Source organism: Arachis stenosperma, chromosome 1 (genome assembly GCF_014773155.1).
Source record: "Arachis stenosperma cultivar V10309 chromosome 1, arast.V10309.gnm1.PFL2, whole genome shotgun sequence".
NCBI lineage: Eukaryota > Viridiplantae > Streptophyta > Magnoliopsida > Fabales > Fabaceae > Arachis > Arachis stenosperma.
In genome coordinates this window covers 2,164,087-2,235,167 of record NC_080377.1, presented here as the reverse complement: position 1 = coordinate 2,235,167, position 71,081 = coordinate 2,164,087, and the positions used below count along the sequence as shown (strand labels likewise).

At 34.2% G+C, this 71,081-nt stretch overlaps 5 protein-coding genes across 11 annotated transcripts; 3 read left to right on the top strand and 2 right to left on the bottom strand.

Annotated features, from left to right (window-relative positions):
• Positions 1 to 785: 785 nt before the first annotated feature.
• LOC130941254 (transcription factor IIIA-like) lies at positions 786 to 5,022 on the bottom strand. 2 transcript variants are annotated; one of them, XM_057869688.1, is made up of 7 exons: positions 4,862 to 5,022; positions 3,427 to 3,612; positions 3,032 to 3,169; positions 2,236 to 2,521; positions 1,897 to 2,132; positions 1,643 to 1,786; positions 786 to 1,542 (listed from the first exon to the last, which is right to left on the bottom strand). In XM_057869688.1, the coding sequence occupies exons 2-7, from the start codon at positions 3,568 to 3,570 to the stop codon at positions 1,399 to 1,401; spliced, it is 1,092 nt and encodes a 363-aa protein (XP_057725671.1). In that variant the 5' UTR covers positions 3,571 to 3,612; positions 4,862 to 5,022; the 3' UTR covers positions 786 to 1,398. The 2 variants fall into 2 exon arrangements, with proteins under 2 accessions (XP_057725671.1, XP_057725679.1); XM_057869696.1 differs by lacking the exon at positions 1,643 to 1,786.
• Positions 5,023 to 13,740: 8,718 nt separating this feature from the next.
• LOC130977995 (heat shock 70 kDa protein 16) lies at positions 13,741 to 21,552 on the top strand. 6 transcript variants are annotated; one of them, XM_057902230.1, is made up of 10 exons: positions 13,741 to 13,943; positions 14,332 to 15,641; positions 15,902 to 16,114; positions 16,719 to 16,814; positions 16,903 to 17,016; positions 17,328 to 17,528; positions 20,114 to 20,260; positions 20,335 to 20,463; positions 20,543 to 20,673; positions 20,941 to 21,552. In XM_057902230.1, the coding sequence occupies exons 2-10, from the start codon at positions 14,472 to 14,474 to the stop codon at positions 21,026 to 21,028; spliced, it is 2,289 nt and encodes a 762-aa protein (XP_057758213.1). In that variant the 5' UTR covers positions 13,741 to 13,943; positions 14,332 to 14,471; the 3' UTR covers positions 21,029 to 21,552. The 6 variants fall into 6 exon arrangements, with proteins under 6 accessions (XP_057758213.1, XP_057758210.1, XP_057758214.1 ...); XM_057902227.1 differs by having other exon boundaries at positions 13,774 to 13,943; positions 14,402 to 15,641; XM_057902231.1 differs by having other exon boundaries at positions 13,774 to 13,943; positions 14,392 to 15,641.
• A 7,768-nt stretch (positions 21,553 to 29,320) lies between these two features.
• LOC130969303 (uncharacterized) lies at positions 29,321 to 44,207 on the top strand. Its single transcript, XM_057895002.1, has 18 exons — positions 29,321 to 29,532; positions 30,421 to 30,608; positions 32,040 to 32,144; positions 32,305 to 32,376; positions 32,646 to 32,793; positions 33,437 to 33,519; positions 34,362 to 34,417; positions 36,705 to 36,841; positions 36,964 to 37,057; positions 37,630 to 37,695; positions 37,934 to 38,156; positions 39,292 to 39,393; positions 39,960 to 40,045; positions 41,247 to 41,369; positions 42,437 to 42,506; positions 42,609 to 42,700; positions 43,425 to 43,529; positions 43,900 to 44,207. Exons 1-18 carry the CDS (start codon positions 29,387 to 29,389, stop codon positions 44,014 to 44,016), a joined length of 2,013 nt encoding a protein of 670 aa, XP_057750985.1. The 5' UTR covers positions 29,321 to 29,386; the 3' UTR covers positions 44,017 to 44,207.
• A 13,238-nt stretch (positions 44,208 to 57,445) lies between these two features.
• On the top strand, positions 57,446 to 64,831 carry LOC130977224 (uncharacterized). The gene is made up of 19 exons (XM_057902192.1): positions 57,446 to 57,862; positions 58,157 to 58,344; positions 58,676 to 58,780; positions 58,905 to 58,976; positions 59,099 to 59,246; positions 59,690 to 59,772; positions 60,141 to 60,196; positions 60,975 to 61,111; positions 61,188 to 61,281; positions 61,397 to 61,462; positions 61,578 to 61,800; positions 61,910 to 62,011; positions 62,258 to 62,343; positions 62,431 to 62,553; positions 63,767 to 63,836; positions 63,924 to 64,015; positions 64,103 to 64,207; positions 64,290 to 64,423; positions 64,505 to 64,831. Exons 1-18 carry the CDS (start codon positions 57,507 to 57,509, stop codon positions 64,404 to 64,406), a joined length of 2,223 nt encoding a protein of 740 aa, XP_057758175.1. The 5' UTR covers positions 57,446 to 57,506; the 3' UTR covers positions 64,407 to 64,423; positions 64,505 to 64,831.
• A 1,952-nt stretch (positions 64,832 to 66,783) lies between these two features.
• Positions 66,784 to 70,754, bottom strand: LOC130963338 (uncharacterized). The gene is made up of 3 exons (XM_057889467.1): positions 70,173 to 70,754; positions 68,823 to 68,948; positions 66,784 to 68,719 (listed from the first exon to the last, which is right to left on the bottom strand). The coding sequence occupies exons 1-3, from the start codon at positions 70,536 to 70,538 to the stop codon at positions 67,187 to 67,189; spliced, it is 2,025 nt and encodes a 674-aa protein (XP_057745450.1). The 5' UTR covers positions 70,539 to 70,754; the 3' UTR covers positions 66,784 to 67,186.
• Between the last annotated feature and the right edge of the window lie 327 nt (positions 70,755 to 71,081).

Here is a 71,081-nt window from a genome sequence, read left to right as displayed (position 1 = left end):
TTATGAAAGTCTATGATCGAATTAGATGGAATTATTTGAAGGTTTGTCTCATACTTTGGATTTCCTCTTCAGATGATGAATTTAATTATGGAATGTGTTTCAACTTTAACTTACAACGTATTGTAGAATGGAGGAAAGACTGATGATTTCCAACCATCTTGAGGCCTGAAGCAGGACGATCCAATTTCGCCATACTTATTCGTCAGGATGATAGGTAGGTGAAGAATATTGGGAATCTCAGGAAGCATGCAATTATAACCGTCCTAAACAATAAAAAAGAAATAAAAGTAGTAAGATTTTTTTTTCTATTATAAAATGAAAAAAAAATATTTTACAAAAAAATTATTAAAATTTTATTTTCGAGATCACTTTTGGCACTTTTAGTTGCTCATACTTTAATGGTTGCTGAAGAATCTATAAGCACGACCATTTTGCTAACTTGTGTTTTAAAATAAAAAGACACATGCTAAGAAGTAAGAACGCTATAGAAAAGTATTTTATTAAAAATTATTGAAATATAATTTATTTTATACGTTTCCAATTCATTTAAAGTTTTATTATTATACTGTTACCATGTTCCCTTAGACATACTAAAAACTTTTACCAGTAGTTTTTCCAAGTCTTTAGAAATACTAAAAACTTGAATGATTAGTCTTTGTTACAAACATTCTTTTGAAATCGGAAGCCCAATAAACATTTTGCTTCTTTTAGTTGTTTACTAGCTATAATGTTGTACTTCGTGTATGTCTCATGGTGATGGCAACTAAAACTTTGGGAAGATACACTTACAAACATGATTGTTAGGATAATGAAGATATACTATTCACAATATTGTCATTGATTACACTATAATGCACATGCCACTCTTCATACTTTTACACAACATATGTAAGATGTAGTGAACACTAATCATTATGCTAAAACTAATTCTTCATGTACAACGACTAAATCCCCATTTTGGTCCCTGAGATTTACGCGATTACTCATTTTGGTCCCCAAAATTCAAAATTACCTATATTGGTCCTCCAGATTCAAGTTTGGGCACCAATGTGGTCCCTCGACTATTTTCGGCGATGACAAGGCAAACGAAGTGCTAAGATGACACATCAACTAACCGTTACAGCGTCCAACGTGACAGGAAGGGTGTCATCTCAGCACTCCATTTGCCTAATCATCACCGGAAAGGGTCGAGGGACCATATTGGTGCCAAAACTTGAATCTGGAGGACCAGTATAAGTAATTTCGAATTTCGGGGACCAAAATGAGTAATCGCGTGAATCTCAGGAACCAAAATGGGGATTTAGTCCATGTACCACACTCATGGCAAGATGCTTAAATCTACCTTATCTACCTTACATATATACTTAATGTCAGGGACAGAAAGGTCAATTCATCTGGTCACTCCTGCATAAATAACAAATTCTCCAATTGACTAGGTGGTGTAACCCTTTTCCTGACCAACATTTCTACTGTAGGACACACTCTCTTCCTCCCACCCCTTGGCCTTGACCTGAATTGTTCATCAGCTTCTTCAAAATCCCCCTGAATCAAGAAAAACTTCATTGATCATTTCTGCTAATGCAAAGGCTAGGCAATGCAAGGAAATTATTGAACTGGAATATGAAGTCAGAAAAGAATTTACATGGGTAAAAACATGTTTCCCAGTTTTTTCGTGTTTATCTCTGACATGTTTGTAAGCAAATCTCAGGCCACAATCAGGAAAACCACACACAAAGGGCTTTTCTTTAAAGTGCACGGCCTTCTTATGTGTAACGAGATTAGATTTCTGTTGAGGCATAACCAAAAGAATCAATCAATACAATGTTCAATATGTAACCATGGTTGTGGATTCACTTAGAACGAATATGCAGGGGCTTAAAGATTAAGGGGTCTTACACTTGAGAATTTGCAGCTACAGCCCTTAAATTCACATTTAAACTCTGCCAATGATTTGTCAGCTTCATGTGTGCGAAGGTGCCTTTTAATATTCTTTTTCAGTTGTCTACTTCCACAAGTGTCGCAGGTCACATATTGATGACAGGATTCAATATGTTCTTTAAGGCACTGGTTATTAGTGAAATGTTTCATGCAACCAGGCTCCAAGCACACTACATCTACCGACTGCAGCTTAACTGCAGAACAAAAGTTCTCTTCACAATTTTTCCCAACATTTTCAAAACATAAAATGGAAACTTTGATTATTCACAAAGAAAATCAAATTAGATGAAAACTTGCCATGAGAATCTTCATGTTTACGAAGCTTTGATGCAAACTTGAAAACCTTTTCACAGCCAGTTTCTGGGCACACAAACTGCTTACTTTCTACATTTGTGGATGTAGATCCTTCATCATGAATCTCTTTAACATGTCTTGCCATATTACCTTTTATTGAGAAGATTAGGTTGCAATTCTCCATTGGACATTTAAAAGTTTTCCCTTCATGCTGTAGAAGGTGACGATTCAAATGATCCTTTCTTCTGTAACTTGCCTGACAATCATCAACCGTACACACATACGGCCTCTGGAGCCATTAAAAGAAATGTCAAAAGATGCCAACCAAAAAAACGCAATGGGTGTCAATTGGTTAAATAAGAACAAGACATGGAAGAACAAATTGCCAACCTCATCTTGAATAAAGCGTGATTGAGGCATCCTTGATGGAGCTTCACAGGAGGTCTCCCTACCTGATACTAATCCATCAAGTCCAATTATGCTGCCTCATGCATTTTGGAGTTCTTTGTCTGGGATCCAATGCTTCACACTATAACATTATTATAGTTATAGTATATTATAAATTACTTTCCTGCAAAAATATGTGCTTCAGTGATACATCTTAAATCATATAGTATTAACCTATAGAAGATTTTTCCAGTGTACTCATTTTAAAAAAGGTATAGTAGCTTGCTGGATTAGTTTACACTCCTTGGCTCTCCATATAGTCACACATTTTCCACATGTAAAAAGTTTATCCTATATTGTAATATTTCAGTTAATTAGTTACAAAAGGGTGTTTTGTTAATAAATCAAATACCTCAAGTGAATGGCTTTGCATGTGCTGCAACAAGTAGGCAGGTTTTTTGAAGCTAGCACCACATTGTTGGCAAGTGTTGTTGGGCTTTTCGCAATGTGCTTCATTATTTCCTTCAGCTCTAGCTTTTTCCAACTCGTCCTAAACACATCAATTCAAATCAAATTAAGATAACCAAGTGCAATTGCATATTATCATATTCTTAACTTTGAAATAGATAGGTAAAAAAGCAACCAATAACTAGTAAAATATACAACTGCATATAAGGGATTTTCATTGCAAAACCATGCCAATCATTGGGTTTGAAATACAGCAAAGACAATTAGAGATTAGATAACTATTAAGAAAAAGGATAATCATCAAATATGCTGAAACAAAAGACAGAAAGAACAAAGTACCTTGTGTTGTGAATTGATGTGGGAGGTAATTAAGATCTTTTTAGACCTGCAAATGCCACAGTATTCACAGAAGTAGCGTCTAATATCTTTGAAGACTGGCCTCTCACCACTTTCCATGGGTCCATCCATCTGCATTTCAGGCATTGACGAGGACAACTATCAGAGATTGCAACAATTCCACGCCACCTGAAACCATACAAATCCATTTGGACACAGGGTTAACAAATTCGCCTGGTTTTCTATATATAGCTAACCAAATCACAAATTCACAATGCAACAGAGGGTGAAGTTAATAATTTACATAACAGATTATTTTTTTTTTGTTTTGGGGGGGGGGGGGGGGGGGGGGGGAGGGGAGTGTACAGAGATCATGAATCCCACATGTTTAAGTTCCACTAAACCAAACACAACATTGAATTCATATAGGTAATAACATGAGCATTCAACTAATCATCAAAGAAAGACAATAAATTAAAGCAATGTTACATTTGTTCCTTAGGATTTGTAAGATTGCACTGCAAATTTTTCAAGCACAAACCATCACTAAATAAAACAAACATGCGAGAGCGGAAAGCAAGGATTCAAACTCTCAAAAGTTCAGACAAAGAAGGGCCAAATAAAACCTTGGAATTCTGGGACAGATGAATAACAAATATAGGCCATTTCATGAAGCTGAAATTCTTCTTTCATGAAGGAGGATTTGTGGGTACACCGGAACAAAGGTTCCATACTATTATAATAAACATATAGAAAGCTTTCAGATCTCAGTTTTATCTTAAGAAAACCCACTATGGGAGTGATAGGTGTTCGCACAGCTACAGGTGGTGGTGATGATGGAGGTATGCCCGGTTCGGACGGCAGAGAGAAAAATGGGGTGATCCAAAAAGGTCGGCCATTGAGACAGTACGGCGGAGATATGACTGGAGACAACGAAGCAGAGGATCCAACGGTTATCCCGCCGGCAATTGAACCGGTAAGAGTCAGACTAATCCAATCGGTCGCTGGACTGACCCAATCATAATTAAATAGATATAAAATTATATATTTTCACTAATTACCAACTAATTATGAACTTAGGCGAATATTTTCACTGTAAAGATCCCAGAATTCAAAACAGATTCAATTCAATTCAAATGTCCATTTTTCATCTCAGCACAAAAGAGGCAAGCAGAAAAAAGCAAAGGCTATCACATCACAATACCTAACACACACTAAATTCACATCATCAATTTTTTTTTTCTCCCTAATTCTCCTCTTATTTTTCAATTTTCATGTACCTATAACCTTCCACTTTTCTGATTAAAAGGAAGCCCCACAACAAGGTTTTTAAAAAGACTCACTTCTTCTACATCTTTACCAACACAATCAACTAATTGTAAACCAATTATCAACTAATCAATAAAAATTAAAAACGAAAGAAAGAAAAAATGCTCACCAGATTGACCAAAATACGCAGATCAGGGTGAAGAGAAGCAGAGGTGAGGCCGTGAGGTTGGGCAGCTGCAAGGAGGGAAGGGAGACTCAGAGTGAGAGATTGGGTGATTGAGGTCTCTCAGAAGTGCGGCTGTGGGGGGAGTGAGATACGAAGCGAGCAATATTAGGGTTTCTAGAAAACCAAAAAGATTGGTAAGGGTATATAAGTACTTTAACATTGTGTGTATGCGAATCGCGAAATTTTGATATTTTATTTAATTAATTAAATTTATTCATTATTATCATCTTTCAACAACACAATTTCACAATTTAAAATCTTATTCATCAGCGTCTCTTCTAATTCATCTGAACTCAATAAAGTTCTCAACTCTCGGGACAGCAACAGGTATACAACAAAAAAATTATTGACTCATCTTTGTACAATAATATATTATTGACCTTTTAATACTCCTCTAAAAAAATGCCTCCATATTTGTACAATAATACAATGACCCGTCACTATCTAAGATCCATCCGTTAGAGCATGCGAATAGTTTTTTTCTTCTAAAAAATAACTAAAAATAGTCACCATTCATATCTATCACATTTATTTTACCTTTTTTATCCAATTTCTCTATAAACATTGTTTCATAAAATCTAAATTGACTCTCTTTTCAAGAATTTTAACAATGAGAGCAACATGTTATGATTTATACCACTCTTTAAATTCTTCTCTAATAACTTTGATCCCAGGGCATAGATGAAAAAAATTTTCTTGATATAAAATTTCTCTTTCGTCCTTATACCAACAATCTTCGGAGTCAGAATTATCTTTTCTTACATCCTTGAAAATTTAATCTTCTTCTCCTAAAACTGGCTCAAGAGGTGTCAATAACGAATCTTTATAAGAAAGAAACGAAAACTTTAGAAGTAGTAGGAGCATTTTTGTTAAGCAAGACTTCTATGTCCTCTCCAAAAGTATTGTTGATGTGTATCCAAGAATCTACTATATTTATTTGTTATGTTTTTAATGAATTACATATTGCTTAATAATGTGTAATGAATAAGAGAAATGTGATGTTATGAACTTTGAGTGACTAATACCAAAAAAATATATATTTTTATTTATTTAAATAAAATTTGATCAATTTAAAAAAAAATATTTCATGTATCATTTCATTATTGAAAAATATAAAAAAGAGTACTTCATTAAAACAAATACTAGTTAAATGGTTGAATATTTAATCTCCTGTGTTTAGTTCAATATATATACATTAAAACAATATATATACATTAAAACAAACACTAGATGAATATGTATTAATCTGATGAGTAATTAAAATTTTAGATTATGTTATAATTTTTTTAAAAAAGAAATATTTTATTTTTTTTGTAATAAAAATTCATATCTAAAAAGATGAGAAGAATATTATGTGGAGATTTTTTTGTGCATTTATTTAAATGAGTGAAAATAAAAGAATAATAACTTTTAAGATTTGGAAACCATTTTTATTTATTTTAATATATTTATGATTAGTGATATGTGTGATTAGTTTTTTAATATATTGTATTATATTAATATGTATGAATAAATTTTATAAATTGTTAACAAAAAATTTATTATGTAAAATTGCATTAATATATTTTATGATTTTTTATATATTGGTCTTGCAGTATTTTATCAAATAATGAAAATATTTTTGTTTTGGAGAAATAGTAATTAAATTAAATCAATTCATACTTACGTTTAGTAGTAAGTAGTATGAATGTTAGATAAATTTTTTGAATTGTAGTAATGTATGTAATTAATTTGTGTAATTGTTAGAATAGTTTTTTAATATTGTATAGTATAAAATTATGTGATTTTAATACTGTTAGGATTATTTATTAAAATATTAATTTCTATCTAATAATTTTGCAAATGTTTAAATTATACGAAATGTTAGAAATTTATTTTTTATTATTAATTTTTTTTTTAGGATTTAAGATTACTCGAACCTAAACATTTGAATGTGTCAAAATTTTGGGATTAAATTGCTGTTGAATTTTTAAATGAGATTGGATTTAGACACATATCTCGTACTGGAAGAATATACGAACACTCGATAATATTGACAGGGGATAAGTACTTTTTTCGTCCCCAAGGTTTGGGGTCAAAATCAAAATCGTCCCTGACCTTTTTTTGTTATTAAAATCATCCTCAACGTTACAAAACGTTATAAAATCGTCATTTTCTACTTCAATTTTTTTTATCAAATTATCCTTTATTATTAAAAAATTATAAAAAAAATAAAAAAAAGGGGTGGGGACTGGGGAGAGAAAGAAAGGGGGGAGGCCGCGAGAAAAAGGGAGGGGGAGGAGGGGGAGAGAAGGAAATCGGAGGGGAAGGGGCCGCGCTCCACGCCGTCCGGTCGCACCGCCGTCGTGCCGTGCTCAGCCCGATGCGTGCCTCGCCGCGCCTCGTCGCCAAATCCGCGCGAAGGGCAGAGGTCCGAGAGAGCAGAGAGGTAGAGAGGGAGAGAAGCTTGGCGCCGCCGTACATCTTGCCGCGCCTCCTGTCACTGCCGCCCCACTGATCCACCGAACCCGTCACATCTTGCCGCCAACTACGCCTCACACCGTCACCCATGGAGCCACGAGCTGCGTCGGTCGCAGTCGCTTTGCCGTCCTGCCATACCGCACCACCGCCCTGTCGCCCTGCCGTCCTGCCGCACCACCCCACCACCGCTTCTTCTTCTTCTTCTTCTGTAAACTAAATTTGTTGTGGAATATTGTTGTTGTTGAAATTTTGGTAAAATCTGTGGACTGAATTTTTTGTAAAATTTGTTGTGCATGTTGTTTGAATTTTCTGTTGATGATGATGATGATGACCATGAAGAAAGGGGCATGAGGAAGGGGGTGGGAATTACGGTGAGGGGGTGAGGGGCTGAGGGAGTGGGGTGAGAGGGTGAGGGGGTGAAGGAGTGAGGTGAGGGGGTTGAGGGAGTGAGGGGGTTACGGTGAGGGGTGAGGGAGTGGGGTGAGGGGTGGGGGGTTACCGGAGTGGGGTGAGGGAGTGCTGTTTGTGTTTGTGGTGGTGGTGGTGGTGGTGGTGGTGGTGGTGGTGTTGATGGTGGTTGTGGTGGTAATGTTGGTGGCAGTGGAGGTGGTGGGGTGAGGAAGGTGAAGAGGAGAATGATGATGATGAGGATTTTGGTCCAAAAATTCGGGAAAAGATGATTTTAAAGCGTTTTTGAACGTTGGGGATGATTTTAATAAGAAAAAAAGGTTGGGGACGATTTTGATTTCGACCCCAGACCTTGGGGACGAAAAAAGTACTTATCAAAGGTATATAAAAGCTCACATTATGTTATTGTTTGGTACGACCTTGTTCTATGATAAATCTGACACCGGAGTCTATTAGAAATTTTTACTGTTGCTCTATGATTTTCACCGGATAAGTGAATTTAGTTGGAGTTCAGCATGTCTTACCCATCTATATTGGTCACTGTGTCAAGCATCGCGTTTTAATTATAAGGACATCTTGGTACTTCTCCTCCAAGTATGAGCTTTACACATTATAAAAAAATATTCGAACTATCAATAATGTTTGGGATTTACACACTTTAAAAAAGATTCAAACTTCTATAATGTTAAATGTTATTTACCTATGTTGACAATAAGCTTTTGTAAGTACGGTGCTTTGAAATTCCTCAAAAAGTTCCCTGCTGTATGCCTAATACAATGCATATGGATAGCTCTCGGAGAATTCTATGTTCCATCACTATGGGCTATGACTGAAATAATAGACTCATGACGATCATACATAAGGCCCACACCATCTTGAGTCACGACATATCTTCTTAAATTATAAAGAAAAAAGTACTATGCATCAACAATTTCCCCTTTGAAAATGAGAAAGGCCATAGGCACAATATTTTCGTTGTCATTCTGTGATACTGTAATCATCAGAAATCACTTCTATTTTTCATATAAGTGTATGTCATCTACTTGTATAACTGGTTTGTAATGTCTGAATGCTCTAATACTAGGGTAAAAATTCCAGAACATTCGCTGTAATACCCAAACATTCTGAGCCAACTCATACCCTCAATAAACAGGCACCGTTTCAAATTGCACAGTTGCTGATGGTTCTTTTTTACACATAACTTTAAACCATGTTGGCAGAGCCTCATATGAGACATCCCAACCACAAAAAATCTTTTTCACTGCTTTTTGTTTTGCCAGTCATGGTTTGTGGTAGCTCAATGTGTAACTGAACTTTGCCTGAACATATGCAACATAGATCGCACTTTTAGAGATGGGTCAACTTCCACTAATGGCTTTCTTGTTTCTGTGATTGTATCTGAGTCTAACTTGCAGTTGTCATGAGAAATGGTAGATCTGGTATTGGTGTGGCTACCATTATAACGTCTTATTTTCCAACAATATTTCTTTCGGATCAAACTAACCTTGATAATCCAATCACAATTGTTTTCATATTATGCATATTCGTCATAAAAATATCGTTGGCTTAGACTCGTATACTTGGTAGTTATAAGACCCTGGATTTTTGAAAATTAAATAATTAGCTATTTATGAGCTAATATATTATATTGAGATGTAGTTTTTAAGAATACTATTTTTAACAAAAATAATTAAATAGAATTTTATGATTATTAAAGAGGTAAACCCATTCTCCTCTCAAATCTGTTAGAGAATCAGACATTGATCATTTTGCTCATAAATCCCACTTCATGACATCACACTCAAATTATAATCCATATAGATTTAGGTCTGCCATGAACAATGATTTCTTTGAAGGAGTTGTTAAGTACCATACCATGTGTCCATCTTTTCTCAAAGACTTACCAACTTTGAAAAAGAAAGATTTTTCTTTTGTTGAAAATCTGAAATTTTTGGATTAGAATCATCTCTTTAAAATCAAAAAGCCTGTTTATCCTCTGTTGGTTCAAGAGTTTTATGCAAATCTGACATATCATGAAGGGATTGTTCACTCTTATGTTAAAGGTTGAGACATTGTCTTGAACAATGAAACAATCAGTGATGCATTGAAGTATACTGATGTTGGACCTTGTGCTTACACTTCAGTTAAGTGGGATGAAGATATTGGTATTTCTTACAATGATGTATTGGCTCACATTTGTGAACATGTTTCTTTAATTGATGGCATCACACCCACTCACAAAGTCCTAGGATATGAACGTGCTCAGTTGCACCGAATTGTCAACCACATCATACTCGGTTCATATCAAAGGGTTTCTTACACAGACACACTTGTTTTATATGCCATTCTCACTAAAACAGAAATTTCATTTGCATATTTGATGGTTAGATACATGTTTGACTCTGTTGGGAGTGAAAAAGACAAAACACTTTCTTACGACATGTTTCTAACTTGCATATTTGAATATTTTGGTGTTGACTTGACCAATGAGAATTATGAAAATAAACATATCTAAAAGGAGGTGGTGTAGTGAAACAGCAAAAAGGACCTACTCGATCTGAACGAGTGGTTCTAGATGATGATGAAGAGTTTATTCCAAACGAATCTCCTCCTCCTTCTACCGAGAGTACTTCCATCTCTACATGCCAAAAATCTGCTCTACTGAATATTGTCAAGGATGTTGTTCAGGAGTTTATCTTACAATCTAATCACATGATTGCCATGAGCAAGGAGCAAAGAAAGCTAGCCAGCAAACATGAGAATTTCTTCCGAAAGTCAAGGGATAGAGTGGCTGTGTTTATGACATTCATTGACAACTTACAGAAGGATGAAGACCCTGCCACTGATCCTGATGAAGAAGTTCACTCAGAGGAGAACGGTTCTGATGCTTAGGATTGTCTCATCAAGATGCTGTTGTCTACCTTTTTTGTCTCATGAATTCTGTTAATTTTGCTACTTTTGAACCAGTCTTTGTTGTCTTGGATGACTTAATACTCTAACTAACTGCTGCACTTTATTATAGTTCACTTCATATTTTGGACTGTGCTCTAACACATTATTGCAGGATCTAAGATGCGACTTTCATTGATCATGCTTATGCTCCACCCTTGATGCAAAAAAGGGGGAGTAATAGCTGCTACTGAAGTTTTTGTAATTTAATTGTGAATTTCTGATTACCGCTGATGATAGTGTTGAGCATATAATTTTTGTTTTGCAACTGTGCTGTTGCAGGGAATGTATTGACATAACATTTGGAACTTGCTTTCATATATTATCAATTTGCCCTTGATTATTCTTGATACTTAGTTTTTGCTGCTGACATGATATGATATATAATGGGTTGAATCTGTGACGTTGGTTATGTAGTATCCCTTAGTTAAATTACATAATGTACAACTCTTTTTGTAAGTTTAATGTAAACAGGAACAAAAAGAAAAGAACATAAATACAGGGGGAGCTACTCTTGAAAAGGAGAGGGAGAGCAGCACTAAAGCAAGAAACATAAATTAAAGGGAAGTTTTCTAACTTTACTAAAATTCAATTCCTTTTGGTTATTGCTTAAATATGTTTGTCATCAAGGGAGAGATTGTTGAGTTAAGAAATTAACTAAAGTAATTAGTGATGACAAACATTATTTTATTGGGCAAAATAAATAATTAAATGTTGATTGTTTATAATTATATGTTGCTGATTATTTAGTGTTGCAGGCCAAAACTCAACATTGCAACAGCCCAATATAAAAGCAAGTAGTCCAAACTGAATGAAATCAAGAAACAAGGCTGGCGGACTATAAAGCAATGAAAGCCCAAAGAAAATCAAAGCAAGATATCTAACGGACTGAACTTGAGTATACACCCAAGCCCGATTTGATACTCAGCAAGCAATTCTCTCTCACTTGCCTTCACCAACTCAACGTACACTTTAACATGCTGTGGTCAGAACTCAAAGAAAGTGAGAGAAAGCTTCTTCCCCAAGCTGATCACCAAAAAAGCAAGAAAGAGAAAGACTAAGCTTGAAAGGCAGAAGTCTAATCAACCATTTCAAACCAAATCAAGCTTAAGTAAAGGTAAAAGATAACCCATTTCCTCATACATGCATCATATATTTTTCTCATCTTCTCAACTCCCTGCTCAGTCCGAAATGAGATACAAAAGAAAGTTGATTTCTGTTCTTCACTGCTGTGTATCTACGGTCACAAGTAATTCTTGGGGACCAAGTAGTTTCTCAATGGCTCGGATTCAGTTTACCATTGGAAAAATTTTGTGGTTGCTGTTTTATGGCTTTCGGTCAACAAGAGAAGGTCAGAAGCAAATTTTCTACTCTGAGGATTAATGAGAAAAAGTGAGTTTGTGGGTTGGTGAAGCACAGTGCTCAAGAAGTTGACCTAGGAAGAAGAACCCAACAACATGCAATGAGATAAAAGAAGATTTTCTATTTATTCAGAGATAAGGAGAGAAAACCAAAGTTTGGTGAGTTGTGTTATGTGAAGAGTTCCTGAAGAAGTTCCTCTACTTGGATAATGCTTTTTTTCAAAGAAGCATTCGGCCAATAATGAAGAGCTAAATCAGAGGTTGGCAAATCTGGTTTATCACATAGCAATGAGGCTGTTGATGAAGTCAATCTCCTTCATATTTTACAGATTGTAATTTACTTTTCAATGTTTATCTTTCTATAATTTCTTGAGTAAAAAGACATATTGAGAGAGCTCAAGTAAAAAGCCATGAGTGGAAAGAGGCTGAGTGATACACTTGAGAGAAAAGCCTAGAGTTATTTTCAAATTTCTTTAGGTATGTCTGTATCTTGTATCTTGTACCCGTGAGGTATCCATTTCTTAGTTGGATTAGCACTAAGAGTGAAGAGTTAGGTATTAGCATAGCCAATGTCAAGTTAGGTTAGAACTTGAGTGTGAAAGGATTGTGTCAATCCTGTGGAATTGGTGTATGTAATACTTATAACTATAGTGGAAATTCCTCCATTATTGTGGAGGAGACTGGATGTAGATTGCATAGCACAAGGCAATCGAACCAGGATACATGCTGGTGTTAGCTTCTCTCTTCTCTGCAATGTTCTGTTTTCTGATATTTATGAGACAAAAATAAATTGTCTCATAAAATTTCTGCTGTTGAGTTCAAACAGAATCAGAATTAAAAGTTTGATTTAAAGGGTCATTTCAGTAACTTAAAAGAGATGCATAGATTCAACTCCCCTTCTCTAAGCCTACCACAACCTTCCTAGATTTTCTGGTGTTCCGGATTTCTTGATCACAATTTTCAGCCCACAAAAACAGGTTCTGTCCATGTTCATCCTCCGTTTTTGCATGGAGGAGCTAGAGCCAAAGCTACCTAGCGATCGCGGTAATAACCCACCACTTCGTCCTCCACCGGCGCTCTGCATCCTGGCTTCTAAACCTAAGTGATGTCTTTGCACCACTGCAACACCACTCCTCAAGATGGATTAACGATTTCGTTTGATTTGGGGATTAGGGTTTATAAAATGGGGATATGGACTATTTTGACACAATAAAGTGAACATATCTTATTAGCTTCCAACTAGGTACATAGCTGTTAATATACCTGTCACTTAACGGTTCACATGTACTGTCATTAACGAAATCTGTGAATTCATAAACAGCAAGACAAACGTGATTGATGTCAATATATATATATATATATATATATATATATAAAGAAGAAAAAGAGTATTTTATTATTAGTGATATTGCCTTCAAATCATGTTCTTATTTATACATAAATGAGGTGTTTATTTTCAACCTTCATTTAATATAATTTCTCTTAAAAACATGAGCATTTTACCATACAAAAATTGAACTGCACATAAACATCCATATTATAATACCACATTTTTTTTTCTTTCTGCTCAATTTCTCTTCTGATTTAATCAAAGAAAAACTGTTTTTTAGTTATTTTCTTTCCTTTTAACTTCTTTTGATCCAAATGCTGTTGAAGAAACGAGGGGTTACGCAAGTTGCCCCCATTTAGATCCGTTAATGTCACATTTACCCCTATTGGCTGCCTTTTGAAAACCCCATATATGGTCTTTGCCTTGTGCCACTGTGCAAAGATTTCTCTCTCTCTCTCTCTCTCTCTCCGCCATCGTCAGTCGTCACCTACAAAACTATGTAATCACGCAAACGCAGGTGCTTCTCGCTTCTTGTATCCTGTCAGGTTTATTCCATTCTTTATTGCCCTTCAATTAACGCCTCTTAGTCTTTCATTTGCACTTTAATTTCTGTTACATTCGCCTTCTAGTTACTTTTAAACCATGCCTTAATTCCTTTTCCGCCGAAATGAAACAAATTCAGCAAAAAAAAAAAAGTTTTAATGTGGAGTTTACTCAGATTATTATTGTTGTTGTTGTTGTCCATTTTTTATTTTTTATTTTTTGATATTGCTTGCACCTCGTGGGAAATCGAAGGCATTAGTAATTGGAGTACATGGAGTTTAGTTGATAACTTATTTATGTTTTATGATAAGGCTTTCCAAATTCGAAGTTTCTTCTTAGCTTCATTTGTTTTTGTACTGTAGTGATTGCTGTTGAAGCTTGGTTAAGTGACTGATTTTGTGAAATCTGGTGAAATTTTGGAGTTTTTGGTAGGTTTTGATCAAGAAGAGTGGGTGCACCGGATTGAATTAGTTTGAGTTTGGTTCGAGATAGGTGAGTTGAGATGAGTGCTGTGGGTTTTGACATTGGTAATGAGAACTGTGTCATTGCTGTGGTAAAGCAAAGGGGGATCGATGTTTTGCTGAATGACGAGTCCAAGCGCGAAACCCCTTCTGTGGTCTGCTTTGGAGAGAAGCAACGGTTTTTGGGCTCTGCTGCCGCTGCTTCTGCTATGATGCACCTAAAGTCAACGGTGTCGCAAGTGAAGAGACTGATTGGGAGGAAATTTGTCGATGATGATGTTGAAAGGGAGCTGAAAATGCTTCCCATTGCCACTTCTCAAGGCCCGGATGGCGGCATTTTGATTCACTTGGAATACTTGAACAGGACTCATATGTTCACACCAGTGCAGATAATGTCCATGCTCTTGGCTCACTTGAAGACGATGACAGAGAAAGATCTGGGTTTGCCTGTTTCGGATTGCGTTATTGGGATCCCATCATACTTTAATGACTTACAGAGAAGGGCATATCTGGATGCAGCAAAAATTGCTGGGTTGAAGCCTTTGAGATTGATCCATGATTGTACTGCAACTGCTCTTAGCTATGGAATTTATAAAACAGATATTCAAAGTACAGGTTCAATTAATGTTGCATTTATTGACATTGGTCACTGTGATACTCAGGTCTCAATTGCAGCATTTGAGTTTGGGCAAATGAAGATACTTTCGCATGCATCTGACAGGAGCTTAGGAGGGAGGGATTTTGATGAAGTTCTATTTAATCATTTTGCAGCACAATTTAAGGAGAAGTACAACATTGATGTGTATTCTAATTCTAAAGCAAGCATTAGGTTACGCGCAGCATGCGAGAAGTTGAAGAAAGTTTTGAGTGCAAATCTAGAGGCACCTCTAAATATTGAATGCTTGATGGATGAGAAAGATGTTAAGGGCTTTATCACGAGGGAAGAATTTGAGAAGCTGGCATCGGAATTATTGGAAAGAGTTTCTGTTCCTTGCAAAAGAGCATTAGTTGATGCAAACTTGACTGCAGAAAAAATTTCTTCTGTGGAACTTGTTGGCTCGGGTTCTAGGATTCCAGCTATTGCTAAGATATTAACATGTCTTTTCAAGAAAGAACCCAGCCGAAAGCTGAATGCAAGTGAGTGTGTAGCTCGAGGTTGTGCTTTACAGTGTGCAATGCTCCATCCCAATTACCGTGTGAGAGAATATGAGGTGTGTATCTGTATATATTCTTAACTTAAATTTGTTTATCTAATATGTTGTAGGTTAAATTTATTTCATGTTCGTAGATTCTTAGCATTGTCAAAAAAACTAGTTATTGCCTAGACTTACTTTTACAAGGTGTCCAGGTTTAACTATGTTGCTGTTAATTGGAATTTCTGCGACTTTAGTTTCATATAGGTATAGATAATGTGCCTCTTTATGTTATATTATCCTCTATTAAATTAATGTAATATCTCGTATTTGTTCAGGTCCGGGATTCTTTTCCTTTTTCTGTTGGACTTTCATCAGATGAAGGTCCAGTTAGTGCAGGATCAAATAATGTACTATTCCCCAAAGGCCATCCCATTCCGAGTGTTAAAGTCCTCACATTGCATCGGACCAATTTGTTCAATTTGGAAGCCTTCTATGCTAATCAAAATGAACTACCACCTGGGGCATCTCCTAAACTTGGTTGCTTCACGGTATGCCTAATTTGGAACAATTTGACTTATGTGATGCAGTTAAAAATATCTTATGCACATATTTATATGTTTAATTTATCCCCTCCTTTCTCCCTTATTATTAGTTATTACCCTTGCTCTCTTCTCTTGGCTGCTTTTTGTGTGTCAATATGAGTTCTATTATCTTTCTTTGTGGGTACTCAATTTTCAAAAATATTATTCCAATACGACAGAAGGATTGTCCTTGGTAGGAAGTAATTGTTGTCACACTCAACATGTTATTGTTTTTGAGTTGTAAGTTCTTAAGTATTTTGTTTATAATTATCTAGCTGCTGTTATTTGTTCATACTTCATATATGCAAGATTGCAAGCATCTCCTTATGTTCTTTGATTCCTGCTAGAGATGGAAAAATAAGCTTGTTTTGATTTCAAAGGGAGCTATTATTGCTAAACTAATTAGGTACAACAATACAAGAGCATGTTCATGTATTTACCTGAATAAATTGTTATGTTAGGGAAAAAAGGAAGTGTATGTGGTAGTTTATTACGGTTCCTGTTTCACTCGTTACTTTTTCTGCATGCCTAAACCTTGTTATATGTTAATGCAATGTTCACTACTTTTCAGATTGGTCCTTTCCAAGGATCCAATGGTAGTAAGACAAAAGTTAAAGTTAGAGTTCGACTAGATTTGCATGGCATTGTCAGTATAGAATCTGCTACAGTAAGTACTAATAAGAAGTTTCTTTCACTGTTTTCAATAGATCGTCCGAGAGATCTTGGTATACTCATGAACCCTTTTATGGCTTCAGTTGATCAGGGATCAGGTGGGCGATTCAGTTGCAACGGGTGATTATCATTCAAATTCTGATCCAATGGATGTTGATATTCCAGATACAGTTGCCAATGGAGATGATGATACTTCTGTAAGTACTTTAATGATTTACCACACTGTATCTCGTGCAATTTTGACTTTTCTTTTTGGTAGATCTCAGTTGGTGGAAGTTCTGGATAACTTGTTTATTCTGCATGAAATATATTATAGCTATGTGTTAGGATGCAATCGTATCTGATAATGATTTCTGCAACATATGTTTTATGATCGGTTTTCATGATCTCCATATTATATAGCTGTAACATTTTTCTTATTATCTTTTGGGAATTACTGAGTATGACTGTAGATTAATTCATAAAGTTGTTTGAAGTTAATAAAATAAAAATTAATATCGTATTGCAGGCTGATGGTGCAAGGAAAGATAAACCCAACAGAAGGCTTAATGTGCCAGTAAGTGAGAATATTGATGGTGCAATGTCAAAGGCTGAAATATCGGAAGCTTATGAAAAAGAACTACAGTTGGCCCAACAGGACAGAACTGTAGAGCTAACCAAAGAAAAGAAGAACACCTTGGAGTCTTATGTCTATGATATGAGAAATAAGGTAGACATAATATCTCAATGAGTATACATGACTGGTTTTTACGGTTCATCATACTTGGTTAATGGAGTCACACACAACCTCTTCCGCAACCACTATATACAGATTTAATGCATTGCATGATCTTTCTATTTTTACTCTTTTTGGGTCTTTTTTAATTGGTACCTTGATATTGAGAGTATTAAATGAGAAACCTTGTGCTATAGTAACTGAAGTCTTGTAGGAGCATGTGTCCATTGATAAGTCTATCAACAACTATCACAATAGTGTATGTCGCATTGGCTTTTGCAAGGCTGTCAATGAAATCATGGACAAATCTTCGTATCTTCAGTGGGAATGGGAACATGTTAATGATCAACTATGATGATTACCACTGGCAAAAATCTTGATTCTGGGAATATTTCCAAATAGTCCTCTTTGTCCCTTCCTACCATAGTAGCCTAGATACCTGCTTCTAGGTTGTAAAGAAATTTGAATGCCTCCAATTGCTTCTTCATAGAATTTCTGCTTTATCATAGGAATCCTTGGGGAGTTGGTACCACTAGCCTTTCCTTGTGATAGTGTCTACCTCTTTTCAATTGGATTCAGAACCTTCTTGAGTCCTCCCTTGCAATAAAGCTTGATTAATCTCTTTTAGCTTGATGTCTGCTTGGACATCTTCTTTCAATCCCGTTTAGGCTCCTACTTTCAGAAGGTCACGAAAATATTTTACTATAGTCGAGCTTGAGAGACAGTCCATCTGCTGCCATAACGTGTTCCAGGCTCCCAACTTTTATGGTAGATTTCGAAATCAAAAACCAAGTTTAGCAATGATTTCAAACTTTACTAGTGAGTATGCACTATGCACCACAGTATTCCTCCCCTATAAGCAGTACCTCCATTTTTGAACGATCAACGCAATAACCATTAGCTTACTCCCTTGATCGACTTCTGTTGTTTAGGCTCATATGAGGTATGGTATTTATTCTTGAATCAATAACCGTAGACACTTGCTTGAGGCACGGAATGATCCTTTTAATTCTTTTTCTCAATTGATGTTGTCAAGTGTGATCTCGCATTATACATTTTTTAAGTGGGACCAAGAGAAAACATGTGAGAGAAAATGTTGTATGATAAAAGAGCACGCTTGACGATAACAATATTAATTGAGAGAAAAAATTGAGAGGATCTATTCCTCCAGAGGCACCCTTAAAGCATGGAACAAGTACAGGCAGTGATGCCATTGCCTGTTTTAGGTTCTCAAAAACTAGTTGTGCTTCCACTCACTGTTGGAATTTTTTTTTTCAATAGTTGCGTTAGAGGCTAAGCTATCATTCTCCTATAATAGCCAGCTAGACTTAAGAACCCCCTCAACCACTTCAAATCTGTTGGTGGTGCGCAAGACACCATGGTCTCAAGGGATCCGCAGCCACTCCCCCTCCCAGAAATGTTAAAGTTGTTGTTATTGTTATTGATGTATAAGTTCTGCTCCTTCAAAATTTCCAGTGCCTTCATTAGATGTCCACTTGGCTCAAATACATAGTGTGTACAAGGAGACAGAAGGGAGATAGATAGCAACCAGCCACAGAAGACCTGTGATCAGTTCCAATAGAAGAGAAAATATAATCGTGAGAATTGGAAGAAAGGAAATATGTTGGATTGATTAGGAGAGAACAAGCTAATTTACTATTCCTTTTGGTAGCTACGTCTGATTAGATAAGGGAGGAAATGGTTGGTTCAATGAGGCCTGGAGGAGTGGATGGAAAAGGGGTTATATATTCCTAGGATACGGTCTTATGTTATATTTATTGCTCTCTTTAAACTTGCGATTCAATTATACTATTTTGAAGTTAATATTCCTCACTCCTATGCCAATTTATTCAATAAATTTAGTGTTATTCAAAATTCTTATTCACAAAGGGGGAGTCTCATAACAAATAGTTGTCTCTGGGTGTTGTTGAGGTTCAAGTCACGGAATCAGCCATTGATGCTTGCAACAAGTTAGGTTGTCTACATTACGACCTTCGAGTGCGACTATTCCTGGATCTTGCATAATGTGGGATGTGCTTTGCACCAGGCTGCCCTTCCCTTTTTTTTTTTTGCAAAATTCATATTCACCTGGTATCATTGTACTTGTAACAACTTGTATTGTAGCTCCTCATCCTAGGGGGAGCATGTGAATGGCATTTCCCATGTCCCTACAATCAAAGAAGCCACGGAATCAAGAAAGGAGGTGTTTGCGAGGCAAAAAAAAGCCGAGAAAGATTCTTGGAAATTTGTCTCAATTGATTGAGAGGCTGGGACATGCATTGAGTCAGAGCCATTCTTGTAGCAGAGATTATGATCGAAGGGATAACAACTGTTGCTAGCTGCATTGACTTGGAAAGTTGAAACTTGACAGCAAATAGATTCTTGAAAGTTAAATGTGGCAACATTGTAGTGTTTCTAAGGGAACTTCCTGCATAACTGTTTGATGTCATACCTCACTAGAAAAATATCTTGTTTTCTTTCCATGTCATTGATGTTCTGTAACCAGGCATTTGAAATTCTTTTCATGGGGTTCTATATTTTGATGACTTGAAATCAAATTTATTTGCATTTTCAAATAGCTATTCAACACATATCGGAGCTTTGCAACTGATCAAGAGAGGGATGACATATCCAAGAGGCTTCAAGAGACTGAGGAGTGGCTTTATGAGGATGGTTATGATGAAACTGAACTTGCTTACACTACAAAACTAGAAGACCTAAAGAAGGTTACTTTTTTTTTTCTCTAGAATCATTGTTTCCGTTGCAATGCTTCTTGTTAACATTCTACATATTTATGTAGCTGGTGGATCCAATCGAGAATAGGTATAAAGATGAAGAAGGAAGAGATCAAGCCAGAAGAGATTTGTTAAAATGCATTTTAGAGCTTCGCGGGACTGCAGATTCCCTTCCACCCCAAGACAAAGAACTGGTAAAATAATGAATAGGTCAAAAAGTATTACCTTTCTTTCTCATAAGATTGGTTCCGAGTGATCTCTATTTTGTTTCAGGTATTGAATGAGTGTAATAAAGCAGAGCAGTGGCTAAGTGAGAAGATGCAGCAACAAGAATCTTGGCCCAAGAACATTGACCCAATATTTTGGTCAAGTGATATTCAGGGCAAGGCAGAGGATTTAAAAATGTATGATGCTCGCCCATTGTGATAAATTTTTGTTTGCCATGAGTCAGTGGTATCCAAATAAAGCAAAAAGTATATGAGGAAATCCAATTCATCGAATATAAAATTCACATATCAATCAATATATCCGATTTGGAAGAAATTTCATGTGATCATTCAATTAGGTCTGATATATATTGTGCAAAAAAAAGGGGGTATTCTCTCATGACTATCATGTTATCATAGATTTCATCTATTACTTAGTTATTGTTCTATTTTGTTGGGTTTCAGAACATGTCAACGGAAATTGGATTCCAGGACGTCTCCAATGGAAGAAGACGTTGGCGAAGACAAGCCGGATGCTTCAAATCAGCCATGAATATTGGATTCCAGGACTTATCCAATCAAAGAAGACACTGGTGAAGACAAACCGGATGCTTCAAATCAGCCATTAATATATTGATGGTGTTGCTAATATATCCCATTGACTAAAATTAAGTTTTCATTACAGATACTTTCTGACAAGTATAGAATTTTTTGCCACTCTCCTTGCATTTTCCTTTCTTTTTTTTTTTCCCTGTTTTCTCACCGCCCAACCTTCCTGGGGTTTTGAAAGAGGAAAGTTTAAGTATGAAATCATCTACGGTCATCAGTTCAATCATTTTGTTCTTCCAAGGTTCTTCTCCTCTCTCTGGTGTTTTGTATTTTGATATTGTTATCCAATCTTCTTTAGGGAGATATGTTTTGTGAATCAAGTAGGTTTGGCTCCCTGGAAGAAAATCTCTGTGAAATATGTATATGTAGTATCAATGACCCTTGTTTCTGCATTGTAATCGAAGAAACTATTATTGAAAGATGGAAATGATTGGTTAGCCTGTAATCTTTTGGGAGTTGGCGAGATTAAAAGGCACATAATAGCTTGTTCGGCTTTTTGAAATTGAACTATATATTTTGCACTCGACTACGCTAGAGTATGTTAAAATCAGCTATCAATATAAAATACATGTTGAAATGTAAATATACATAAAAAATAAAATAAATTATAAACATATTTTATACACATATATTGGTGGTTGATTTTAGTGACTGATTTTAGTATATAAATAGTGTTTTTAATTTGTATTGAGTTTTTAATTTTTTTTTTCCTAATGAAAATTTAATTATTTTAGGTTGAGTTTTTATTTAGGTAATTACACCGGTATCCTTTTTTATTTTGGGTCAGACACCGGAATCATTTTTAATAGGGTTTTTTGCACGTTAAAAAAAACACAAACTTCTAGTTGTCCAAATGGGAGAGAGATGAATATAAAATATGCAGAGTAAAGTTAATTTTATTCTCTTAAAAATCTTAAAACTTCCCTTTTTTACATTGGAAAAAAAAGTAGTCGCGTTTTTATTTTCAATCATATTAGGTGTGTATTAAACTCAATTATTAAAATTAGTCATTAGTATAAAATATATATTAAAATACAAAATAAATATTAAAATAAATTAAATTAAATATGTATTTACATTTAAATATATGATAGTTGATGTGCACATAATATTTTTGTTTTATTTTATTTTGGATAAAATATATTTTTTGTCTCTAATATTTGTAATTTTCTTTAAAAATATCCTTAATGTTTAATTATATTCAATTTCATCTTTAACATTTTTGGCTTGTATCAAAATTACCCCTGAATGTTAATTTTATATGAAATATTGGGGGACAAAATTGAAAACGTTTAAGGATGGCTTTTCACAAATCGAAGACGTTAAGGACAAAATTGAATAAATAGAAAATATTAGGAACAAAATTGAATAAAATTAAACGTTAAAAATATTTTTTTTAAATTACAAAAATAAAAAATATACTTTACATATCCTTTTATTTTTTATATAATTATATTGATTGGCTTACAGTACTCTTCTTCTCTCCGTATCTATTACTTGTTATTTGTTTTCTTTTTTTTGTTCTCCCACCTGTGTCTTGCAATAGGGGTGAGCACGGACACTAGGTACTCGATTACTTGTCCGAACCCGAAACGAACCAATTAAATTAGTTCTGAAATTAATGGTAATCGGGTCCAATCCTAACCAAATCAATGACTCTCTCTAGTAATTAGTTCGAATAGCGGTTTTGGGAATGTAGAATCCGAACCAATCTGGAGACCCAATCATATATTAATTAAATAAAAAAATAAAAATTAAAAAAATATATATGCTTTTTAATATGCTTGAATTTTAATATCTTTAGTGTTTAATATGTTTGAATTTTAATATATTTAGTTTTTAATGTATTTGGCGTTTAACGTGTTCGAATTATTTCTATTAATATTACATCTTTATTGTACTTACAGAATTTTTTAAGATAATTTTTTTTTATGAATGTCTGTTTCATTGATACCTAATTACCCGAACCGAACCAATCTGTTTTTAATCGATTTGGTTTGGTTCGAGTACACAAAAAAATATATATAAATTCGAACCAAACCGAACCAATTACAATTCAATTAGTTTGGTTCTAATTTAACCTTAAGCCCAAACCAACCCAACCCGTGTTCATCCCTATCTTGCAAGTTGCAATACCATAGCAAATCTCATGGCCGTGCTTATGATTAGTCTAGACCAATTTCGCACAACCCTTAGTTAGTGGAGAATATGACATGTGAAATATATGAATTCTGGTTTGTAGTAAATTTCTTGTATAACTAAGTGGTGAAAAACATATATTGATAGTTCTCTACGATTATATACTAGGGATAATAAAACAATAAAATGTCCGTAAAATTTCAAGTAAAAGTCATACGAGAGAATGTTTACATAAGATAAAGACGATTTTGTTGGGAGTTGTTTTGATGGTGAGTTTTTCGGTTGTGTTACGTAAATTTGATGGTAAGTTTGTTTTGTGTGATGTAAATATATTTGTTGAATGATGAGATATTTTTTCTCTAAGGATGTTTTGTTACGGAAAAGAATACGATAAAATTTTTAGAAGCTTATATGTAATGATCATATTCCAAATCTGTAAGAGAAAAGTTTTAAAATGTCTTCAAATCTTTCTTATGTAGATTTTTATCTTCTACAATCTTCAACACCGAGTCTTATAAAAGTGATCCTGAGTAAGTCAAACCATCCTTCAAAATTGTACCAGCAATTGCCGTCATTTGGATTTACATTTTACTTGGTTGCATATCTAAAATTTTTTTCTACTATAAAATAAAAGAGATTATTTTTCGAAAAAAAAAATTCAAACTTCAAAACACGAAATATGTTTTTCTTTTTTGATATTTTAGGAAAAGTTTGTCACACTCCCGGCGAACCCTATTATATTAATAAGGTTTGCAATATCCCCAATGAACTCTATGAATTATATAGAGTTCGCCGTTCTCGACGAACTTTACATTACCCCGACGAACCTCAGTCGTAATGACAGGATAGAGTGGGACTTTCTCGAAGATACCTTGAGGGCTTTTGGTTTCGACAATGGATGGACGGAGTGCATCATGAAGTGCGTCAAAAATGTCCAATACAAATTTAAGATAAATGAAAGCCTGACAAGAAAAGTAAAATCGCATAGAGGACTGAAACAAGGAAATCCTCTGTCACTTTATTTATTCATTATAGCTCTTGAAGTTTTTTCTATATTGATGGCAAAAGCCCAAAGTGAAATGCTCATTTAAGGGGTGAAACTTGTCCATACAACACCTCCTTTAACCCATTTATTTTTTGCTGATGATTGTATTATGGGAAAGTATGAGGAGCCAATGGAATAGTTATACAATGTGTACAATGGAAGTTTATGGAGTATTAGAGATATAATCATTAGTGTTACTTTATTGAACCAAGCGCGAAAAGAGACACTAATAAAAGCGATCATCCAAGCAATTCCATGGTATGCTATGAGCGTTATTAGATCCCCAAAGAAATTCTGTAGAAACCTTTGTGCTAAAATAGCAAGGTTTTGGTGGAGATCTTTAGAGAAGGATATTAAAGAGGAAACTAAGGAATAATGAGCGAACAAATGGAGTTGTCTAAGTCTTATCATGTGGTCAATTTGAAAGGCTAGAAATGCAGCAATTTTCAAACACATCAAAACCAGATCCTAAAACCATTATACTCTATGCTAATATCCAACAAGCAGAATTCAGGAAGGCAACAGAAGCAACTAAGCAACCCATCATGGAGACAAGGAGTAGAGAAAGGTTATATGTAAAGTAGATACCACCATTGAAGGACTGGACTAAATCAACAATGATTCCTCATTCTCCAGGGAATCCAACGAAGAAGTGGCAGCCACTGTGATCAAAGACATTAGTGGAAGAATGTTAAGGGGTACTGCAACATCATTTAAAGCATCATTATTGCTCATGGCAGAAGCTCTTCTATCTTCTTCAATAGATTGTTGTGGTGTAATTTGAATTTGGGTAGATAAATGTTAGTTGAGGTTTTATAGAGGGAGAGTCAGGTTTAGGGGTGGCAATATGTATCCTACCCGCGGTACCCAATCCGACCCCATCCAGTCGGGTAGAGTTGCTAACCTGATCCGCAGCGGGTAGGGTAGGGTGCGGGTAAGGTTCTCGTGCGGGTAGGGTAGGGTGCGGGTTGAGCCTTAACCCTACCCGATCAACCCGCACTCTATATATGTATATGTTATATACTTATATAAAAATATATTTTAAGTGGATGTTGAATCAAAGATCTCTCATTAAATGCAAAAGATTCTTAATTACTAAAAGAAAATTATTAATTGATAATTTAATATTTTTTTTTTACATAAAAGTCAATTCTATTTTGAATTATCATCAAGTTATATAATAATAATCTATCTTTTATGTAATCCGCGGGTTAAGAGTAGATAGAATTAGAGTTGAGATATTCTCAACCCGCGAATAGAGTAGGATTGAGTTTATATAAAAATCTCAACCCGCAAGTAGGATTAGAGTTAGATCAAAATCCTATCCTATCCTATCCTACCCATTGTCACCCCTAGTCAGGTTGACAGGTTCTGTAATTTTAAGTTAGTAGTTGGGTTATGGTGGGTTTGTGTTTAGGTGTGGATCGGACTTTCCAGTCCATACCATGACCCCCAAAAAAACCCTTTCAGTTGGAGCATTTTACCATGCAAATCTTTACTGATATCAAACCCATTATAACAACAATCAATATAATGATAATCTGTCTTGATTGACTTTTTACATCATTCACTTTGATTCACAATAACTCCGAATTCTAAACCCTAGTTTATAAACTTTAAATCTTATACCCTCAAAATTATATCAAAACCTATAATCCTAAAATTTTAAATCATAATATTTTAGACTTAAATTCTAAATCTTAAACCATAGATTTTAGACGGTAACCTCTTAAATTTATAGTCTAAACTTTAAACCCTATATCCTAAATAATAAACCCTGGAACCAAAAACGTCATCTCTAACCCTTAACAAATGATTATACACACTCAATCTTCAATTATAATTCTTAAATCCTAAATACTAAATAATTAGTCCTAATCCCAAAATTCTATAACATAAATTCTAAAATCTAAATCTTTAAGTCCTACCCCTAAACCAAAAATTCTTAAAACCTAAATTCCTTTTAATTTCTAAATAATACATCTTAATCTTAACCCATAAATCAAAATTATAAAACTTAAATTTTAAATCTCAAACTCTAATTAAAAATTTTTCAACTATAGCCTTCTAACTCTAAACCTACCATAAAGTTATCATGAAATTTTTTATGTATTTCTTATGAACATTCCAAAAGGAGACTTTTTTTTTAACACCATACTTGATACATGCATTAATACATATAAGAAGTTAATGAACTCTTCTCACCAGTATCGTAATCTACAAAATAAATTTTTATAAAAAACAAAATTTCTCTACAAATAAAGATCCAGCATTTTTTATTTTAATAAATAAAATAAATATAATAATTTAAAAAATATTTATCGTTTTAAAATTTTCAATCTTCTCTCGTTTACACTGTAAACGAGATAAATTTTTACATATCTCAAACTGTAAACGAGATACGCGCATATTTATCTAACTTACCGCTACTTCTACTTAAGCACATACTTCAATATTTTTAGTCTACATATATCTCTAAATTACATATTCCATACTAAGCAAACTCATACTAGAACGTTATAAATACTAACATAACAACCTAGCACAAGTAAAACAGAGTTTCAAACTAATAATTATGTCATAACAACCTTACACAAGCAAACAGAATTTTAAATTCCTCCCATAGACCTATCCCTAAACCATGCTCTTTAGGACTACCCTAACAATAGCCACATACTTAGATTAAACAAACAGGACACAACTAACCTCGAAGTTGACCGCTCCGACGTAATGCGACGTCTCATTCAACCTATTAATATCTTCGTCGTTCCCCGCCTAGCACGCCATCACCGTATCAGTCTAAAATATGGTAAGAATAAAGGGTCAAAAGAGAGAAGAAAAGTTGACAAGGTCAAATGGAGACTCGGAATAAAGCTGTAAACGACTTCTACTTATAAGCGTGGATATGCCTTATCTCGTTTACACTAACCACATGTCATGCTGACGTGTCTTATCTCGTTTACAATGTAAACGAGATACGTGCATATTCATCTCGTTTACAATATAAAAGAGATAAGATTAAAAAATTTAAAACGATAATTATTTTTTAAATTATTTATTTTGTTAATTATTATATTTATTTTATTTATTAAAATAAAAAATTCTAAAGATCCAACATCATTTTCATAATCACTAATTAAATAAATATTTATTAATCATCATACTTAGTCCCAATTTGGATAAACAATTTAATTAAATTTCTTTTAAAAAAATAATTTAAACAATAAATAATTATATTAAAAATAACTTATAAATAAATTATTTTATATTTAAATTTTTAATTCTAAAAATATTTATTTTATAAAAATATAATTAAAAATAATAATATTATAAAAAAGACTTTTTTTACTTTTTTATAAATTCTTAAATAATTTTTTAAAAAATTATAATTTAATTTTAAAAATTATATCAAATATTAATATTATTATTTTTAATAAATAAAAAACTCAAATATTACTTTTAAAACTTTGCGAACGGAGTTAAATCATTAACACTATGTTTGTTTGAGTGGAAAATGGAAGGAAAGAAAATGGAGGAAAGAAAATGGAAAGGGAAATGATTATTTTTCATTGTTTGGTTGGAGAGGAAAATTGAGGGAAAAGAAAATGGATGGAAAAAAAACTGGTGGGACCCACCAATTTTTTTTTTCTCCAACATTAGAAAGAAAATGGAGAGAAAACTAATATTCTCTCTATTTCCAATACTACCCCTTCATTTTTTTCAATATATATTATAATATAAGGGTAAAATTATCTTTTTATAACATTTTTTTCCTTCTTATTTTCCTTCCAACCAAACACATTTAAAAAAAATAAAAATCCACTCAATTTCTTTCCTTTTTATTTTCTTTTTCTCTATTTATTTCCTTTCAACCAAACATAGCCTAAGTTCCTTCACGTGCATAAGGATACAACGAAGTGAAAGAACTCTGCAACTTCACCGAAATAATGGCACACATTATTTTCACATTCTCTCTCTCTCTCTCTCTGAACACTATACGTCTGTGGTTGACAACACAAATACAGATGTAAAATATTCTTCCCTTCTCCTAATATGACAATGACGAGAGATAAAATAATGATGATGCATGTATGTTATCTTCTCGGGACTAATTACTATTTACTAGTTTATTCTAAAAAACTAAACCAACACAGCTGTAACCTGTAAGTACTAGGTAATAAAATAATCGGCAGTATATAAGATAGATTTGATTTTAAATTTTTAATACAATTTCTAAGTACAAAATAATTTTATATAAATCTAATTATAAAATATAACTAATTTTTATATTAATTATATAAATAATTATTTAAAATATATAAATATAATTAAATTATTGTATAAAATATTTTTTTTTCAATATATCAAAATTAAATTTTGTTATAATATTGTTAACAATTGTTCTTAAACCAAGCAGAGCTCATAAAATAAATAATAATATAAAATAAAATAAAACAACTGTGAGTACTATTCGTGACCTACGTTGTAGCATCAGTCTCGATAGATCATGGGACAGAATAAAATAGAAATAACATATATAATGCATTTTTAAGGGTAAAAAATATTAATAAATTATGGAGACCAATTATTTACACAAGTTCGTCAAAAACAAATCTGATTTATATATCAACTAAATTACATCTATATATAATTTGAATCACCTAAGTTTAAATTGCGTTTACCTATAATTCAAATTATGCTGATTCGAATTATATAATAATTCACATGCATATATAATTCAAACTCACTTGATTTAAATTACACACCAACAATAATTTAAACTTGGTTGATTCAATTTACTCAAGAAGAACGCATCTTACGTAATTCGAAGTAAGTTGATTCGAATGACATGATGTACAATTCGAATAATAATAATAATAATAATAATAATAATAATAATAAGACATATTTAAACACATTTGAATACGTCAGACACTCGTATTTATATCAGACAAATATTAATAAGTGACGTTAAAATATGTCCGATACGCAAATACTAAAACTCAATAGTGTTGGTGCTTAGTAGGTAAAAGTATTTAACATTAATATATCTATTATCTCTCTCCTTTTAAAGTTTTCTCTAATTAATTACCAGACGTATTCACCTAAAAGAAGGCAATGGCAACATCTACAGCTCCCTATGGTTCCTGGAAATCACCCATCACCGCCGATGCTGTCTCCGGCGCCTCTAAGATGCTCGGCGGCACCGCTGTCAACGGCCGTGGCCGCCTCGTTTGGCTTGAATCGCGTCCCACTGAAGGAGGGTAAACTTTAACTCTAATTTTGATCATTCTTCAACCATTTTTCCTCAAGATATATACTTTAAATCTTTAAATAAAAATTATATACATAGAAATACATTATCACCTCCTCAATATACTACATACAGTTTGAGGCTAATTTTTTTGCTATGGAAGTGAGATCTAGGGATGGCAAAAAGAATCGTGAGCCATATAGAAGTATATATTTGCGGGGTTAGTGAAAGAAATCTTAGAAAGACTAACTCTGATATTTGTATATATCTGTCTTAGGAAGCAAAATGAAACTTATATTAATTTTGAAACCACATTGATTAACTGTGATTTTTTATTAATCCATAACTTAAATATACAAAAATATCATTATTTTATTTTATAAAAATATTATATGTGAATAAAAGTCAATTACTAAATTATTTATGAATATTTGTCTATGTATATATAATACATTTTAATAAGTATTTCATATTTCAACTTATATCTTAATTTATATGATTGGCTGATTTTTGTGCTAATTTTGATGTATATATAATATAATTAATTATTTTATTTAATATATTGTTTTTCATAAACATCAAAATTGATACTTAATAAATTTTAGATTGTAAATTTTGGTTTTTAATAAATTTTTATTTGTTAAAAATTTTCGAAAATTTCTCATCGGATAAATTGATTTATCTATCACTTTAAATCAATTTTTTAATAAAATTTATTATAAAATAATGTCTTAAAAATATTAATACAAGACAGATTAGTTCTTTTCAAGATAATAAAAGAAACCAATTTATCTAATCACAGTAATAATTTTTTTAAAAACTCCTAGAAAATAAGAATTTGTTGAAGAATGTAGTATTCTATCTAAAACTTCACTTGGTGATTGATTGTATTTTTCAGACGGGAGGTTCTTGTTGTTGAGTCGGAAAATCCAGAAGGGGCTGGAGTGGACGTGACTCCCAAAGAGTTTGGAGTAAGGACACTGGCCCAAGAGTATGGAGGTGGTGCTTTCACTGTTTCCGGGGATCTCGTCTTTTTTGCAAACTACAAGGATCAAAGATTGTATATGCAATCCCTCACTGCTTCAGGTGAGCATTAAAGAGTATTGTCCTCAAATCCTCAATACTATTATTATATTATGTATTCAGAGACGGATGTAGAAATAGTATCATGGGGCAATAACATATATAATATTAAAAGATTATGTAAAAAATTATATAATGTAAAATACATTACAAAAATATATCGATACAGAATATATTTTAAAGTACAAAAAATATGTATGTACTTTAATTAACAAATTGATCAATTCTTCGTATCATAAAATATATCGATAATGGAATTTGTGTCAAATTTTTCAACAATTTTCTTTTAATATAATTAAAAGACAATTAGTAAGAAATTTATCTTTTATTTTATTTTTGAATTATTCTTCACAATATTAATAGCTGAAAAAGAACTCTCAGTTGTAGTAGTTGAAATAGAGAGAATTAATACCAAATGAATCAAGAAGAACGCTCACAAGAAGAAAAAAAAATCTACTTTATAGAATTTGAATAATTTTATTTAATTAAAAAATATTAGTAATAATATCTTTTCGTATTTTTTTTAATATTGTTACTTACTTTTTAGATGTTAGAAATTATTAATATTTAGATTAGACTTGATTTTTATTTATATTAAACTAAATACTAAATAAATTTTTTAAAAATTAAATCGTATTTAATAACTTATTACTATTAATCTTTTTTTAAAAAAGTTTGGGGGGCCGAGGCCTCCACTCGCCCCCGTATGTCCGTCCCTCCATGTATTATTAAAGATTTGATATGTTTGACTAAATTGTCATACAATAATTTTTAACTATTACCTTCGCATGATAACAATTACTAAAGAGAAAATACATTTTAAGATTCGTCGTTACATTAATTATTTTGCAATTAATCTAAAAATGTTAAATCTATTATCGTTTAACTAAAATAAGGTGAAATATTTAATTAGTTTTAAAAATTAGACCGGTTATTGATTAAAAATTTAAAAATTGAGAAAATACCTAAATTAGTTTCTAAAAAAATTCTAATTCCATATAATGAAATCTTAAAAAGTCTAAAATCGATACTTGTTGACAAAAAAGAATTTACACATAAAGTAAATAAAAAAAGAAAGAAAATTTATACAAAAACATTCATACAAATCCAAAAAAAACTCTTGCATATAAAAATATATTAGTTACAATAAAAAGAGAAGAGTGGAAGGCAAAGGCAGAGGGACGATAGAGGGAGAAGAGTCTTTTAGTCCAAGTAATACGAAGAGAAGTTTGATTAACCATTGTAATTAAATAAATAAAAATAAAGTCTCTAATTAGGGACCATGTTAGTCCATAACTCGGCCACAATCATTACAAAATGCCCCAATGAATGATTGAATGAACTGGTACCAATCTTGGAACATTAATTGTCTCTCAAAAGTTTAGTGAAGAAATTTTATTCTTTAATGCTAAGATTTTAATGACTACCTAGCAGATGTGGCTCCTATACCTCTCACTCCAAGTTATGATGGAGCCTTAGTCAGCTATGCAGATGGAATATTGGATCCACGCTTTAACCGCTTTATCAGTGTAAGGGAAGGTAATAAGTTGTTTTATTTGCTTTTTACAAAGTTTCATTTTCAGTCTTTTGTTTTGCTGGATGGTGATGAAATTTGTTTTATTTGAGTATTAAGGCTTTACTTGTTACTTCTTACTTGATTAATTTTATTTTTTTCATAATTTTATAACTGTGTTGGTAGATCGACGAGAGAGCCGTCTTAATCCACCTGCAACAATTGTGTCCATAGCACTTGATAGCAAGCATGTTCAGGGTGAGACTTCCCATTATTTTAGTATTGATTTTAGGTTTAACTATTTTGGGGATCCATTCCTAATTTCCTATAATTCAATTTTTTTTTAACTGTTTATTATCTTTTAGTTTACTCGAGTTTAAATGTTGAATCATACTCGTGCAAGTTTTTAGCTTTTAATTCCAAAATAATTATTGTGAAAAATTGAACCTATATATCATTTTATATTTTGAAGATGAATTACACACAACTTTTAACTAATAGATTATGATTGATTTTATACTTTTTAGAACCCAAAGTTCTAGTTGAGGGGAGTGACTTTTATGCCTTCCCACGTCTTGATCCTAAAAGTGAAAAAATAGCATGGATTCAGTGGAGCCACCCCAACATGCCATGGGACAAATCAGAACTTTGGGTTGGATATATTTCTGAAAATGGGTAAGCAAATACAATACAGAAACTTCATTATTGTTAGTTGTGTTGTAAAAACTAAGTAAGCTTCTTATTGTTGTGCGTGGGATACATGATAATCAGTGCATTTTTATATATATATATATATATATATATATATTGCAAATTAAACATCCATTTTTTTATCTATTTGTTATTAATATATGTTGCTCAATAATTCTTGTAAGTTATGATTTTTTCCTTTTAGAAAAAAATTAATGAATTTTATTTGGTAGGGACTTGTGTAATTGTTTTTATGTGAAATTAATGGTTAAAAATTGTTAAATGATTTGACATTTTTAACTAAATTGTTACTTTATAATTTTAATTTATTAACATTACATAAAGACAATTAGATGCGAGTTTTCTGCTAATCTTTTTTGCTTATGAGATTGAAAGGAGAATGATATGAGGTTGAAGAAGACAACTCAGAAGATCTGAATATGATTTGCATGTTTTATTTAAAAAAAAATTTAATTGCATTGATTAATATTTTTAATGGTGTGAGATTATACCTAATAGTATATGATTACTACTTTTTTTTATGGTTAAGTGTTGGTTAGATTTTAATAAAAATACTAGTCCCATAAACTTTCTCGTGGTTTAACAACCTTAATAATGTTCCGTGCAGAGAGATCTACAAGCGAATGTGTGTTGCCGGGGATGATCCTTTGCTCGTGGAGTCGCCAACAGAACCTAAATGGTCCCCTAATAGTATGTAAATTTGTGGAATAACTATATTCAAAAAGATTTAGTGCACACAATTTAACTTGATAATTTAATTAGGTAGCGTTTGTTTTGAGGTATTGGGACAGAGACTGTAAGACTGAGACACGGTATCATATTTGTTAGCTCAGATACTGATATTAAAATTTCTGTCTCTGTCCCTAAAATTTCAGTATTTCAGTACCTCTAAAAAATAGAGACATAGGAGACTGAAATTTTTAGAGACGGAGACTGAAATTTTAATAACATTTTATACCTAAAATACCCTCCTTTCAATTAATTAATTCCAATTTTATCCTTTGTGCAAATTAAATTAGAGTTTTATTCTTGTTTCAATTTCTGTCTTTCACTTTACACCAAACAGAATACTAAAATTTATTTCGATCTCTGTCTCTCAGTTTCAGTCTTTCGGTCTCTATCTTTCTACCAAACGCTACCTTAGTAACTTATGTCACAGTTTGAACCTGTGAATTTATTGGATCTAAAATAATCTCTAAAATTTAACACCGTAACGACATTATGTGAGTCAAATTTAGACTATCATTTTGGATAATTGAAATTAGAAGATCCAATTAAGTGGTCCAATAAATTAATCTTAAAGATGTTTTCTTAATATTCTCAAGTCATCTAGTCACACTTTGGAGTGTTAATTTTATGATCTAATAATGTTTTATTATGTGAAACTCTTATAAGTTTACCGTTGGGATCATGCTTTTGGAGTGTATCTTGTTGTTCTTTGTTGTTTTGAAGGTTATGATTCAAAGTTTACTAACCATTTAATTTGAGGCATATCTTGGTTTCAATTATTGTTGGAAACTTTTAACATGCAGGCCAGCTTTTTTTCATCACCGACAGGAAAAATGGTTTCTGGAATCTCCATAGATGGGTAAATTTTTTTTCTCCATCTTAATTGTTTTGTAAGCCATTAGTTGCTTATTATTTCGATAAATGCTTGCTATATTCATCAGCATATATATTTTTAATAAAAAAAAAGTTCTACACATGATCATAAATTCATGATTAAGGTCATGTTTTTGGGAATTCAATTATGTTTGGTTAGTAAAAGTTACTATTATATTACTTGCTATCAGTTCACTTAGCAGCATCATATTTTTTACATGAAATTAAGGTTATAACCTATTTAGTATTTTATATCATCTGAATTTGAGGACAAAAGATTTTAATATGGATTTAGATTAAATATACTATATTTTTTGTTTTTTCTCCAAAATGTGTGGGACTGTTTAGAAAAAAAATCAGAAAGTATGATTTTATTTTAATTTTTTTGAGAAAATGACAAATAGGTCCCTGATCTTTTGTTCTGCGGACATTTTCGTCCTTGACCATTGAAAAATACTTTTAAGTTCCTGACCTTCACAAAAATTGGACAGATCAATCCCTCCGTCTAAATGTCTCCGTCAGGAACTGATCCGTCCAAGTTTTGTGAAGGTCAGGGACTTAAAAGTATTTTTTAATGGTCAGAGACAAAAATATCTGCAGGACAAAAATGTCAGGACCTATTTGTCCTTTTCTCTATTTTTTTTTTCATTTTTGGAACCAAAAATCGAAAGGTTTGATTTCAATTTAAATTATTTGAAATCATAAATTTAATGGTCCGATTTTTATATTTTAAACTTTTTAATTATTTGAAAAGTAAAATCGGAGAGGCTGATTTCAACTTTAAAAATATTTTCATTTCTAAAATTAAAAATTAGAGGGTTTGGTTTCAGTATTATAAAAAAATTTTAATGTTTTTTAAACTAATCGAATGATTCGATTTGTGATTTGTGAATAGCCACATCAATGAGATACACTTTCTATACATCACATGTGTGCATTTCACGCATTGGTTGCCCATAAAAAATTACTTTGCATTAATTTGATGAGATAAAGTTTGTTAATTTTTTTGGTATGTAAAAGGAGGGTTCTAAGAAGAGAAGAAGCAATTTTAAAAGTTCATAAAAACCAATCAAGACTTGCTGAATAACATAATTAAATCTAATTATTGTGCTTCTCTTCGCTTATCTTGCATTGTTTTAGATACCAAAATTATGACGTAGAAATGAGAAAATGGGAATTTTACATAATAGCAAAGATGAAATAACTAAATAACTTTTTTTAAGGATTACAATTTCTCTCTTGTTGTATACAAGGAGAAAACTCTTTCAAAGAAAATAAAGAAAGTCTCTAATGTTGGAACGGTAAATGACGATATGGAATAAGGTAATGGTTTTTACACTAAAATCAATCATTAAAATCAGTCACCAGAGTATAATATATATTAAAATATAAAATATACATTAAAAATAAATTAAACTACACATATATGATTTTAGTGTATAAAATAATATTTTTGCTCTTATTTATAGTTGAATGCTTTTATTTTCATCCATCCAAAAATAAATAAATAAATCACACAGTAGAAAATGGTTGATAGCTACAAACTAAGAGACTAATGTCAGCTACATTACACATTTTCACACTACAGTAGACTACTTTTTTTTTTTTTTTACTAGAATAGCTTTTACACATTTTTACAATTTAAATTAATTTCATATATTAAAGAATAGAAAAAAGTGAAATGTATATTAGATAAAAGACATTTATCTTAATATCTTAAGATTTTAAGTTAAATATGAGACTTATTTGGGTGAACTTTTAAGAAAAAATCTTTTTTTGAGTTATTTTTTTTTAAAAGATCTTATAGAGAAGTAAAAGTAATTTTATGTTTGGATATCTCATGTAAAAAGGTCTTTTTATCTATCAATTATGTTTGGGTATAACAATTTAAAAGTACTTTTTTGTTTATTTATTAATGAAAAACATCTTTTTTTTTAAGAAAAAAAGATCTTTTAAAAAAAGATGTAAATTACAGTTTCTCAAAAAAGATATTTTTTTTATTTTACTAGTGTTTTTACTTTTATTACTAGAAATTTGCCAAACACATTAAAAAATAAAAAAAAAGATATTTTTTATTAAAAAAAGATTTTTTTTAACAAAATAATAGCGCCAAAACATGCACATGATGTCTTCTGAGGTTTCATCTTGTTTGCTCTGACTTGAATTTTAATGTGTACCTTCTTGATGTTTCTGCGGAAGTTAAAGCTCCTAGCTTTGGCCAATAAGTAGTATCAAAGCCGATGTTATTATTCTTCTAACATAATTTGTTATAGATTGAAAGTGAGAATAAGGTGGTGCCTGTTTATTCTTTGGATGCTGAGTTTACAAGGCCATCATGGGTTTTTGGTTTCAACTCCTATGAATTTGTTCCAAGTCATGACCAGAGAAACAAAATCATTTGTAGTTACAGGTCATTCTAATAACTCTTGTATCTGCAAAGCTTTCTCTTTGGTCTTTTCTATTGAATAAATATAAATAAATAATTTATTAGAGACTGATTTGAGATATTACTTTTTTCGATTGTATTTTCAGGCAGCAAGGGCGGTCTTATCTTGGAATGATTGATGATGCGCAGGGCTCAAAACTAACTCTGCTTCATATTCCTTTCACTAATATAGACAACATTGTAATTTTCAAAACTTACTATTGCTTCTATGTTTTTAAAGTAATAAAGAGTTGAGCACTAATTTGACCACTAGAATTTGTTGGAGATTTTAAAGTTGCGTTTGTTTATAAAAACAGGATACTGAAACAAGGACATAGAGACATAAAATCGTGTTTGACAGATGAGACATGAAGAAAGACACTGAATTAATATATTTTGTGTCTATCCTAACAGGAAGGACACAGAGACACTAACAAGGGACACGACTTATTTTTTATTTTTTATTTTATTATGTTTGTTAATTTTTCATAATTATATTTTTTTATTATTATATTTTTCTTCTCAAATTTTTTAAATGAAAAGAAATGAGAATAAATTGAATTTTCATAATTTGTTCTAGTTTATCACTAAATAGAATAGAAGAACACAAAATTTTGTGTCTCTGTCCTTTATGTCTTGTTTTGTCCTGTTCTAAAAAACAAACGTAAAACTATAAATTTCTTATAAGCTGTTGTAGAGTATTACTAGTAAATTAATTAAGTAGCTTATCTTCAAAATGACAAAATTTAAGTTGTGGAACCATACCATTGCAGACATTTGGTAATGACTCCCTATTTGTTGAGGGAGCTTCCCCAGTTCATCCATCATCAGTGGCCAAGGTGAGTCAAAATTTCAAAATAAAAAAAAAAAATTGTTACGTGCACACCAAAAATCAACCACCAAATTAGTCACCAAGTCTTTGTATATGAATATCGATATTGTTTAATTCATTTTCATTATATATTTTGTATTTTAATATGTATTCTATACGGGTGGCTAATTTGGTGGCTGATTGAATAAATAAATGCAAAAATAAAAGTAAGAATTTAAATTTGATATAGCTGTGTTGCTCTTCAGGTGACTTTAGATGATGATAAATCAAAAGTAGTCAACTTCAATATCATATGGTCCTCCTCACCTGATAGCTTAAAATATAGTTCATATATCAGTAAGCCAGAGCTGATTGAATTCCCAACTGAGGTTCCTAGTCAAAATGCTTATGCATATTTCTATCAACCAACTAATCCTCTTTACCAACCTAATCAAGGAGAAAAGCCTCCTCTGTTACTGCAAAGCCATGGTAAATCACTAAATCTTCTTCTTATAGAAAAAATGGTCACCATTATTTTAGTTACTTCATTTGACCTTACATTCTTAAACAATATTATTACAATTTACTATTCCCTTCCACAACCAAAATTCATGTATGATTTTTTATGTCATTGTTACGGAAATATTTGGCAACCAAAGAAAATTAGTAAAAAATAGTCATAACTTGTCTTATTTAGTATTCATTAATTGTTGCGATAATTAATAAATGCTAAATAAAATAAATTCCGGCTGTTTTTTTTTTTGTCTCCTTAGCATTAGCGCTTTCTCATATTGTTACTTGACCATCAAGGAACTGAAACTGGCACGAGAATTGGTTAGTTAGTTAGTTCAACAAGTTTGTTAAGATTTATTTTTCTCTCATTATTTTGGCACTTTCAATTGAGGAAGTGAGTCTTATCGCTCTTTTTGTTAAGATTTTGTTATAAATGTATTTTGAATTGAGAGTATAATCTTCCAAATGATATTATCAATTTCAGAGATGTCATACCTTTTGTGCTACTGTTATTTGGTAAAATTTTAACGCTTAATATATAGTAAGTGATGACATTAGGGGTCTCAAGTATATAAAAGTTGAATGTTAATCAACTGAAATAAATTTATCAATTTTTCTCAATTGAAAGTGGAGTACTTATTTATTAATTATTATAGTTAATTTTGGAAACCGGTTATGTGTGGTTGACTCGCTTATTCTCTTAGCTAATAATCAAGGTTGCGAGAACCGGACCGGTCAATGAACCGGTAAGGTTACTGGTTCAATGGTTTAATAGTTCGACCGAGGTTCAACCGGAGTTCAACCGGTTTAATTAAATATTAAATAAAATTATTAAAAAACCTAAAAATAATTTTAAATATATTAATTTAATAAAAAACCGTTAAAAACCCGTTAAAAAACCGGCCAGTTCGACCGGTTTACCGGCCGGTTTGACCGGTTTTTTACCGGTTTTTTGCTGGCCGGTTTTTGAGCTTACCCGGACCGGTTAACTGACCGGTTCTCGGTTTTTCCGGTTGAACCGGCCGGTCCGGTCCGGTTTTCAGAACCATGCTAATAATTGAGCTAATTAGCTACTTTTATCTTGTTTCTATTTTGTTTTAATATATTTCAGGAGGACCAACTTATCAAGCACATGGAATTTTGGATTTGAACATTCAATATTGGACTAGTAGAGGTTGGGCATTTGCTGATGTTAATTACGGTGGTAGCACTGGTATGCTTCTTAATTTGGTTATATTCATTTTGCTCATTTGCAGCATGCTATGTCTTTGATCAGGATGAACTAAAATTTATTAAGGTTTAATTACTCCGTTCGTCTTTATAGTTTTACAAAATTTGTAATTAGTTCTTATACTTTTTTTTTTCCTTTTAATTGGGCCTATATTTTATAATTAGGTCCTTGCTAGTGTAAAAAAAGTTAGAACTAGTTAAGGTGAAAATTCAGGTGAAGTCGACTTCACGTGAAATTGATATCTGAGAACTGTTAAGTGAAAATTTAGTCAAATCAGTCAAATCAGTTAACGGCTCTTAGGTATCAACTTCACGTGAAGTCGACTGCACCTGAGTTTCCACCACTAATTAAATCTTTAACCACATTTTTTTAAAGGAATATTCCGTTAATTTTAACATTTTTAACACGAAAAGGACCTTATTACAAAATTAAAAACAGTATAGAGACTCAATTTAAAAAAATTATAAAAATTTAATTATAAATTTGGTGAAATTATAATCACTAGTAGAGTAATTAAACCTTTTATTAACTATAAAATTTTTCGGAAGGTTATGGCAGGAAGTACAGAGAACGGCTTTTGGGACAGTGGGGAATAGTTGATGTCAATGACTGCTGTAGTTGTGCTAAATATTTGGTAATTATTACTAACTGTTTTTCTTTATCATTTAATACAATTGTTTAGAGCTAATGTACCTTTTGATCTCCGAGATTGACTTATGAAGTAATTTTTGATGTTTCTAAAATAACCAGCTAAATCTCTTACTCCAATAGTTCTTGACCAAATTTCTATCCCACAAGCTGTTAGTATAATGAACTAAATGCCACTATGGTGCTATAATGTTGCTTGGCGCAAATATCTTTTAATTTTATTCAATATAAAGTTTAAAATTATTCTATAGAGCTTAATTAAATCAAAATTGGTGAACACCAATTAAGTCGCATAAACCAACTTTGTAAACCATATCAACCACCATTAAAATGTACCACATATACTACAAATTATATTAGAACGACAGAGACTAGAAGAAAGAGATTGAGAGACTGAAATTAAAATGTATTGTGTTTGGTGTAAAATATATATAATTTAGTTATTTATCAATATTTTGTTTGATTTAAGATAAATAAAAAAATTAAAATAAATAAAACTAATTAAATATCTTTGTTAATTTAAAAAAAAGAGGGGATTTTTAGAAAAAATGTTATTAAAATTTGAGTAAATGCCCCTCTTCGGTCCCTAACCATTTGTCCTATGAATTTCCCATTCCCTAAGAAATCTAAAAACCCAAATCGGTTCTATCTACTTTGATATATGTACGTTTCAATCCTGCAACCGGTTCCGAGCATGTCACTTGCTGATGTGTCAGTAACTTGTCCACCCTGACACATCAACAAGTGACCTGCTCGGAACCGGTTGCAGGGACTAGAACGTACATATATCAAAGTAGTAGATAGGACCGATTTGGGTTTTTAGATTTTTTAGGGGGATGGGAAGTCCATCGAACAAATGGTTAGGAACCGGAAAGAGCATTTACTCTTAAAATTTTAGTCTTCATTTCCAGAAATTTCAGTTTCCTATGTCTTTTCTATCTGAAAGTACTGAAGAGATTAAAATTTTGTGTCCCAAAACTGAAATTTTAGTTTCTGACCACCAAATACAAAACTGAGATCTACTCTCCTAGTCTCAGTCCTTAAAAACAAATGCTACTTTAAGCACTTTATAAAGTTAGAGACTATCAATCAACTCTTATTTAAGGAGTCAAAGTGAACATTATCTCAAATTAGTCATGACAATAAGGAGAAGGCTTGCGGTTTAAGTAATGGTTTTACCTTTGCAGGTGAAGAAGGAGAAGGTAGATGGGGAGCGTCTTTGCATAACAGGGTGCTCTGCTGGTGGATACACTGCCTTAGCTGCGCTTGCTTTTAGGGATACTTTTAAGGCTGGAGCTTCTTTGTTCGGTGTGAGTACCTCTTCCTCATTCTTTGAACGGTCATGATGAGTTCACCTTTGGTGTTTTAAAATGACATTTATTTTAACTAGAAAAAAGGACAAATGGGTCCTTGAACTTTTGATTCGCAGATATTTAGGTCCTCGAGGATTTGAAAATATATTTAAGTCCTTGACTTTTTCAAAATCTGGACTTATCGATCCCTCATATTCCCTTGGGTCTGTCAAACTCAACAGAAAAATCAAGTGTGACTTCTGCTGTACTGACTTGGTTGATATGGATGCACACATGAGAGAGTTTTTAAAATTAGACAAATTAAACTCAGGATCGATATGTCTAGATTTTGAAGAGGTCAGAGACTTAAATATATTTTTAAATCTTCAAAGATTTAAATGTCCACAGACCAAAATGTCGGATCGATTGGTCCTTTTCTCTTTTAACTAAGTTTGATTAGTCTTATGGTTAACTCATTAGTCTACTTAAGAAGTGTCGTTATTTGAATCTTGCCTTGTACATACTGGAGGATACAAAGATACCAAGAGAAACAAAAAATAAATGGCATTTCTTTATCAAGAATGCCTAAGTAATTACTGGAGAAATAAAAAGTTTATATATACGAATGTATGTTAATTAAAAAGATTTTTTTTAAAAATAAAATAAAACTTAGGACTTGTTTGGATGAGTTTTTAAGAAAATATATTTTTTAGTTTTTTTAAAAGATTTTTTTTTAAAATAAAATAAAACTTAGGACTTGTTTGGATGAGTTTTTAAGAAAATATATTTTTTAGTTTTTTTAAAGACTTTTAAAAAAATAAAAAATAATTTTATATTTGGATATCTCATGTAAAAAGATTTATCAATTATGTTTGCATACAATAATACAAAAATATTTTTTTATTTATTTATTATGTGAACATTATTTTTTTAAAAAAATGATGTAAATTATAATTTCTCAAAAAAATATGTTTTTTTTTTTATTTTTCTAGTATTTTTATTTTTATTATTTGAAATTTACCAAACACATACAAAAATAATGAAAATGAGGAAGGTGAATATTGTCCAACTTGCTTCTCTAACAGATAGCTGATTTGAACATGCTGAGTGAAGAATCTCTTAAATTTGAATCCCATTACAATGATAACCTTGTTGGTAAGTCATTGATGATCATTATAGCTCTTTTTCGTTATTATCACCATTTGCTTCACTTTCATTTGATTTTCACTGTATGTCATAAGTCATAACTGATTTCAGGAACAAAAAAGGAGTGCTTTGAGAGATCTCCAATCAATCATGTTGACAAATTTTCTTGTCCCATTATTTTATTCCAAGGATTGGAGGACAAGGTTAGTGACATTGAAATCATTATTATTGTCCCTTTTGGTTATACTTGAAAGATTATTAGGAATAGATTTGGGTTGGTTTATAGGTACGATTAGGGAAGAAATGAAGGCTCAAAATGAGAATTTCAGTAGCCACTAAGAATTCATGTTGATTTTAACAACAATGTTACTGTGTAAACAAAAACAATTACCAAACTAATTATTCGTATAAAATACATGTTAAAATATAAAATATAAAATATACATTGAAAATAAATTAAACACCACACGTATTTGTGTACAAATATATAGTGACTTATTTTTTGTTGCATATAAAAAAAATTGGATCAAACACACGTGAAGTAAAGAAATTGACTAAGTAATAGTGTAAAATTTTAATTACTCTTGAATTAGAATAATAAAACTCATATATGATAAAAAGTATAAATTTAATGATAATCAAACTCTCAGTTTTTCACTTTTTCAATCGGTTCACTTTAGTTAAGAAATATAAAAATGTTATATGCACACTAAAAATCAACTATCAAATTAAGTATTATATATTTGTGTATAAATATATATATTATTAAACTTATTTTTAATTTATATTTTATATTTTAACATATATGCTATACAAATGATTAATTTAGTAGTTGATTTTGTGTATAGAAGATATTATGATTCTAACTAAATATATTTGAAAAGTTCTACAAAGATGAGTTTGATGAGTCTCTACAATGTACCACAGATTGTGCAGCCTGAGCAAGCACGAAAAATTTACCAAGCACTGAAGGAGAAAGGTCTCCCCGTGGCTCTTGTTGAGTACGAAGGAGAACAACATGGTTTTCGAAAGGTATATATATGCGCAAGTGAAGAATCATACGCAGTTATTTTCGTGTAAAATTGATAGCTGAAAAGGTTAGATCGGCTATAAATTTTACAGAAAGATAACTGTATGTTAGTTTCCATTATATGCCAATTTTAATTAGGTAAAAATTCACGTACAACTGTTTTTATGTGAAGTTGATAGTTAAAAATTATTAAATAATTTGACATATTTTATTAAATTATTATTTAATATTTTTATCTATTAATTTTACATAAAAACAACTGCATGTGAGTTTTTTTTATATAGTTAGTTATATTTCTTGTAAAAATGAATGTCATATAGGAAACACTAACAGTGAATATATGCATCAATAATGGGTTCAAATTCAATGCAGGCTGAGAGCATTAAGTTTACACTTGAACAACAAATGGTCTTCTTTGCGCGATTGATTGGGAAATTTAATGTTGCCGACGAGATTACTCCCATCAAAATTGACAACTTTGACACTTAACCGAGTCATGTAGTTTTTGCTTCATTTTCTTGAAGTTGATTAACTTTAATTTAGTCTTGTTTTTGTTCTAGAGATATATTGCATGTTTCCTAGAGTATTTGGCATCACACACGGATTACATTCTAGTATCCATAAAATGTAGAAAACCTACACTTTTTCAACAATATTACTGTTATGATCATTGTGTTTTATATGACCCATCTATTTTGGATAAAAACATAATTGATGTGCTTTTGGTCTGTTATATATATATATAACAGTTAAGAAGATAAACAAAAAGAGAAAAAACTGAAAAAAAAAATTAAAAGAGAAAAAGAGGAAGAAAAGAAATACTAATTGTTACGGTGGGTAATCGGAGATTAATAGAATGGATGGCGCTAGTTGGCCCAATCGTCTGCGGACGGTAGCCTCCGAGCTGGTTTGCACGCTGGAGCCTCCTTCCGACTTGTGTACGTGAGTGAGTGGGGGGTGGTACCTGCAAAGACACTCCGATGCCTAAGTTAGCGAGGATGTGAGCAGGTCTAGAGAGTATTTGGCTTAAAGATACCTGAAGGGAGTCAGTGTATTTATAGTGGTGAGCCAATAACCACCGTTGGAGTAGTGCCATATTTTTAGGGTGTTAACCGTCCCATTATCTTAGGGAGGTTAAGATATGGCTCGATGAAGTAGTTAGAGAGATTTTAGGGGCAGTTACTCATTTGAATGAGTGCTTATCTGCCAGCTAATCTCCGTTCCGACTTCTTTAGAGTAAGTCGGGGTTAACACCGACTTCTTAGTGTGAAGGTTGGTGCTCAGCAAGGCTCAATCCTCTGGACTAGGCCTTTTGTTTGGACCTGGGCCTTTATTATTAGGCCAGGGTATGAACAGTGCCCCTACTTGAGCCCAAGATCTCTATAAGACTTGGGTTCAAGTATTTTACTCGGGGTCGTAGTCGACTTGTTGGAGGACCGACGTGATTTTCTGAAACCGACGTGACTTTTCCGTGTCTTTTCGGTTCTGACAGTTACGTCTAATCAAGCGTCGTGTCCGTTAGGGATGTGCGTAGACTTTGGTAACGGTGCATTCTCATTAATGACTGCCCCGCTTTTACCATTATGCCCCTTAGCATGTTTATAAGTACTTTCCCTCTCTTTCATTTTTTCGTTTCTGCAAATTTTCAAATTTCTTCTTTCTTTGTTCGTGCTTCGTTCTTACGTTTGGAGACATCTGCTTCTTCCAACCTTTGCTTTTGGATAAAGGTTAGTGTTTTCTTTTATGACATGCTTTGTGTTTGCATGCTTTTATTTTCTTTGGAGAGGGAGAAATGACGTTCTAGGCTTTTCGTATCCCCTTAGGGGCTCTCGTTTTTTATTCTTGGTTTTCATCGTATTTTTAGAAAAATGTCTTCTGTAGAAGCTCTTTCTCAATGGGTTGATGTCACAGTCCTAGGGGAGGAACCCTTGGTCGATGCTGAGTTTATCACTCATCTTCGTACTCACCACAGGATTTGTGTTTCTGAGGATGACGAGCCAAAGTATGAGTTGGTAGTCCCGGGTCCAGAAGACCGGGTTTGTTTTGGGAGGGCCAATGAGGCGTCCTCTCATTTTTTCTTTATGTACGAATGTATGATCACCCGTTTGGGTGTTTTTCTTCCTTTTTCGGATTTCGAGATGTCTGTTTTGCACCACTGTCGAGTTGTCCCTACCCAACTTCACCCCAATTCTTGGGATTTTCTGAAAATTTATCAATTTATTAGTCACGCTTTGGACTTTCCGACCTCTTTGAGGATTTTCTTTTTTCTTTTCCACATGACTAAGCCTTTTAGTGGGCTAAACAACAAGCAGCAATGGGTGTCTTTCCGAGCCATACAAGGTCGGAGAATTTTCACCCTTTTTGACGAATCCTTCCATGACTTCAAAAATTATTTTTTCAAAGTGCAAGCTGTAGAGGGTCACCACCCCTTTTTTTTGGATGATAACTCTTCTCCTCGCTTTCCCTTATACTGGCTGGAGGCCTCCCCTTGTGAGAAATATGGTTTGGATGACCTGGATGAAGTAGAGGCCGCCATTGTGGGGTTCCTCCGAGAAGTGTGGGGGAGGGCCCCATATTTGGATACTAAAAAGTTTCTCCAAGGGTCGCCAACCTTTATCCAAGCACAGCTAGGTAGCTTTCTCTTGTTTGTTAGATTCCCGACTTGTTAACTGATCATTCCGACTTGTTTGATTCCTTAGCTATTGTTTTCTTTTTCAGAAATGGCAAAGACGAATGCTCAGGAATCTTACCAGAGAGTCCATGAGGCCAAAGCCAAGTCTCGCGCCCGGACTGGTGGTGCCAGGGTTATCTCTCCTCCTCCTCCTCCTCGGAACGTTGGGACTCTTTCTAAGCCCATTGTGATTTCTTCTTCAGCTCCCTCTCAGCCGCCCCCCGTCGTCCGACCTTCCCCTGATCCAAAGAAGCGCAAGACCTTAGAGTCTGGCTCTCCTGGTGAGGTTAAGGCGGATGCTCTTGCGTTCGTCCGAAAGAATATCTATCCCCATGCTCGTATAAGCATGGATGATATGTCCGTTCGGAGCCACCTTACCACTATGATTGAGGAGAGTCTCAAAGCGGCGGGGGTCTGTGGCAAACTCTTGGATATTTTTGAGAAGGCTCCTCTCAGCTCTTTAGGGATGACCTCGAGGGTCGAGGAGCTGGAAGGAAGGCTTCGTTCATACCAAGAGCATGAGGGAGAGTTGAAGAAGGAAATCGCCAAGCTGAGGGAGGAGAGAGATACCCTCCGGGAGAAAGGGAAGGTTTTGCAGGCCCAATGCAACATGGAGATGGATTTGAGGAAAACAGCGCAGGCCAGCTATCAAAGTTTATTCAATGATCTTGTGTCTGTGAAGAATGATCTGCTGAATTCTCGGAAGGCATATGATGAGTTGGAGGACTCTATTGCTGATGGCGCCGAGGAGTCTTGGAGGATCTTCCTGGAGCAAGTCAGAGTTATTGCTCCCGACTTGGATATTTCTCCTTTACATCCTGACAAAGTTGTTATTGATGGTGCCATTGTGGATCCTCCTGCCCCCGTAATCGTTTCCGAGTCAGAATTGAAGACTCGGGGGCAGAGGATTATTGAGTCCCCTCCTCGTTCTAAAGACGCTCCGAGTTCTTCAGTAGTTCCTCCTATTTCCTCTTCATCTTCCTGTCTACTCTTCTTCCTAAGAAATGATTTGTGGCTATTTGGGGGTCCGGCCTGTGGCCCCCCCGTTTTTAAACTCTTTATTTATTTTTGGTTGGTGGTGTTGGTTGAACAATTTCCTTTGGCCTTCCCAGGCCATAAACAAAATATTTAAAAAATACCCTTTTTGATGAGGGTTTTTAAGTTAACAAAATGAATACCCTTTTTTGGATAAGGGTTTAGATTACCTTATGCGTGTATGTTTTTTTGATTTTTTCGAAGTCCCCTTGATTTTTTCCTAAAAACCTTTTCCTTTGGCTTATTTGTTTTTCTGAGCCTTTTGTTTAAGGACTTTTAGGACAGTCTTTAAACTTTCCCTAGGTTTTTCAATCTCTTTTTATTATCCCTTATACTCAACTTTGCTTTAGTGAGTTCTTATGACTTAGGTTATTTTTGCGATGCGTTTTTCTTCTACTCGGTCCTTCACTCCGATTTACGGGTCGAAGTATTTCCGAGCTTTTCTACTCGGGTTCTCATTTCGACTTATGAGTCGGATTGTTCCCGAGTTTTTTACGATCGACTCATATAACCTCTTTACACCGACTTGTACCTCGTCGTTTTATCCTGACGACCATCTAGGTCGGTTCATGGGATTTTCACGTTTTGTCGAGCTTAAGTCGGCGCGTTTCGTAGAAAGACTTAGAAAATAAAAAGGATTTTATAAGAGATATTGTAGATGAAAAAGATCTTTATTAATTGGGGAGGTACCTTCCTGCTACTAAGGGTTTTAATAGCCTATTTTCCCTTAGCCTCTACTATGATGCCTCGTTAAAAACCCTTCTCCAGAAAAAACCCTTTAATTTTGGGAAAAAATCATGAAGTTGGGAAAAGAGTACATCAGGGAGTAGAGTTCGCTTTTAACTATAGTACCTTTTCATATTACAAGCATGCCACGACCTTGGGAACTCAGTGCCGTTCAGGTCGGTTACTTTATAATAACCTTTTCCTAAAACTTCATTAACTTTGTATGGTCCCTTCCAATTTGCGGCGAGCTTTCCTTCTCCTGATTTGTTGACTCCAATGTCGTTTCTGATTAAGACCAAGTCATCCGGGGCAAATGCTCTTCAAATGACTTTTTTGTTGTACCTTGTAGTCATCCTTTGTTTCAACGCTGCTTCTCTTATCTGGGCATCTTCTCGGACTTCGGGGAGCAAGTCGAGCTCCTCTTTGTGCCCCTGTATGTTTTCGATCTCGTCGTGGAGAATTACCCTTGGGCTTTGCTCAGTGATTTCTATTGGTATCATTGCCTCTACACCATAGACTAGTCGGAAGGGTGTTTCTCCAGTGGCGGATTGGGGCGTTGTCCTGTAAGCCCATAGCACTTAAGGGAGCTCTTCAGCCCAAGCTCCTTTTGCTTCTTGCAATCTCTTCTTTAGCCCTGCCAGTATGACTTTGTTGGCTGCCTCGGCTTGCCCATTGGCTTGTGGGTGCTCCACTGAGGTGAACTGATGTTTGATTTTCATACTGGCTACTAAGCTTCTGAAGGTAGCATCGGTGAATTGGGTTCCATTATCCGTAGTGATGGAATAAGGTATCCCATATCTGGTGATGATATTTTTGTAGAGGAACCTCCGACTTCTTTGCGCAGTGATGGTGGCTAATGGTTCTGCTTCTATCTACTTTGTGAAATAATCTATTCCCACGATCAGGTATTTGACTTGTCCTGGCGCTTGGGGAAAAGGACCCAACAAATCCATTCCCCATTTTGCAAAAGGCCATGGAGAAGTGATACTGATAAGCTCTTCTGGTGGAGCCACGTGGAAATTTGCATGCATCTGACATGGTTGACACTTTTTCACAAATTCTGTGGCATCTTTCTGCAAGGTCGGCCAATAGAATCCAGCTCGAATTACTTTCCTGGCTAGTGACCTTGCTCCGAGATGGTTTCTGCAGATTCCACTATGTACTTCCTCCAATACCTCGGCAGTTCTCGAGGTCGGTACACACTTTAATAGTGGTGTTGATATTCCCCTTCTATAGAGAATATTTCTCACCAAGGTGTAGTGTTGTGCTTCCCTTCGGATCTTTTTAGCTTCTTTCTCCTTTTTAGGGAGGATGTCGAATTTCATGTATTTGACTAAGGGGTTCATCCATCCGAGGTTTAGGCCGACTACCTCAAGTATTTCTTGTTTGTCTTCTACTTTTACTACTGAGGGTTCCTGGAGGGTTTCTTGGATCAGGCTTCTGTTGTTCCCTCCTGGTTTGGTACTTGCTAACTTGGATAGGGCGTCCGCTCTGCTGTTTAGATCCCGAGTTATGTGTTTGACCTCGGTTTCTGCAAAGCGCCCAAGGTGCTCCAAAGTTTTCTCCAAGTACCTCTTCATATTTGGGTCCTTTGCCTGATATTCTCCACTTATCTGGGAGGTCACCACTTGTGAGTCGCTGTATATCATCACCTTTGTAGCACCGACTTCTTCTGCCAGCTTTGATCCAGCGATCAAGGCTTCATATTCTACCTGATTATTTGAAGCTGGAAATTCAAATTTTAAGGAAACCTCTATCTGGGTTCCTCTTTCATCTACCAATATTATGCCTGCACCGCTTCCTGTTTTGTTGGAAGATCCATCTACATAGAGTTCCCATGTAGTTGGTTTTTTCTCCTGTTCCCCTACGTATTCTGCAACGAAGTCGGTGAGGCATTGGGCTTTAATAGCCGTCCGAGTTTCATATCTTAAGTCGAACTCGGAGAACTCTATTGCCCATTGAACCATTCTTCCTGCAACATCCGTCTTTTGGAGGATTTGCTTCATGGGTTGGTTCGTACGGACTCTTATTGTGTGAGCTTGAAAGTAAGGTCGTAGCCTTCGTGAGGCTATTACTAAGGAGTAAGCAAACTTCTCTAGTTTGTGGTACCTTAGCTCAGGGCCTTGTAGAACTTTACTGATGAAATAGACTGGATGTTGTCCGACCTCGTCTTCTCTTATCAAGGCTGATGAGACAGCCTTGTCTGCTACGGATAAGTACAGGACGAGGTCTTTTCCAGATACTGGTCGGGTTAGAATAGAAGGTTGGCTTAAAAACTTTTTGAACTCCTGGAACGCCTCCTCGCATTCAGGAGTCCATTCGAACTGGCGTCCCTTTCTTAATAAGGAGAATAGTGGAAGGGATTTCAGTGCCGATCCTGCCAAAAATCTAGAGAGGGCTGCAAGTCGGCCATTCAGCTGCTGGACTTCTCTCAAACAAGTCGGACTTTTCATTTCTAGGATGGCTCTACACTTATCGGGATTGGCTTCGATCCCTCTTTGTGTTAGCATAAATCCTAGAAACTTTCCTGCCTCCACCGCGAAGGCGCACTTTGCGGGATTTAGTCTCATCCCGTGCAGCCTTATGGTGTCAAAGACTTGAGAGAGATCTGACAAGAGGTCGACTTCTTTCTTGGTCTTTACCAGCATGTCGTCGACGTATACTTCCATTAGAATCCCCAGGTGAGGGGAAAACACTTTATTCATCAACCTTTGATATGTGGCTCCTGCATTCTTCAATCCGAATGGCATGACCACATAGCAGAAATTAGCTCTGGGTGTGATGAATGATGTTTTCTCCGTGTCGGGCTCATACATCGGGATTTGATTATATCCCGAGTAGGCGTCCATAAATGATAAGTATTGGTACCCTGAGCTGGAGTCCACTAGGGTATCAATACTTGGTAGGGGATAAGGGTCCTTGGGACATGCCTTATTTAGGTCGGTATAGTCGACACACATTCTCCATTTGCCATTCTGTTTTTTTACTAGCACTACATTGGCTAGCCATGTTGGGTACTTGACTTCTCTGATGAAGCCAGCTTCCAGGAGTGCCTGTACTTGTTCTTCTACTATTAGGGCTCGTTCTGGGCCGAGCTTGCGTCTTCTTTGCTGTACAGGTCGGGATCCCGGATAAACCGAGAGTTTGTGGGACATGAGCTCGGGGTCTATTCCAGGCATGTCTGAGGCCTTCCAGGCAAAGAGGTCAGAGTTATCTCTTAGGAGCTTAGTCAATCCTTGTTTTAGGGTTTCCCCTAGGTTGGCTCCTATATGAGTATTTTTCTCTTCCTCTTTACCGACCTGTATTTCCTCGATTTTTCCTCCCGGTTGTGGTCGCAGCTCTTCTCTGGCCCTTGTGCCACCGAGCTCTATCGTGTGAACTTCTCTGCCATTTCCTCTCAGATTTAGGCTTTCATTGTAGCATTTCCTCGCCAATTTTTGGTCTCCCCTTACCGTTGCTATTCCCGCTAAGGTCGGGAATTTCATGCAAAGGTGGGGAGTGGATACCACTGCTCCGAGTCGATTTAGGGTAGCTCTGCCAATTAAAGCGTTATATGCTGACCCGACATCAATGACTATGAAGTCTATACTCAAAGTCTTAGATTTTTCCCCTTTTCCAAAAGTGGTGTGGAGGGGTAAAAATCCTAGTGGTTTTATTGGCGTGTCCCCTAATCCGTATAGGATGTCGGGGTAGGCTCTTAATTCTTTCTCATCTAACCCTAGTTTGTCAAAAGCGGGCTTAAAAAGAATGTCCGCCGAGCTTCCTTGGTCTACTAGGGTTCTGTGGAGATGGGCATTTGCTAGGATCATAGTTATTACTATTGGATCATCGTGTCCAGGGATTATTCCTTGCCCATTTTCTTTTGTAAACGAAATGGTAGGGAGGTCGGATGACTCTTCCCCGACCTGGTAGACTCTTTTGAGATGTCTTTTGCGAGAGGATTTGGTAAGTCCCCCTCCCGCGAACCCTCCTGAGATCATATGGATATGTCTCTCTGGTGTCTGTGGTGGTGGGTCTCTTCTATCCATATCGTCTCGCTTTCTCTTTCCATGACCGTCCGACCTTTCTATGAGATATCTATCAAGCCGACCTTCTCTAGCCAGCTTTTCTATCACATTTTTGAGGTCGTAACAGTCATTTGTGGAGTGACCATATATTTTATGGTACTCGCAGTAATCGTTGCGGCTTCCCCCTTTTTTATTTTTAATGGGTCTAGGGGGTGGCAGTCGTTCAGTATTACAAATCTCTCTGTATACATCCACTATAGAGACTTTCAGGGGAGTATAAGAGTGATATTTTCTTGGCCTCTCGGGACCGAGTTCTTCTTTTTTCTTGGCTTCCCTTTCCCTCTCTTTTGTTGAGGGAGGGGGCCCAGGTCGCCAACTCAGGTCTCTTAATTTGGCGTTTTCCTCCATGTTGATGTACTTCTCAGCTCTTTCCTGTACATCACTTAGAGAAACGGGGTGTCTTTTAGATATGGACTGCGAGAAGGGACCTTCTCTGAGTCCATTGACTAACCCCATTATGACTGCCTCTGTGGGCAGGTCTTGAATCTCCAAACATGCTTTGTTGAACCTTTCCATGTAGGCTCGTAAAGATTCTCCGACCTCCTGTTTTATTCCCAGGAGGCTCGGTGCATGTTTCACTTTGTCTTTCCGGATTGAGAACTTCATCAAAAACTTTCGTGAGAGGTCTTCAAAACTAGTAACCGACCTAGGGGGAGGCTATCGAACCACTTCATCGCCGCCTTTGATAGAGTGGTTGGGAAGGCCTTGCATCGCGTAGCGTCGGAAGCATCAACTAGGTACATCCGACTTTTGAAGTTGCTCAGGTGATGCTTTGGATCCGTGGTTCCGTCATAGAGGTCCATATCAGGGCTTTTAAAGTTCCTCGGAACTTTTGTCCTCATTATGTCCTCGCTGAAAGGATCCTCCCCACCTAAGGGTGGCTCTTCTTGTTCGTCACGGGAGTTGCGACCTTTAAGGGAGGATTCTAACTTTAAGAGTTTTCTTTCTAACTCTTTTTGTCGTTCCATCTCCTCTTTTAGGTTCTTTTCAGTTTCCTTTTATCGCTCCCGTTCTTGTTCCAGGCGGCTGTGGACTAATCCCATGAGTTCAGTCACATGGGATGGTCCTTCTTTTTCTGACTCGCGCCCTTCTGAGGAATTTACCTTCGGGTTCTTTACTCCGGAGGTGCCTTCTCTGTGTTGATTATCAATTTTCTGGTGGAGGGTGAAGTCCACATCGTTATTGCCTGTGTCCAGATTCTCTTGCTCAGAATCTGTTTCCACGTGACCTTCTTCGTGGGATCTGTCCGCCATCGATGGATGATCTCTCGGGTCCCCGGCAACGGCGCCAATGTTACGGTGGGTAACCGGAGATTAATAGAATGGATGGCGCTAGTTGGGCCAATCGTCTGTGGACGGTAGCCTCCGAGCTGGTTTGCACGCTGGAGCCTCCTTCCGACTTGTGTACGTGAGTGAGTGGGGGGTGGTACCTGCAAAGACACTCCGATGCCTAAGTTAGCGAGGATGTGAGCAGGTCTAGAGAGTATTGGGCTTAGAGATACCTGAAGGGAGTCAGTGTATTTATAGTGGTGAGCCAATAACCACCGTTGGAGTAGTGCCATATTTTTAGGGTGTTAACCGTCCCATTATCTTAGGGAGGTTAAGATATGGCTCGATGAAGTAGTTAGAGAGATTTTAGGGGCAGTTACTCATTTGAATGAGTGCTTATTTGCCAGCTAATCTCCGTTCCGACTTCTTTAGAGTAAGTCGGGGTTAACACCAACTTCTTAGTGTGAAGGTTGGTGCTCAACAAGGCTCAATCCTCTGGATTAGGCCTTTTGTTTGGACCTGGGCCTTTATTATTGGGCCAGGGTATGAACACTAATCATGGAGTGAAATTTTGTATACGACTATTATTTTAAGGTGAGTTTTACCCAACTCCCTCTAAATTAACATGTAAATTATCCTTTGTAATGTGGTATGTATATACATATTATTATAAAAAGGATAGAGTAGAATTTACCTTAGTTTAATATCTAAATTCTACCTTTTTATTTTCCGATCAAATTGGATGACAATAAATCAATAAGTATATTATTTTCTGACTTTTTAATAATAATTTTATTTTTCTGCATCAAGAGTGTAAATACACTCAAAGCACTAACTATTACCAATACAAAATATTTCAATATTTTTTTATATCAAACATGATTTTAGTATGATCAAATTTTAACCTAAAAAAATTAATATGTTTTATATTTTTGGAATATTTTAAAGTGTTTCATATCCAATAGGATCAAATTCAATATTAATTAACAAGTTTGTAATAAGTCTTTTTGACCTACAAATTATATAAGTTGGACCAAATTCAATAAAAAGGACGCTCACCCATACAAGCGTGTTAACACACGCGCTACTCAATAACTCAACGGTTTTTATAGCACGCTCACTCACCATTATAAGAGACGCATCTTCTTATTGGATCAAAATCACAATCGTCGTTTTTTCTTCGCGTTTCTCCCCCTCCTCCTCCTCTTCCTTCTTCTTCTTCTTTGCGTTTCTTCTCCTTTTTCTTCGCATGTTACATCTTCATGGTCGTTTTTTAATTACTGTTGTTGTTGCTCTATTTTTTTCCTCATTCTCTTTCTATCGATTTTATAACATTATATATTTTTTCTTTTTTGTTTGATTTTTTCCTCTCAAGAAGAATGATCAGAATATGAAATAAGAAGATGATCAAAGAAGAAGCAGCGGAAGATGAGGATGAGGAAGAGGAAGAGTTTTGAATTATGCATAACTTATCAGCAAACATATACCAAAAATTCTTAAACTATACACCCAAATATTTTTGTATTACACCCAAATTTGCTGCAAATACAGAAAAATGTTTCTTTTAATGCTGTATTTTTTTCTTATTTCTTTCTTTCTTTTAATTGAACGAATGTAAGTTCATCATCTTCCAAGTAATTTTGTACCATTATGTGTTTCTTCTTCTTTGTTTATTTTTTATTTTGTTAAAAGAATAAAACAAGAAGAAACTTGAGAAAATAAAACAAGAAAAAAAATGAATAAGAAAAAAAGAAGAAGATAATGATGATGATGATGAAAAAGAAGAAGATGAAGTAGCAGAAGATGAGGAGGAGGGAGAAGAAGAGTTTTGAATTATGCAAAACTTATCAGCACACATACACCGAAAATCTTAAACAATACACCCAAGTATCTTCGTGTTACACCCAAATATCTTTGTGTTACATCCAAATATAGAAAAATATTTTTTTAATGCAGAACTTTTACATTACATTCAATTCAAACCATCAATGATGAACAATAATTTTCACAAATAAAAACAACATTATTCACCTACAGAATCATAAACTACTAATGAGAATATTAACTAGAATCGAACCATACCTCAGCCTACTTGATTGGATTCAAAATAATCAATTTTGTTTTGGTTCAATTGTCAATCTGAACTTGAATTATTCATTATCTTCAATAACGAGATAATTGATGGTGGAGAAGAAGGAGGAAAAGAAAGGAGGAGAAGAAATTCCAATAAAAAAAGAATGAGGAAGAAGAGAATGAGGAGGAGGTGGTGGTGTTGGTGAGAGAGTAAAACAAGAAGAAACTTGACAAGGTAAAACAAGAAGGAAAAGATGAATAAGAAAAAAAAGAAGAAGAAGATGGTGATGATGATGAAAAAAAGAAAAAAGAAGCAGCAGAAGATGAGGAGGAAGAAGAGGAAAAGTTTTGAATTATACAGAACTTATCAACACACATATATCATAAATTCTTAAACAATACACCAAAAAATATCTTCGTGTTACACCCAAATCTGCTACAAATACAGAAACGTGTTTCCTCTAATGCTGCATTTTTTTCTTCTTTTTTCTTTTTTCTTTCTTTTTTTAGTTGAATGAATGTAAGTTCATCATATTCCAAGTAATTTTGTACTATTATGTGTTTCTTCTTCCTCTTGATTTGATTTTTTTTATTTTTGCTAAAAGAGTTAAACAAAAAAAAATTTGAGAAGATAAAATAAGAAAAAAAATGATGATGATGATGATGATGATGAAGAAGCAGCAGTAGTAGAAGATGAGGAGGAGGGAGAAGAAGAGTTTTAAATTATGCAGAACTTATCAGTACACATACACCGAAAATTTTTAAACAATACACTCAAATATCTTCGTGTTACACCCAAATTTGCTGTAAATACAAAAAAATATTTTCTTTAATGCAAAACTTTTACATTACATTCAATTCAAACCATCAACGATGAAACATTATTCACCTACAGAATCATAAACTACTAACGAAAAAATTAACTAGAATCGAAACACACATAAGCCACTTGATTGAATTCAAAATAGTAATCAATTTTGTTCTGGTTCAATTGACAATTTGAATTATTCATTATTTTCAACAACGAGATAAGGAGGAGAAGAAATTCTAATGGAAAAAAGAGGAAGAGGAGGAGGAGGTGATGTTACTAACGATGATAACGAAAAAAAAAGAACGTGCAATAGCAGCATTGAAATTTGTTAAATTAAAAAGGACGTGAAATGTGAGTGTAAGACACATGTACAAACGTAATTTAAAAAAAATGACTTATATAAATTTGTATAGTAAAATAGTTTGTAAGTAGAGAATAATTAATTAATTAACACATCCAGTTAATACATAAATCAATACAAAATTATTACAACTTGATTCATAGTTATCCAAAAAGAATTGCTCATGAAAGTGCCTCAAAATGACCTACATTCCATACAAAGACTGATGACTAATCAATAGCTTTCAATTGAATGCAATCGATTGAAGAGGAAGCGGATGAAATCTTTTTTATTGATGGGTTGGGAGCAAGTAAAACATTTCTTAAATAAGCATTTTCATTCTACAAATGCAATCTAGGAAATGAAATTGATACAAATGAGTTAAACTCTATTTTAGTTTTTAAATTGACGAGTTGTACTAATTTAGTCTTTAATTTTTTAATTATCACAATTTAATTTTTTAAATTAAAAAAATATATTAATATAGTCTCTCATGTATCTTTTATCGTCGAAATTCAATATCGTTAGTGGTGTAGCTCAAGTCTGGTCATGCTAGACATATTAAAACAACGTGGTATGCATTTTAGCACTAAAAAAAGTACTAAATGACATTGTTTGAGAGTTTGAACAATACTAAAATGTTATATTCTTTTCTTTTAATATTGTTCAAACCCTAAAATAACATTATTTAGTGCTCTTTTAACATCAAAATGTGTATAATATTGTTTTAATATATCCAATATAATAAGATTTGAGCTATCTCATTAACGACTTGATGAAAAAGGACTATATTAATGTATTTTTTAAATCTAAAAAATTAAAATTATAACAATTAAAAAATCATGAACCAAATCATTGCAACTGGCCAATTTCAGAGATCTGAGTTAACTCGGAGACAAATGTACGTAGCAGTTTCCTCCCTGGAACGTAGCTTCGGAACTGGTACTCAATGCAAGTTAAAAAGTAAAACAAAAACAGTACATGGTCAATGGCCACGTTAGGTACTGGTGTTCTCACTCTCACTCTCACCCGTTTTTCTTCATCTTCCAAGTCCCTCTTCACTCACACTCACACTCTCAACTACCTCCTTTTGCCTTCTCTCTCTGCCAAAACCACTTTTCTTCATAATCGAATACACCAAAACCGCCGCCCCTCCTTCTGTTGCAGGGGAATGGCGACTTCAACTGCCGCCTCTTACTCCAACACAGTAACCGCTCCCTACGGTTCTTGGAAGTCACCGATCACCGCCGATGTCGTCTCCGGCGCCTCCAAGAGGCTCGGGGGAACCGCCGTCGATGAACATGGTCGCCTCATTTGGCTCGAATCGCGTCCCACCGAAGGAGGGTAGGGTCTTAAGTCTTAACTCTCTCTCTTCGATTATTACCTCTTTTCTTGTTAGAAATGAAATTCATAGTTAAGATTAAAAGGAGAGAAAAGGAAAAAAAAACACTTTCATGTTGTTCGGCGAGATTAGTCTTATGAGAGGTTCAAATAGTGCGAATCCTTAACAATAACTTGTGTTTGTTCCTTCCAAAAGTGGCATTATTATGGAAGGGTCAAAGTTAGAAAGATTTTGGATTTTGCAAGTTTATTTTGGTTTATTATTTAAAGTCTTTTGAGCTACTCAATGTGTTTCAGACGGGGTGTTCTTGTTCTTGAGCCGGAAAATCCGGGAAGTGACCCTGTAGATGTTATTCCAAAGGAGTTTGGAGTGAGGACACTGGCCCAAGAGTATGGAGGTGGTGCTTTCACTGTTTCAGGGGATGTCGTCTTTTTCGCAAATTACAAGGATCAGAGGTTATACAAGCAATCCCTCAGTTCCTTGAGTGAGTATTGACTATTGACTATTGACTATTGATTAATCCTCAATTGTCTCTACTATTAGGCTGTACTATTGACAATTTGACATGAAATGATATTTTTGTTTGTGTTGTGTTATGTGCTCCTTTTGGCATGATTTCTGGTTTTACAGTTTTACTCCTGTTGGTTTCATCTTCAAGATCAGTCTTTAGTTGGGATTTTCTTTGAATTGAATGGATGGATTGGTAACAATATGGAATTTTCATTCGTTTTTACTGTTAGACGTTCGTGTAACTGTGTTGCAGCATTACAGTTTTCTACTTTAATGCTGCTATTTTGTGGTTTTTGGCATAGCAGATGTGCCTCCTGCACCTATCACTCCGGACTATGGTGGACCTGTAGTAAGTTATGCTGATGGAATATTGGATTCACGCTTCAACCGTTTTATCACTGTAAGGGAAGGTAAGCTGTCTCAGAGCTGTTTGTCTTCAACATTTAAGTTAGAAAGACCCACCCCATAGTGTTTTTAAATTTTACCTGTTAAATCATTTATTTACTCAATCATAATTGTATATCATGATGGTAGATCGACGGGAGAGCAGTCTTAATCCTCCTACGACAATTGTGTCTATAGCACTTGGCAGCAACGATGTTCAGGGTAATAATTCTCTTCTTAGTTGTGAGTTTAATCTCGGGAGAGGTTGTTTCATACTTCCATTTTTGCTTTTCAAAGATTTTCAAACATTGCAATTACATCTGACTGGATTGTGCAATATTCAGAACCACAAGTTCTAGTTGGCGGGAGTGACTTTTATGCTTTCCCACGTCTAGATTCTAAAAGTGAAAGGATAGCATGGATCCAGTGGAGTCACCCCAACATGCCATGGGATAGATCAGAACTTTGGGTTGGCTATATTTCAGAAAATGGGTGAGCTGGACACTTCATTTTTAGCTGTAAATTAAAGAAGCTTTCCTACCACGTGGTTCTCCCATTTAGGTGATTAGGAAGCGTTCTTCTGTTATGTGTTTTTTGGTTTTTTCCATATTTGTTACAAGTTCAAACAGCTGGTACTTGATGGTATTATAAATAAAGGTGATGAATGAATTTCTATCCACTTTTCAAATCCCAACTATTACACTTCAAATGTATTGGTATACTGTTCCTTACGTTGATTCATTGTTTAGATACAGGCTTACAAAAAAATTTTAGTCCCTCTAGAAGATTTTTCCTTTTTAACTATCCATTTATGCTCTTATTTTGTGTATTGGATCTGGCTTTCAAGTACTAATGATAGTTGGAGTTACTGATTTGGGATATTTGTATATGTTATTTTTCAACTTGGAGTTTAATTATCTTAATGTTCCATACAGAGAGATCCACAAGCGCGTCTGTGTTGCTGGGGGTGATCCTTCACTTGTGGAATCTCCAACTGAGCCTAAGTGGTCCCCTGATGGTATGTAAATTTGGCATCTTCTTTAATCCTGAAAAAGAACTTTACATTTTATAAACTAAAAAAACTTGGCTATAGTTATCAAGCATGTAGTTTTGTTGGCTAAAGAAGATATTTTCTTAATATCATCCAGTTATGATTTCATTAGACATTGACGCATGATTCTTATTGCTCTAGGTTATTTAATATTTAATGATGTAGAACTTTTACAATATACTGTAACTCCCATGCTTTGAGTGATATTGTTTCTTGCCGGCTTCTGTTGTACTTGGTGCTGATTCAAAGTTTTTTTCTGAATCTAACAGGAACATTAGTTATAACCTTTAGGTGCCTCTTCAAACTAATTATTCTTTGAATATGTTAATATGCAGGTGAGCTTTTTTTCATCACAGATAGGAAAAATGGTTTCTGGAATATCCATAGATGGGTAATTTTCATTATCTTATTATTGCTGCTACCCATTTCTAGTGTATGATAACTTATATTAACTTTTGGCTTCTATATTGCTCCATATTCTGCTGGATTTTAAATTATTGTGGAAGGATATATGCACATATATGTCGGTGGGTACAAAATTATATTTTATTACATTAACAGCTTCAAATGTTTTTGACAAGAAGGTTTCATAGCTGACAGTGTTTTCTCAATTTGAATTTTCTTGTTTGGTGCTTGTTCTTTCAATGTGTGTCTAATATTGTATCACTTGTAAACAGTTCATTCAGCAGCTTTAAATTTTAACATGGAAGTTCCATAGCCAACTTAGTGCCTTTCTGCTTTGAGCTTGTTTCAACAAATAGAGTTCCAAAGATTTTTGTACTTTTCTATTTATATTCTGAATGATGAGTGCAGTATTGATTTTACCAAATTAAGATTTTGTAGTGTCAATATGCTACTATGAATAATATTAAGAGCTGGCAAAATCTTATATTTGATCTTCGTATGAATTGTCTCCAGAAATCAGTTTTAATTTCTAATATCTTTCCACCTTTGTTATGTTTAATATCTCCTTTGTTTTGATTATAAAAATTATATATGTTGACACTACTCTGTGGCCCTGAAGTATCATATTTGGGCTTTTTCCTTTCTGCCGTGCTTTTGTGCAACAGAATGATTGTCAAAGATAAATTGATGGCATGCACAGGTCATTGAAAGAATTGATTACTTCACTTTTTATAGTTCTTTTCTAACTAATGAGTTGGTTACAGATTGAATCTGAGAATAAGGTTGAGCCTGTTAATTTTTTGGATGCTGAGTTTGCAAGGCCGTTGTGGATTTTTGGTATGAACTCATATGTATTTGTTCAAAGTGGTAAACAGAGAAACTCAATTGTTTGCAGTTACAGGTTAGTTTAACTCTGTTGATTCACTCATTTCCATTTTTACCTTAATCCACTCATTCTGTTTTGATTGTATTTTCAGGCAGCAGGGGAAGTCATATCTTGGAATTATTCATGATGTGCAGAGCTCAACACTAACTCCGCTTGATATTCCTTTCACTGATTTGGATAACATTGTAATTTTTTAAATTAGTTTCACTTTTTCTCTTTTCCCTTTTGTTTTTTGGTGGATCCAGATAAATTGCTTCATAGTTAACTCTAAAATCTAAGTTGTGCAAGTTGCCATTGTAGACTTCTGGTAAAGAATGCCTGTATTTGGAGGGAGCTTCTGCAGTTCATCCATCATCGATTGCCAAGGTGTTTCCCATCCTCATCGCTGAGCCCATTTTCTTTTAAAGATAAAACAGGAAAAGAAAAATCAGATTCTTTTTGTCAATGCACCCTCTGAGATGGTTGGTTCCTTGCTTTTCAGGTGACTTTAGATGATGATAAATCAAAAGTAGTCAACTTCAATATTATTTGGTCCTCCTCACCTGATAGCTTAAAATATAGTTCGTATATCAGTAAGCCAGAATTGATTGAATTCCCAACTGAGGTTCCTGGTCAAAATGCTTATGCGTACTTTTATCCGCCAACAAATCCTATTTATCAAGCTAATCAAGGAGAAAAGCCACCTCTATTGTTGAAGAGCCACGGTAAATCTTGGTCTTGTATAAAAATTCATTACATTCTCTTCTGTATTCTAATTCATTTAGCCACGGTAATCTTTGTTAAATATTTGCATGTTATATTTGAATATTTCAGGGGGACCTACTGCTGAAACACGTGGACTTTTAAATTTGAGCATTCAGTACTGGACTAGTAGAGGTTGGGCATTTGCTGATGTTAATTATGGTGGTAGCACTGGTATGCTTCTCACTTTGGCTACACTTAATTTCCCTGTATTACATTATACTTTTTTCATCTTTCTCTTTTTTTGTAGTTGAGCCCGATAGATGTTCCGGTGGCCATTTATTTGTTTATTTTCTGGCCATCCGATGAAATATTCATTGCAAATAATTTTCTATTCGAGTTCGTGTTCATTATAGCCTGTTATAGTCTGTTTCAGTTGTTGAAAGGAGGAAAGTAAACTGACTAATACTTCTTGAAAAGGTTATGGAAGGGAGTACAGAGAACGACTCTTGGGACAGTGGGGAATAGTTGATGTCAATGACTGTTGTAGTTGTGCTAAATATTTGGTAATTCTTATGTATTTATAATACTTTTTCCTTACCTTTGTGGTTGATGAATCTATTAAAAGAGTGATTGTATAATCTCTTATCTAGGTGGCAAATGGAAAGGTTGATGGGGAGCGTCTTTGTATAACTGGAGGCTCAGCTGGTGGGTATACCACTTTAGCTGCACTTGCTTTTAGAGACACTTTTAAAGCTGGGGCTTCTTTGTATGGTGTGAGTGCTTTTGAAACTTCAATCTAACTTTTGTCATGCATGGTTATATTTATATCCATTGATTATGATAATCTTTAGGGATTAGTTACTAGTTCTTTTAGCTTAAAAAACATTTTAATGATACGGTTTTTAAGAGATTTTCTTTTCTTTTCTTGTGCCCCTCCCCCTCCTTTAGAAGCAACTAATTTCAGCTTATGAAAATAAAACAAAAACCTTATATTATAAGAAAAAGGCATCCCAACCCTTTTCCACCCTTTTATCATATTTTGAACTTTTTCCTTCCTTTTCTCTTTTTCTTTTTGTTTATCCTCAATCGGACGTTTTACTTCTTGTTGAGCCATCAAACAAACAGAAAAAAGAAGGGGAAAATGGTTCAAGTACTATTTTAGTCTCTAGCATTCTGGTCAGATGAACTCAATGTTGTCCCACCATAAATATAAGTGAAGTACATGACACCGTTAATGTGTGTTCAGTTTCCTCTCTTAATATGTATGAATATGTTAATGCTGTGATTATAGAGGTAAGAAAAATCTAGTAACGTTTCTGTTAGAAGATCTTAGGGTTTACTTAGACACCAAAAAAATATTAGGGTTTACTTGATGAATAAGTAGGTTAATAATGGGCCAACATAGTGACAATAGGTAGGTTGACAATAACTGCTAACTAATTACATTCTCACTGCACGTTACTAAGGGTGCAAAATATTTTTTTTCCGGATTTAATAGAGGGACAACATTGAGTCTATTTGAAAGCTTTTGGGACAAGAAAAAGGAGGTTTCAAACATTAGAGATGAAACTACAAAAAAATAAAAAATAAAAACAATGTGCACGCATGCTTTTAGGTGTGCATATATTGCATTTCAGTTGTGTGTATAGCTGTGTCTGGTGCATATCCAACCTTGAAAGAAAATCTTGACCCTTGTGGAACGTTTGTTGATTGGGGTTCTGACAAGTGTCCATGTTCCATTTGGGTTGCTCTTGCAGACACACCGCCATAGTTAGTGTCCATGCTTCATAGTTTTGTTTTCTTCTGGGGACAAGTTTATCTAATCTTAGTATCTTACAGATTTTAAACAAACCTCACTTTATCTAAATTCAATATTTTGGCCAATATCAAGATTAACACATCGTATGATCTACTAAGAATGTAAGTTAAAATATTGACCTAACAATTGATGAAGAGAATTATTTTTACAATTGGTTTCTCTAACAGGTAGGCGATTTGAGCTTGTTGAGTGCAGAAACTCATAAATTCGAATCCCATTACATTGATAAGCTTGTTGGTAAGTCACTGATGACTATTCAACAGTTACTTCTTTGTTTTATTTGTTTCCTCTGGTTTTTAATCTGTATATCTTCACTAATTTTAGGAGGTGAAAAGGAGTTGATTGAAAGATCCCCAATCAACCATGTTGACCAATTTTCTTGTCCCATAATTTTATTTCAAGGATTAGAGGACAAGGTTAGTAACAATGCAATTATTATTATTATTATATTACCATGTGTAACTTAAATAATCTCGAGATCTAGTCTGATGCCACATTTGCAGGTTGTGCCTCCTGATCAAGCTCGGAAAATTTACCAGGCACTGAAGGAAAAAGGGGTGCCTGTTGCTCTTGTTGAATATGAAGGAGAGCAACATGGTTTCCGGAAGGTATGTGGAGAATTATTTTTCTAGATAGAAATGAAATTGATGTAGAAAACAGTGACTGCATGCTGCAATGGATTGTATGCAGGCTGAGAACATTAAGTTTACACTTGAACAACAAATGGTCTTCTTTGCACGATTGATTGGGAACTTCAATGTTGCGGATGATATTACTCCGATCAAAATCGACAACTTTGATAACTGAGCACAGCTTTTTCAGAGGTACCGGTGATCACTTTCTTCATATCTATATGAAAACAAGAACTTTAAAATCTCTGCTCATGAAACCTTGTATTGCTTCAGAAATCTTTGCTAGACATTTCTGCATTGTTGAGCTTCTGGTGTCACTGCAGCTTCTGTCATAGCAGTTGTTGCCCTCCATATATGGCTCATGTTAATGGTCATGGACAAAGAATGTACCGAGTTTCTGCTTGCATTTTCTTAAATCTTGATTGGGAGTGTAATTCAATGTTTAATTTGTTTTGAAGTTTCACCTGAATCTTGTGCCGGAGTCACTAATATATGTTTTGGACCCATGTTGTAGATAAAGTGAATAATGATGAATAGATAACGTGGATAATGGTTATTGTCAACTATTTTGGATATAAGAATGATAATTAGTGCAACTTCCAAAAAGAAATTCGAAATCGAATATCACAACTGTGGAATTTTATGCCAAAGAGAAAAATCACCTTGTAAATTCAAATTAATTATATTTTGGAATTTGGAATTTTATGCCGGAGAGAAAAATCACCTTGTAAAATTCAAACTGATTAATCTTTTTTCTTATTTATAAATTATATAGTTTGGGAGCCCTAATTTTTTCATTATGAAAATAATATAGGTTTAAATAAATTACACATTTCTTCTTCCGCTGTTGTTCTGTTACGTTTTTTGTTTTTTGTTTTTGCTTCTTTTTTGTTCTTTTTCTGTATTTTGCATTTTATTAATTTTTTTTATCTTTTTATTTTCTAGAGAAAGAAACAAGAGAGAAAATGTAAGTTTTCTGAATTTTTTATTTTTACGTTGTTTTTCTTCAAAATTGTGTTTATTAATAAGAGGAAAATAAAAAATAAATAAAACAGAAAAATGAAAAATTTTGTTAAAAAATTAAAAAATTTATAAATTTGTGAAGCTAAACACAGAAATTTATGAAGTTGACTACATAGAAAAAATATAAGAGGAAAAATAGGAAGATGAAACAAAAATTGCAGAATTTTGTAAAAAAAATGTAAAATACGAAAATGTATGAAATTGAAATTGAACACAAAATAATTACATAGACAAAAGAAAAAAGAAGATCTAGAAGAAAAACAGGAAGAATAGATTTATTTGTTCGTTCACATAGACTTGCATACTGGTCATTGAAATATAGTTTATTATTAGAGTTGTACAAATTACATCTTCATTTGTTATTTCTATTTTTACTTTTGTTTTAGTTGTTATAGTTTATTTTCTTATGGTATGTTTTGGGTTGTAAATAATTAAAGAAAAAATTTTTTAAAAATGAATGAGAATGAGAAACACCAAAAATATAAATTAGTTTTATAATTATGATATATTTGAATATACCAAGTAAAAAAATGTGTCAAATTTAAATTTAATTGAGTCTAAAAAAATGAATGAGAATGAAAAATACCAAAAATGTAAATATAAAATTATGAATTAATTTTATAATCATGATATATTTGAATGTATTTAGTAAAAAAATGTGGCAAATTTAAAATTACTTGAAAGAGTTTTCGCTAATTGGTATGAGAAATTAAGAAATAAAAAGTAGTAGAGTTTTATGTAGTATGCATTAGTAAATCAAATAATGTAGTAGTAACAATATTAATATGTATATGTTGTAGAATTTTAATATTTATAACTGAAAATTTTTATAATTATTACTTTGATACTTTTATATATATTTATTATATTTAATTAATACTTTAAGTTTTAATTGAATAATAATAGATAAGCATTTTTTTTAAATTTTTTCAAAATCTTTTACTAAAAATGATTGGTTGATTTCTAAGTTTTGCCAAGTAAATAAAATTATTGATATAGCATTATTAGAAAGAGAAATATGGTTTAAATACAGTATAGAAGAACTTAGATATCAATTTTTATATAATAAGAATAGATAGATAGATTCTCTCCATTTTTTCGCAGTTAAAATTGTTCTTGGAAATGTAGTTCGTAATGCTGTAAGCTGTTATATCGACATGGGCATAGTCTTTCTTCCCGTGTGGTTGTAAGTATTTAAACTTTCGTAATAGTGGAAAAGAAGGTAGTTAGCCCTCAATATTTCAAGGATCAAGTATGTAACACCGCTAAAGTAGTTTTCAAAAATGGATCGTTTTAATTATTTATTTATTTATTTATTTATTTTTTTGCTTAATTATTTGTTAAAGTATGATCTTTCACCTTGTACTCTTTGCCAAACAATTGAAAAAAAAAATTGAAAGATCCACTCCCGTAGTTTTGTCCCAAGACCAGACATCATGCTTGTGATACCCTATAATCTATGACGAAATGTAAGCCACACCTTTATCAGAAAAAATGAAATTGCGAAAGAAAAAAAGAACATGCTATTATCTATAATTTATGATTATTAGTTTCGCTGAATGTTTTCCTCAGACTCAAATTATACAGTACAAGCAACGTGCCTCTCATAATTTTCCTAAGATCCAACGTTACAAACAGACCATTTCACAATATGAAGATTTAGGCCATGGCAAGAAAAATAATATATAAAAAATAAAATAAAATGAAATCTGCTCTATACTTAGTATGAGTGATAATGGAGAACTTGAACCTGGCTAGAAGTCAGAAAAAGGAAAAGTGCATTTACGTTTGGCTCTTCACTTCTGAGCAGATTTTGTAGAAGCAATCTATTTGTACTTCCACAATTCAAATGAAACTGCTTCATGTCATCATGTGTATCATTGTTGGGTCAAGTTGGTGACAAATCTCTTCTGAGCCTTTCTATTTTCAGCTTTATACCTTCTGTTTAAGAACATGGCGCAACCTAACCTTCTGGCTTTCCATCCTGGCCTCTAAAAGTCTTGCTTTCAAACTGTTCTTCTCTGCACCCTGATTATGTGAATTCCCGGAGTCAGGAGATCTCAATTGACACAGAGGATCCTGGGGACTTAGACCATCTTTACCTGATCCCCAGTCAGGAGACATGATGCTCCCATTAGACAACTTCCCATTTGAAAGACTCCCATTCATTCCTTCTGCAGAGATTATCTTGTAGTTATCCGCATTAGTCGGACCAGACCTCCAAAACCTGGCTATGGATGATAATTTCTTTGATTGCTTACTTAATACTGAAGAAACTTCACTAATTTCAGTTAATGGGGACTCTTCGCTGGTATTTTCTTTACAGTCAAACCCGCTCCTCTCTGAGATGTTACGCTCTCGATAATTCTTAGTCATAGATGGGATACTCCCTTCCGGTGAACAGATTGATCCTGGATCCTCAACATGGCTCACAATTTCCCATCCACTTCCGTCATCTTGCATATCAACAATCTCATGCACCGATGCGTCCAATCGCCTTGGAAAGTTAACCTTACTTATCATATTGGGTTTAGGACTTGCTGCGAGAATCTTTGAGGCATGACTCACTGGAGAATGCACAACACATGGATCAATCTCCCTTTCCTTGGGTTGACCAGAGCTCAGATCTTCGAAAATGGAAAATACATTGTTTTGATTGGGAGGTTCATATGAAAATCCTTTGATGTCTTGAATGTTCATGGAAGCTGCAGCATTTTTAAGTGAACTTGCTTCTCTAATATCCGTTCCATTTTGGTTAACATTTACTGACTTAAGAAAGATTTCCAAATTTGCTACAAGTTCATTCATTTGTGAGTACTTCGCATCAACAGCAACTTTTGCATCTATCAACTTCATTTGAACACGTTCTTCACGCCAGACTTCAGCCATCTGCAACATCCTTTTCTCCTCCTCTACTTCTTCCCTGAGTTTCATAGTTTCCCTCTTCAATACTTCAACTTCAGCCTTGTCTTCTCCAATTTCCTTAGCAAGCTCATCACACACTTCCTCAATCAAATCTTTCTCCTTCCTTTCCTTCTCATACTCCTGCATGCAGCGCTTTGCTAACAACTTAGCATCAGCCAACTCACTAACTAACTTGGAATTCACAATTTCAATCCTTTGACGACTTCTCCTTTCTTGACTCAACTCTGCTTTAATGTCATCAATGTAGGCACGAATTTTCTCATGCTCTCTGCTTCGCCATAAGGCTTTTTCCTTGCAAACTTTCTTCAAGAAATGCTCAAGTTTCTTTTTGGAGGAGTGACGCTCAGTCTCAAGCTCCTGAATCCTCACACGAGCCTGCTCTAGTTCAGCTTCAAGAGCAGATACAGCACTTTCCTTTTGGTCAAGAAGTTTCACCTGGTTGCAAATATATTGTGCCTCGTCCCATGTTTCTATACTAACAGGATCCCATTTTGTTATCCCCTTCGCTGCGGCGCTGGAAAACTGGAGAGAATGGTGGAGCTGAAAAGGAATGCAGTATGATCAAGCCTTTATGCAAATATATGGCCTTTACTACAATCTTAAATCCTTCAGAGCTGTTAATACTTAATAGTTGCAATGTTACCTCACAGAGCTTTCTATCCTTTGTCCGCGAAATGGCATATGGACTTAATGACAGATTCTTCAAGTCTCCATGCATCACACCATTTCGATGACTGAGAAAATAGAGGTTTGAGCGTCCGATTCCATGCTGTAGATAAGTGTGTACTAGTTAAAAGTGGAAGTGAAAAAAATATCAAATTTATACCCCAAAAGAACTAACAAGATCTGAAGTTGATAACCATGAATGACATAAGAATAAGATCCACGGAGAAATACTAATTCTCTAATGTCATCAGCAATGTGTTGCATAGAACCCAGAGGGAGTTAGCTTATAGCAAGTGGGCTAAGTCTTGGGTGAGCTTTATCCACAAGGTCAAAGGTTCGAACCTAAGAAGCTCTCTCGGGGAGGAACCATACCATTTACCACTTCAAGTCCCAGGGGCTTAAGACTTAGGCTTATTTGCCTATCCTTTCCGGTCGAAAATAAATAAATAAATAAATAAAATGAAACAACGAATGTGTTGCATAGAAATATACCAAATAACAGAATCTAGTGTACAAGAATTAGATAGAATTGGAAACATGCAACTTCCCAGATTCCGTTGCAAATAATTTCACAACTGATCAATCAAAAGATCTACTTCCATTCCAAATTGATGGTCATTTTAACTATTTTTGGTATCATAAATCAATACATCTACATAAGTATCGTATAACTTCCATTATCTCTACAGGGAAACTCTATTCAACCTATTTCTCCAATTATTTGTATATTACAAAGAACCATAATAAATTTTCAGAAGACTTACATCAATCATAAGTCAACTACGCAACACTTTATGGCTGGAAATTATAGTTGCTTCGTTGAAAATGATGGATAACTATAGCACTGTCTCTTTTTTTCTTCATTAGTGGTTTGCAGGTTATACTTTAATTGAATAGCAACATTTATTGCAACAAACAACAACCAAGTGTACTATAGAAAGTCCCTTGAAAGCTTAATACAAAACTCTCTACTCAACATTCACAAGATGGAATAGGCATAATCATGAAAATAAAAATAAAAATAAAATCAAGAAAGGAAGAAAGAAAAAATTTTAAATGTGTAACACTCTTAAACTTTGAAATCACGCAGCAATAGAATCACCAAGGTGGGCCTACAAAACAGTACACAATAAAAGGTAGAAAGTAGGAATCGCATTGCTGAATGGAAACTTCAAATTTCAACCTGACACGGTAATTAAAAGGCATAGTACCAAAGAAACACCAAAAAGGTAATGGACCTCAAAATATATTTCATTTTTTCTACAAAAAAAAAAGAAACATTAAAAAGAAAAATCAATTATCGTTGAAAGAAAAAAGGAGGGTTTACCTTAAGTCCCAACCGATCCTCAGCGATGCTTCTTCCGTGATCGCCAACTTCCGGGAGCTGTAGCCGCCACAGCTCAGCGGCGAGCTTCCGCGCCGACACGGCCGCCCTCTTCCAACCGAAGTAACTCACCGGCTTCTCGTCCTGCTGGAGCTGATCGCTGCCAGCTCCGGCGCCGTTCGTCTCGAGGAGAGTTTCGTGCCTGCTTCGTCTGCCATTAGGAGCGCCGCTTCGTCTCACGGGAGGATTTCGGGAGGTCCCCGGCGACTGTTGGAGATTCGAGGAAGGGCAGGGGTTTCGGGCGCCACTGGGAACAATGCTCGCCAATAATGGCAGCGGTGGATGGTTAGAGTCGCCAGGGAACTTCATCGTTGGGTGCGGATAATGTTGTCCATTTGGGAACAACACGCTCAAGGTGGGGCAGCTTTTGTGTGTGTGTGTGAGAGAGAGAGAGAGAGTGTGGAGTGTTGCGGTTTAGTTACTCAGAGTTTCAGAGACTCAGAGAGAGAGAGAGAGAGAGAGAGAGAGAGAGATTGTTTGTTTGTTTCTTGTGGGAGTTGTGTTGCGTGCTGGGCGGAGGTTTGAATTGAATTGAAGGAAGCTTGCCTGCCTGCCAGCTGAGAAAAATAGAGGCAAACTGCAGAGAGAGAGAGAGAGAGAGTGATATACATATGTGTGTACGAGTCCATATGTCATGACGTACGGTCGTAGTCTTCTTTCTATTTCAAATCTAAGGGGAAATTACTATTAAGGGTTGCTTTTGGTTATTGTACGTGCTAAATTTTTTAGCCAAAAAATTTAGATAAGGGAGTGAGATGAATTATATATAATAACATTGTAATTTTGGATTTTTTATTTTAATATGGAAGAGTGGAGAGAATTTTACGTTAATATTATAAAAAATAGAGTTTT

Bases quoted from the DNA above. Each gene is read 5' to 3' on its own strand.
- LOC130941254 (XM_057869688.1), bottom strand. From the start codon at position 3,570: ATGCCTGAAATGCAGATGGATGGACCCATGGAAAGTGGTGAGAGGCCA. The intron at 3,170-3,426 runs GTACTTTGTTCT...TGATGTGTTTAG, and splicing joins ACATCAATTCACAACACAAG to GACGAGTTGGAAAAAGCTAG. The intron at 1,543-1,642 runs GTAAATTCTTTT...TTCTTGATTCAG, and splicing joins GGAAACATGTTTTTACCCAT to GGGGATTTTGAAGAAGCTGA.
- LOC130969303 (XM_057895002.1), top strand. From the start codon at position 29,387: ATGGCAACATCTACAGCTCCCTATGGTTCCTGGAAATCACCCATCACC. The intron at 29,533-30,420 runs GTAAACTTTAAC...TGTATTTTTCAG, and splicing joins TCGCGTCCCACTGAAGGAGG to ACGGGAGGTTCTTGTTGTTG. The intron at 32,377-32,645 runs GTGAGACTTCCC...TATACTTTTTAG, and splicing joins TGATAGCAAGCATGTTCAGG to AACCCAAAGTTCTAGTTGAG.
- LOC130963338 (XM_057889467.1), bottom strand. From the start codon at position 70,538: ATGAAGTTCCCTGGCGACTCTAACCATCCACCGCTGCCATTATTGGCG. The intron at 68,949-70,172 runs GTAAACCCTCCT...ACTTATCTACAG, and splicing joins AGGATCGGTTGGGACTTAAG to CATGGAATCGGACGCTCAAA. The intron at 68,720-68,822 runs GTAACATTGCAA...ATTCCTTTTCAG, and splicing joins AGGATAGAAAGCTCTGTGAG to CTCCACCATTCTCTCCAGTT.
- LOC130977995 (XM_057902230.1), top strand. From the start codon at position 14,472: ATGAGTGCTGTGGGTTTTGACATTGGTAATGAGAACTGTGTCATTGCT. The intron at 16,115-16,718 runs GTATGCCTAATT...ACTACTTTTCAG, and splicing joins CTAAACTTGGTTGCTTCACG to ATTGGTCCTTTCCAAGGATC. The intron at 17,017-17,327 runs GTAAGTACTTTA...ATCGTATTGCAG, and splicing joins ATGGAGATGATGATACTTCT to GCTGATGGTGCAAGGAAAGA.
- LOC130977224 (XM_057902192.1), top strand. From the start codon at position 57,507: ATGGCCACGTTAGGTACTGGTGTTCTCACTCTCACTCTCACCCGTTTT. The intron at 62,012-62,257 runs GTATGCTTCTCA...CTTCTTGAAAAG, and splicing joins TAATTATGGTGGTAGCACTG to GTTATGGAAGGGAGTACAGA. The intron at 63,837-63,923 runs GTAAGTCACTGA...CACTAATTTTAG, and splicing joins TTACATTGATAAGCTTGTTG to GAGGTGAAAAGGAGTTGATT.